Source organism: Typha latifolia, chromosome 4 (genome assembly GCF_019914945.1).
Source record: "Typha latifolia isolate L0001 chromosome 4, TyphaL0001v2, whole genome shotgun sequence".
NCBI classification, from domain to species: Eukaryota; Viridiplantae; Streptophyta; class Magnoliopsida; order Poales; family Typhaceae; genus Typha; species Typha latifolia.
Genome location: NC_133089.1, coordinates 11,336,769 through 11,396,653, shown reverse-complemented (window position 1 = coordinate 11,396,653; position 59,885 = coordinate 11,336,769). Strand labels below are relative to the sequence as shown.

General features: G+C 35.1%; 5 protein-coding genes across 6 annotated transcripts; 2 read left to right on the top strand and 3 right to left on the bottom strand.

The window, feature by feature from the left end:
• The first annotated feature begins 4,192 nt into the window (after positions 1-4,192).
• Positions 4,193-20,987, top strand: LOC140785512 (serrate RNA effector molecule). Its single transcript, XM_073133360.1, has 12 exons — positions 4,193-4,753; positions 5,482-5,573; positions 10,962-11,016; positions 13,993-14,067; positions 14,256-14,330; positions 14,429-14,476; positions 14,872-14,940; positions 15,020-15,826; positions 15,921-15,969; positions 16,814-17,076; positions 17,148-17,342; positions 20,332-20,987. Exons 1-12 carry the CDS (start codon positions 4,374-4,376, stop codon positions 20,390-20,392), a joined length of 2,169 nt encoding a protein of 722 aa, XP_072989461.1. The 5' UTR covers positions 4,193-4,373; the 3' UTR covers positions 20,393-20,987.
• Positions 20,988-23,656: 2,669 nt separating this feature from the next.
• On the top strand, positions 23,657-35,560 carry LOC140787521 (metal tolerance protein C4). Of its 2 annotated transcripts, none has more exons than XM_073136483.1 (13): positions 23,657-24,100; positions 24,189-24,243; positions 27,354-27,486; positions 27,616-27,671; positions 27,802-27,916; positions 28,054-28,111; positions 28,182-28,300; positions 28,519-28,638; positions 31,870-31,971; positions 32,054-32,126; positions 33,697-33,764; positions 34,999-35,059; positions 35,135-35,560. In XM_073136483.1, exons 1-13 carry the CDS (start codon positions 23,800-23,802, stop codon positions 35,257-35,259), a joined length of 1,386 nt encoding a protein of 461 aa, XP_072992584.1. In that variant the 5' UTR covers positions 23,657-23,799; the 3' UTR covers positions 35,260-35,560. The 2 variants fall into 2 exon arrangements, with proteins under 2 accessions (XP_072992584.1, XP_072992585.1); XM_073136484.1 differs by having other exon boundaries at positions 23,664-24,100; positions 27,349-27,486.
• Positions 35,561-36,179: 619 nt separating this feature from the next.
• On the bottom strand, positions 36,180-36,784 carry LOC140785980 (LOB domain-containing protein 23-like). Its single transcript, XM_073134140.1, has 2 exons — positions 36,596-36,784; positions 36,180-36,458 (listed from the first exon to the last, which is right to left on the bottom strand). The coding sequence occupies exons 1-2, from the start codon at positions 36,782-36,784 to the stop codon at positions 36,180-36,182; spliced, it is 468 nt and encodes a 155-aa protein (XP_072990241.1).
• A 1,337-nt stretch (positions 36,785-38,121) lies between these two features.
• On the bottom strand, positions 38,122-38,625 carry LOC140785979 (pathogenesis-related protein PR-1-like). The gene has a single exon (XM_073134139.1). It carries the CDS (start codon positions 38,623-38,625, stop codon positions 38,122-38,124), a length of 504 nt encoding a protein of 167 aa, XP_072990240.1.
• Positions 38,626-48,428: 9,803 nt separating this feature from the next.
• LOC140787489 (protein MANNAN SYNTHESIS-RELATED 1-like) lies at positions 48,429-51,405 on the bottom strand. The gene is made up of 6 exons (XM_073136428.1): positions 51,307-51,405; positions 50,880-51,024; positions 50,692-50,762; positions 50,031-50,116; positions 48,937-49,516; positions 48,429-48,707 (listed from the first exon to the last, which is right to left on the bottom strand). The coding sequence occupies exons 1-6, from the start codon at positions 51,403-51,405 to the stop codon at positions 48,429-48,431; spliced, it is 1,260 nt and encodes a 419-aa protein (XP_072992529.1).
• Positions 51,406-59,885: the final 8,480 nt, after the last annotated feature.

Below are 59,885 nucleotides of genomic sequence, written 5' to 3'. Positions count from 1 at the left end.
GAAAATTAATAAATATTCATATTTAAGTTCTTGATTGTATTTATATCATTCATGTGTAATAATAATAAAAATTGTATATATGATGATAAAGAAGTTTTTTTAATATTAATTAGAAGACCTTATCGATCAATGACATATAGAGTGATTTATAGTAAAGATCCTGCAACATTAGTTGAAGGGAAAAGACTTGGTAAAATTTTTTGAGAATTTATATAAAAGTAGTTGCCGCATCAAATGAGCCCGTAGTAGGATGTCAATATGAGGTTATTTGGAGATGTCACTACAAAGACAATAGCTTGGCATTCCTACTTAATAAATTTTATACATTAAGTATAGATTTATTTTATAATTTTATTTATTTTATTTATAAATTTTATTTCACTTTTTCATATCAAACCTGAAATAAAATTGCAATACCTCAAATTTTGGATTTGTTTGGTATTTTATCTTTAATATTAAGGATTTTAAAATATCTTAGAACTACTTTATTTTAATATTATCATATTTGAATTGTTATAGATCTAAATAAATGATTCAAAGTATGACATAATATTACATCTTTTTGATATTTAAATTTAGCACAATTATGGTGCTAGAAGAATTTAAATAATAATAAAATTAAATTAATCAGTTTTACCGATAATTTTGTAAATGCTATTAAAACTTGTATAAGGAAAATAAAATCTTCATCGGCATTTCTATAAGTGTTACTAAAGATTTACTAACATTTAACGAAATGTTACTAATTATTGGTTGTTTTACCGATATTTAAAAAGTACTACTATATATTTAATGGCAATTGATAAAATGCCACTAAATGTTATAACATATACGAACATTTTGATTAATTATCTATAAAAGATTTTATAGATATTCGAAAATGCCACTAAAGTATCGTAGATGTCGTTGTTTAGAAATTTTAGTAGCATATGTTATGTGCTGCTAAATATGTTAGAAATGTCGACATTGCCCAACACCGATATGACTTTAAACAACATTTTATTAAATGTCGGTGTTGACCTATAGTGACATTTTCTAAGCCTGAATTTTTTCGTAGTGAACATAAGAGGTCGATAATCTAAATTATCTAATTATGATTAAATTATTATTATGATGGATAATTAAATTAATATTTTATTTAAAATAATGTATCATTTTATTAAAAGATATCTTGAAAATATTGTCTTATTAACTAACCCTCGTAGTAAATTATAGACCTATAACACAATGTAGTCTACTGATTCAAATTGATAAGGATAAATATTGACTTATTGATATTAGTGGAATAAAGGACGGGATGAGAGTTAATCCAACTTTAATCCAAAAGTTGCAATAAAATATAAAATTGTGATAAAGTTGATTTATTGATCACAACTTTTTATCTCACATTTGAGATGAGATAAAACATGTGTTTATTATTTTCTATAGTGGCATTTGGTTCATGCATAAATAATATTCTACTCATGCATATTGACTCTCGTAAATACATTTTGCAACCAAACACTCACGTATGCATATTTTGGTCAAAACTCATATTAAATAAGTCAAGTGACAAGTTATCCATAAAATCTTATTATAAGTAAAATGTGTGATAAATTTATGCATAGTAAGTAACTAAATATAAATTAACGTGCTTATTCATAGTAAGTAACTAAATATAGATTCTTACATAAATTTATTTAAGGTAATAATTACGTTTTACAATTAAACAACAAAATATTACTAAACTTATAGATGTATCTAATTTATATTAAGAGGCGTGCATAAAGTTATTATTATAAAATTTTATATATGATTCAAATATGTTTTATAAGTATTACACTTTACATTTATCTATTATATGACCTTTTATCTTGGTATTTTTTAGCGTTTGTCCTAGCTCTACTAGGGTTTAGTCACTACTTATCCCCTCTCATTAGAATACTTTCTCAACTCTTGTTGACTTTCCCTTCCTCTCGCCTAACCAAATGTCTAGAAGATGGGAAAAATTTTACTCCCTTTGGATCTTCTTCATTCTCCGTTTTTATTTTACATTTTTTTTCTCTTTTTCTTCTCTTCTTGTCTTAATCCAAGCTCCCTAGGTTCATTGAAGGATTGATCCCACATCTTTTTTCTTCTTTCTCTACTTAGCCCGACTCTCTACACTAAGGGAACCAATTGTGACGTACATATCTACTTCTTCCTTTAGCTAGGTCAATTGCAAAGTGCTCTCTTAGCCTCTACAGTCATCCTAGATAGTTCTATGCTTCTCCTCTTATTGTTCCACCTCCTCTTTGCACTTTCACTCATCACTCATATGCATTATTTTGCCACTCCGCTAGCATTGATTGCTTCTCAGCCAAGCTAGAATTGATATTTTTTATGTCGCAACCTCTTTGCTATTGCACTTCTCTGTGTTACTTTAGTACCTATGTTGTTAAATGTCACTTCGCATCAATGTATCACTTTGTTGACTCGTGTTTGGTAGTAGTTTTGGGGTGGTGGTGAAGTGTCATGTTACTCTTATCTCGGTCAATGTCTCGTTGCCTAGCGCCTTTTGTGCCATTGTTATTCCTTTCTGTCTAGCTAGTTGACATTCTTCAGTTGCTGCTACCACACTGCCTACATCATCTCTCTCCTTCCCTATTATAGTTGTCGATACCTTGGTCATTCTTGTGCGATTTTAGATCTTTTTCTTTTGTGTTTTGGCTTTACTGTAAGATTATGGTTTTAGGTTTCTATTCTTTCTTTTTTTGATTAGCAAGCTTTCGTTCTTTTCTATTCGGGGATTCATGAGGGTGTGTGTCTTAAAATGCTTAAAAGAATTTGTAGGCTAACTCGAGATGCTCCACATTTGTGAATCTACCGTGAATACATTCTACTCTTAATTTTCCTAGTATGCCCTTAGACTTAATATTTTATTTTATTTATAGTGCTGTTTATTATAAATTAAGTGTGTGACTTGTGTCAAAAAGACTATTCTCCTCTCTTTTGTGTATTCTTGAAAGTTAATAAATTATTCTAATTTATGGACTTTACATAAATAAATTATATGAGATTTTAAAATACGCATTATTGTTATACATTTTGATATAAATATTAACTTTTGTGTATGCTATAATTAACTTTGAACAAATAATATATATTTTTGTTAGACATTCTATTATAATAAGGGACTATGATTTTACCTCTAATCTAATTAAAGAAGGACAAAAATTTTGAAAGCAAATTGTTGAATACATTTGGCTTGAGATATGAAATATGTCAAATTTGAACTTGTTTAGTGAAACAAAAAAATTCTATTGTACAAAATATTTTTTAATTTTAAATAGTATGCATATGTGATCAAATTAATTATGATATCAAACTAATGAGACCCAACAAAGGTTAAAAATCAAATAACCCTTAGATAATAATATGGTTTCTCATTATATGTCTAAATATAGTGCGCATCGAGCTTAGTTAAATTATATGTTGTCTGTAGGTTTCAAAAATCAATGTGTACTGACCTTTCTTTAGTGCCCACCCATGCAAATGGTTGAACTCGGTGAGGCTGATTTGGTAAGCCATTGCTTGATTATATTTTATGTGGGACTAATAGGGATTGTAGGAGACTGCAGAGTGATGTTTGGATTGAAAAAAGGGTACTGGAAATGCTTAGCTAAGGGATTAGATAATCTAGAGTTTTGATACAATCTATGATTGCTTAGAGCTAATGTGGATGATGATAGAATGTGGCTAGGGTTGAGAAAATGATGCAATTAGTGATGAAAGCTAGCCGAAAAGACATACTTTCATATCAACGCTTCTTCTTCTATTTTATGTAGAAGCATCTCGTGAATTATGAATAATATAATCTATCACATCTTGAGTTGTAGAATTTGTTTAAAAGTAAGGTAAAAATAATTTCGTCAACAAATAGTAGAATTGAATGATTATATAATAAAAATATAAAATGGCAAAAAACTAATGTATCAAACATATCTCTAGCTGGTCGTAGTTACTATTTATAAAACATCTCTAATTCTATATCGAATTATAACTATAGAAAAATGATAAATATACCTTTATTTTTCTACCAATTTGGCCGAGCTAACAACGCTTAAGATGTTAAAAGATAAAAAAAGAAGAAAAAAAAAAAACGGTAAGATGTTTCGCAGTACGACCCAAGCAAACCACAAATTAATTGACTTCCCTACCCCTGATCTCTTTTACATCTCTCAGAATCTACCCGACTCTTTTCCTCCTTTTCGCGACGCCACCCACAGGCCAAAGCCTACGCTTCTTGTTCTTCTATCGACACCTCTCACTACCTTTCTCTCTCTGCGATTTCTAGGGTTTCGCTTTCTCCAATCGATCGCTAGGGTTTCGGAAGCACCTCCATCTTACTCTCCATGGCGGAGGTCGACATCCCCGTCGAAACCCTAGATCGCCGGCGCGACCGCAATCAGGAGCGGCGCGAGAGCCCCGACGACGGCTCGCCGCCGCCTCCGCCTCCACCTACTCGGAAGAGAGACCGGGATTCGCGGGAGAGACGAGACGAGAGGTCGCCTCCGCCGCCACTGCCGCCACCACCGCCGCTTGGGCCTTCGAGGGGTGAGAGGGATCGCGATTACAGGCGACGGAGTAGCCCCAGCCCGCCGCCTTACGTTCGACGGGACCACCGGCGCTCTCCTCCACGGAGATCCCCGCCGCCCGGGCCCTTCAAGAGGTCACGGAGAGATGATGACGGGTACGACAGGCGCTGGGGTGGTTATGGTTCTGAGGATAGAAGGTGAGCCGCGAAATTTGTCTAATTTCTTGTATCGTTTTACTGGCTCTTGGTGAAAAAATGTGTAGTTTTTTCTGGAATTAGTGTTGGTATTTGAAGGAAAAACAACCGATTGTGCTCCTTAGAGTATGTTGTATTATGTAGGATAATCTTGAACTTTCGATTAGTTGCACAATACGTGTTTTGCGGAAGTGATGGAATAATAGCTTGCTGTTTCCTTCGTGGTAATATATTTCTTTTACTTTTATTTTTTTGTGTTAAGGCAAACTCTGGTTTGCTTTTTCTTGATCCGCCTTGACATCTAGACTTCTGCCTAGACGCTTACTTAGCCTCCATGCACTAAACAGCTGTTTGGTTCCATAGAGTGCAATATCAAAATCAGTTTTTGGTTTATGGGTCCGATGACAAAACCTTTCCAAGTGCTAAGTTAGGGTCCTATGCAGTATCTTGACATCTACTTCAATTAAGTGGATGGCAAACCACACTTTATAAACTTTTGATGGGAATGAGAGAGGGAAGATCCAACTTTTTTTGTTTTTTGTTTGCTTATGATGGTTTAACACTATAGATGCAACATCTTGAAATGCATGATACTGGATGACCCTTAGGGTTCCATGTCCCCCTGTCTGCCACCTATGATCATTTGAAACCTTGTGTCTCATAAGACCTCCTTTCATCTTTTGCGCCATACATCTGCTAACAATTATTTTTTTACAATTGGTTGTGTGTAGATATGACTACGAGTATGGTGGAGGGTATGACAGAGGCAGAGGTGGCTATGGTGATGAAAGAGCTCATGGCCGATATATGAACCGCCCATCAGGTGATTGTTTTAGTTAAAGGAAGATATTGTTATTATGCATAAATTTTAGGGTATCATCATCTTTCTACACTATAAATTTTAGGGTATCATCATCTTTTGTACTAGGGTTGAAAAAAAGAAATCATACATTACCTTATAATGAAAGAAACTAGAGGTTTTTTTAAGCTAACAATAATTGATTTTGAGTTATAAAAGTGAAATTCAGGACTCAATGATGTTATTCTCATAGGTTGTTGTTTTTTAGAACCTTGCCCTATCCGAGGTTAATACTTTTTGGATTTGGGAAGGCAAAAGCCATAAAATGTGTAGAATGCAATTTACAAAAGTTTGGGGTTGGTAATTAGTTCCTGACTGCTTGTGGGGGCAAAACATGAATGCCGGATGATTCTCTAAGCATAATTTAGATAAACCTGTACTTGCGCCAGTGTAGATGGTTGTATATGTGGGAATTGCCCCTTGATTGCCCCATATAAAGAGCATCTACATATGGCCTACTCATAGTTGAGATAGATGATATGTATATTGACAACTCATCTTATTGTCGCATATTTTAGGGACACAAGCATTGTTTTGAAAGGTCACCGCATAGACCATATATGCGGCCGCATTGGCGGTGGCTGTGGGTCAACCGGCCTGCATATGTATTACTTTTATTTTGAATTTTTAGTTGTTTGGGTATGACATTTGGCACTAGAAGTTTTCAAATAAATAGGTTTTCCTTCTCAGTCCATTACTCCATCATGCTTTTCCTAATAAAATGCATCGTTTAGGTTTTCCTATCCCACACATTGATACACCTCGATAGCCTATCTCCATTTATATTCTTTGAAGTTGCTGAAACACAACAGATGAAAGCATTTTTGTTATGCTTTTGTGGCTGGAATGTAGATTTCTCATTAAAGCATTTCTCTGGCCTCCTTCCATGTCCGTTGATTCTCTCCATCTCCCACTGTTGACCCTTTCAATGATGTTGGTTCTAAGCATTGAAGAGATCAATGATGTCGTCAAAGTGGCCGACAATGGTGTCGAGTGGTCGATGATAGTGCCATGAGAGGAGCTCGAACTATCAGTGATGAAAAAGGAGAAGGGAGAGTTGGAAAAGGGAAGGGGAATGAGAATAGCAAACATCAATGATGTGGCAAAAATGATGTAGCAATTTTCAGATTTGGGAGAAGACTAGATTGAGATCCATGGGCATTTTTATTATTTTGGAAGTCAGATTTTGAAAACAACATAATATTCCTTAACAGGTGCCATTTCATTATCTTCTGTTAGGTTATATTAAACTGGGTTTTTTTTTAGAGATTTATAGCAAAAAATAGGGATCGATTTAGATGGGAGAAAAAAAGAGGGGTAAAAAAGATAAGGCAAAATGAGGGGTTTAAATAAAATTTTCCCTAACATTAAATATGAAAGAGTATACACGAATGATGGGTTTTGTTTTTGTTGAAGTAGTCTCTCATATTTTTGGTTGACCAAATGCCATTTTATTAGTTAAATCTATCTAATCATGATTAAAACACAATTTAGATCCAAAAAATACTATTTTGTCCTTACATAAATTATCAAAAAAGGTTTAAAAGCTATTCAATATTATACCCAATACAATATTACAATGAAATATATCTTATTTTATGTGAGAAAAAATTATTGATAAATATTTTACACTTTAAACTAAAAAAAGGGGATATACCCAATACAGTAGCAAACTGAAATATATCTTATTTCATGTGAAAAAAATTGTTGATAAATATTTTATACTCTAAACTTTAAAAAAGAAGGGTATTTTAGTTATTTATATGTATTTATTAATTTTAATAATGATTTGTTAGGATATTTAGTTAAAAGTAGTCATAATAGCATTTTTGAAAAAGTAGAATGATTTTGATGGTATTTTAAAAGTTATTTTGAAGAATGTAGTGACAATTATGGTATTTTAAAAGTTTCTAGGGCAATTATGTAAAAATCCCTTTATTTATTGGTGTATTTTTGCCATGTCCATGTCCTTTTTTTTTAAGAATTTGCTGAAACCTCATATTCCGTACCAGTAATGATTATTGAAATTATGTTTACATCAATTATCATATTACCCTTATGCGATGTATAATTTTTTAAGTTATTTATAATATAATTCAGGTAATGACAAAATAATTATAACTATATATTGAAGTATCACATCATAAAAAATATGTTATATTAGCATTCGACGCATGGCTTGCTGGATTGGCCAATCTCGATCCATGCCCGATCTGAACTCTTTCTCTTTCTCTTTTTCGATCTTTCTTCTTTCTCTCTTTCACTCTTTTTTTCTCTTTTTCTCTCCTTAGTATATAGCTATTGTTTCTCTTACGGAGCGATTTAGCTTTGGCGAACTTTGACAAACTCCGATATAGAATTTTTATTTTTTATTTTTTATTTTCTCTCCGTTTTTTTTTCATTTCTTCCACTCTCTCCCCTTTTCTTCTCTTTTCTTCTTCATTGCACCATGGTTTTTCTTTTCTTTTTTTTGATTTTTTTCCACTCGCATTCTTTCTATCTTAGTTTTTCTTTCTTTATTTTTTATTTTTTATAATTTTTTTGAATTTTTAGAAGTTTTCCTATATTTTAAATAATATATAGAATTTTACGTAATTAAAAAGTCTGATTTGATCTAGACGACTAATAGCACCGATATAACCGATCCAGCCAATACATATTGTTTTTCTTGGAAGGCCAATCCTGATCTCGATTTTTCGAACCTTGATTTGATGTTTTCAAGGTTATTCTCATAGATTCATAGTATACTTATATAACTAGACATTTTGGACACTTTTACTTTAAAAACATTGAAGAGTATTTTTTTTAAAGAGTATATTATTATTTGAATATATCATCTTAATATTTATTCTTATTTATAATAATATTTGCTTATATATAGTTAATACTTATAGTGAGATTCAATAGTATATGGCTATTATAAATTTATAAGGATATTTTTAATTAAAATTTATATAGGGTAATTTGGTTACTATTCCCTTTTATCCTTATTCACTATCCGTTATCAAACCATTGACATGCAAGAAAGTTGTCAGAATCAAGGATTCAAGTTTCGGCCGATCCCGATCCATGCCGAAACCACTCGGTTTCGGCTTTCAGCGGCGAGCCGCTTGCGACCACTGCGATAGACGGCGGCGGAAATGACAACTGCTGCTGCCGTCGGCAGACGACTAGAGAGAGAGAGGGAGAGAGAGGAAGGGAGAGTGAGGGAGAGAAAAGGAGAGAGAGAGAGGGAAAAAGCAAGAGAGAGTGAGAGAGAGAGAGAAAATGAAAGAGAGAGTGAGGGAGAAGGAAAGATTAAAAAAAAGGGTATGAGAGAGGAAAAAAGGAAGAGAGAGTGAGAGAGAGGGAAAAAGCAAGAGAGAGTGAGAGAGAGAGAAAATGGAAGAGAGAGTGAGGGAGAAGGAAAGATTAAAAAGAAGGGTATGAGAGAGGAAAAAAGGAAGAGAGAGTGAGGGAGAAGGAAAGATTAAAAAAAAAGTTGAGAAAGAGAGAGAGAAAAAGATTAAAAAAAAAAGAATGTGGGAGAAAATAGATACTTTAGACTAACAATTAGAGGGATAGAAAAGAAGAGAGGGAGAAAAAGAGATTTTTACTTTTTAGGCTTTATATGTGAGTAATTATTATTTCTTATTTTTTTATAATTTTTTCTAAATTTTTAGAAATTTCTCTAATATTTTTAATAATATTTAAAATTTTATTTAATTAAAATAGTCCGATCCGATACAGGCGGCCGATACGGCCAATACAGCCGATACGTATCGTTTTTTCGGACGGCCGATCCCGATCCCGATACCGATTTTTGGAACCTTGGTCAGAATAACTACTCATATGATATCACTTATGAATGGTTTGACCAAAATTTGTGTAAAGTAGCATCTGGTTGCAAACCTTTTGTAAGGAAGGCTAATTCACAAATAACCTCTCATGTAGCAACCAAACATCACCTTAGAGATTTCTAGAGCTACTTTTATTTTTTTATATTTAAAAAAGTGATCGAAATTGAGAAGACTAAAACGCTGATCTGAAGCACCAAAACCGACTGAAACTTTGAGACATTTTGTGTTTTCTAGAGAGCAAGACTGAATCTTCAAATCTTGGTTTTAATATTCTGATTCTATAAGTAGGTTCTAGTTGGTGAGTTTTCACTATAGATGATGGAGAGATGGAGAAGGAAAGGAATGAGGAAGAATACAAGGTCATTTGAGTACTTATTAGATGATTTCCAAGTCATGTGCATGCCAGATAACTGATTTGTGTATAAAAGAACTTAGATGTTGAACTCAGCAATGGTATAGGTTGTTGAAAAATGTGCAGGGCTCATGTATTACTATTTTTCCCTTGAGCAGTGCAACATGATAGTCATAGTTGAGGGGGAGACTATAATGAAGCGTACCCTTTCTTTGAACCTATCTGTTTAGAGCTATCAAAAGATTTAACTGATCCGGAGTTCTGAAATATTGATTTGTATTCTTGTATTAAGATGAAAATAAAGACATCTTATAGATGTACACTTTCTTTTTTGAAGCATTCTGATGGTCGGGCAGAATTCATTGGAGTATCAAAGTTTTATATACTGGAAACTCGCCCATGCACTGAGAGCTGATGTTCCTTTTAGAAGGACAATTCACACAGGACAAAAAGAATGACTGTCGAAAAGCTTCCCAGTCCTCATTTTGACTTTGACTCATATTGAAGAATGCTAAAATATCTAGTAATCCAATAGATAAAGACTTCAGGGGCAAATATTGACTCTTCCCTAAAAGACGAAGTTTGTATCGAATAAAGTATATATGTTGATTTTCCTGATTTAATAGCTGGTCCATTGCCATCCTAGGTAAAGTCCCATCTTGTTATAATAGATTCGTTCTCGTTCTAAATTAAGTCCTTCCCAGTCCTTCCCCTACTGTCCATTAGACCAGGTATTGTAGCTCAGTCTTGAAAAGCACAACTCAGATAAAAATTCATTGTCAGAACAGCTGCTTGGAATTTCATTTGATATGGCGGATCAAGCGAGTCTCCTTTCACTTAGAGCCTCTACAGACGCCCCATCTGCATACCTATTAGAGAGAATAAAAGAAACCAATCATTTGGAGGGCAGGGATTCAAACCCAACTCTTCCTTCTGTTCCTGAATAGCTTCCTTCAGAATGGCTATCTTGTCCACCCATCTTGAGAAGGTGGTATCCTACATATAATGTGATGTTACTAGAAGTTTGTAATGAGCTTATGTTGAATAAAATGATATGTTGCATCTAGTCAAAATTCAGATATAATTATTCATGATGTGCCTTAAATCATTTTCTTATCTCAATTAAAATATTTTGGCATTTCATTTCATTATATTTTTCAGATTGGCTTGATTCAGGACGTGGTGGTTTCGGTGATGGTGCAGGGGTTACACAGAGGTTTGTCAAATCCGTCTTCTATATCATGCAACTGCTATAGGTGTTGTTTTGTCATATGTAGTGCTATCAAATTCAGCTTTCTGTCCTTTTGATAAGGTATCTAGTACTTCAGTCATGTTGTAAGGTTCTGTTTTACCGTTGTATTATGTGCATTAATTCTCCTTATGATGAAATATTTTAGTAATTCCCTAATGAGTTGACAAAGTTTAGACCTTCTGGGTGGCCGTCTCTCTGACGGTTTAAAGTGACTTGGCTTCTTTTGATTTCCTATGGTTTCAATATTTTTTTTTAAATTTCTTTGTCATTTTCTTTTTTAAAATGTGTGCTTGTATTTCCATAATTGTATTGGTGTTAATAATCTTGGAAAAGGAGGGTTATGTTAGGCTGGGCTGGCCCTTCTTAAGAAAGAAATTATAGAAAGAACTTATATTAATATTCTGTCCTATTATTAAATTTTTTTTTAGATTTTGGCTATATAAAATTATGATTATTCTCTTTAGGAGCACATGGCCTGAATAGAACATAAATGTGAATTGGGTGCAAGCAAGATAATACTAAGATTTAGAGGCTTCTTCCTTTTAATGTCTATCAAGTTCATTGTTATAAAATTGCATTGGTAAAGGAACATTAAGAATCTTTGAATAGTTAAACTTCATATATCACAGTACTAGACTAGTAGTATATATAAAAACAAAAAAAACTCATTTGAACAAGCTAGAATTATATGGAAATTAGTGAAGCGAAGTTGTACATGCACTGCATGTATAATGAATGTGATAGTAACCTATACTTCCTACTATTACATTTAATAGTACTAATAATAAAGAATGATTCTGCAAGTGTACTTGGTAATAGTGCACATATTCTATTTCTTGTCCAAGGTTTCCTTTTCTAGATGGTGCAGTTTACATTCTGCCTTTCTTCTTCAATCTGCTATAGATGCTGGTTAGTCCCACATAGGAGGTTCTGAAATAATTGTATGCTTTATATTTTTTTCTTCAACTAGAAAGACTCCAGTTGTGATATCAGAGAGCCTGTTACAACCTTACAACTTGGGAGTGCTTGGGCCTTACCTAAACTTGAGGCCTAAGTGGTATTTGGGCCTTCCAGACTTGAGGTCCCAACCACTTAGACTATAAACATTTGTCAAATTCGAGGCCCCTAACTACTTGGGACTTACTGAACTTGAGGTAGCTTATAAACCCTTTTCGAATTCGAGGCCCTTGGCTATATTGCCTAAGTTGCCTACGCGCTAGGGCTAGGGCTATCAAAAGTGCTTGTGAGCTCATGAGGCTCGTGGGCTCAACTGGAGCTCTAAATGAGCCAAGCCGAGTTGAGCTGATTTTTTTAGCTCAAATGTATTATCGAGCTGAGCTGGTGCTAGCTTGCTCGAGCTTGGCTCGATACTGTAGCAATATATATATATATAATAGGTGAAAGCTACCTTGCTCTGACAAAAGTGATTGCATCCAGTATCTGTGAAGTAATTTTATATTATATTTTCACAAAAGTTCACCTCAGCTCCTTCCTCATTCTTCGTCAAAGTCAATTAGGGCAAACTCAGGCCCTTGGTTGGTGGGCATTGATCGATCTTTCGGCTGGTCAAAAGCAACCAAAATATTCCTCCTTTTGGGTTTAATGCTCGAACTGGTGAATTGATCATTTGCTATTTCATCTCCGGCTATTGTCCCCCCATTTTTCTCATCTTTGTCTTCTTTCCTTCTTAGGAAGAGCCATACGCACGAGCGGGGCCCGAGTGGTCGGTGAGCAAGTCCGCTTTTCTCACTAGATTAGAGTATGCCTCGGGGAAGGCCTAGGGAGTGAACCAAAAGCTCAAGTTCGTGAAGAAGAGATTTGACAATGCCTTTTGGATCACAATTATATTCTTCACCATCGGAATGGCGAGCTCAAGTCTCTTCACCTTCCTCTAGCCTCGTCTCTGCCCCCAGTCCACCAACATCACCTCTGTCGCCATGTGGGGTGTGTCAGTACTACCGCAGCCCTTTGCCTCGTCCAAATCAATCATAATTTCTAACATGTTTCGATTTGCTTGATCTGTGTCTCACTCGGTCGATGTCCCTTTATTGCTTTGCTCTCTGGCAAGCTCTCCTTGCCACTAGTCGACGGAGGAAAGGTTCATCGATGCTGAAGCCCTCTCCTTCAAGCTCTCTGCTTAATGCCGATGCCCTCTCCGACAAGCTCTCTGCTTGATTCTATCGATGAGGTCGAAATGAAGACATGGATGACGCCGATGCCCTCTCCCTCCTCTGCCGCCTCATCGATGCTTGACCCCCAAATCCTCTCATCGACATGTCGAACCGAGCTAAGCTTTTCTTGCTCGATTCAAGTTCGAGCTAGGAAAATCTAGCAATCGAGCTGAGCCAAGCTAGGCTAGCTCGCTCAAGCTCGGCTCCTCTACACCCCTAGCTAGGGATCTAGCTGGCCATGGGCCCATGGCATTAGTTAGTTGGAGAATCCATGTGTAACTTTTGGCTAGGTAATAAAAAGTGTGCATTGCATCTCAAAACACATAGACGATCAATTGGGCCAATGGTTGCTGTCATCGTGTTGGCACCTACATGAATACAGTTGGACATAGGGCTCATTTTATTTATATAACTTTGTGTTCTGATGTACTTTCTTCTTTGACGTGTAATGCTGGATAACTCTCAGTTAGAATCACTTAATTTCTGCTGGAATTTCTCATAGTGCTGAATAACTCTCACCCTTGAATTGACAGTTTCTTTAGTGATTTTCTCATAATAGCCAGTTATCCATCTATTGGACTTTTATTGGAGTGTATTCTTGGATTGAATCGGCTTCCTTGGTTTCTCTTGCTTCTATTTTTCAGTTTCTTGAAGTTCTTGGTATAGGCTGCATGCTCTCTTGGTTTGCTTTATTTGTCAACTGATAAACCTTGAAAAAATTATAAAATCATGCTTCATATTATGTGACCTTGATTTTAAATCCTTTCAGGGAAGGCTTGATGTCATACAAGCAGTTCATCCAAGAGCTTGAAGATGATATTTTGCCAGCTGAAGCTGAGCGCAGGTAACGTGAGCAGAACCATTGTCATCTTATATTGTAAATTTGTATGTTCTGAAATGTTCTGACTTGCTCACATCTGTTCTGTTATTTGATAATATGATTGATACATTGTGCTTGAGCTGATCTCCTGGCAGTGCAGAACTACTATCAGACTAATGTATTTCTGCCTACCATTTCATTTTCTTTTGCAGGTACAAAGAGTACAGGTCAGAGTACATTACAACTCAGAAACGTGCCTATTTCGACCTCCACAAGGAGGAAAATTGGTACAGATTTTTTTATATTTAATATTGGATTTTATTGTTTTCCTTGTAAATGCCTTTGAAACTATTACCTAATATGTTTTGTTCTGTTCTTTCTGTAGGCTGAAGGACAAGTATCACCCGACGAACTTGGTGTCTGTCATTGAAAGGTGAGAGAGTGGTTGGCTTACCAGGCTGAAGTATAGGCTAGTAAATTTGAGGGTTAAACTAGTTGATTGACTACAACCTGCTTAATGTCGTTTTAGTAATCTGATGATGTCTACTTGCCTAATCTCTCATACATTGGGTACAGACACCATGTTTTCTTTTATATATGTTGTTCTGTGTTCAATTTCAGTGATTGCTCCTTATACGGGAGCGGCTTTGGCTGAACATTTTATGTATCATGGACAACATACTTTAATAATTTATGATGATCTCTCCAAACAGGCACAAGCTTATCGCCAAATGTCTCTTTTATTATACTTTTCATCACAGCATGCCTTTGTATGAGTTCTTCTTATGTTGGTTCTGCTTGTTTTCTTGTTTATCTTTTATCTTACAGGAGGAACGAGCAAGCAAGGTCTACTGCTAAAGATTTCTTGCTTGATTTGCAGAGCGGAAGTTTGGACCTGTGAGTTGCTCTCTGATGCCATAATCTTGTAGTTGCTCAGCCATTGCTTGATTTGATTCTTTTCATCTATGTCATGCAGTGGCCCAGGATTAACTGCTTTACAACCATCCAAATCTGGAAATGGCAGTGATGCAAACTCTGAGGATGAAACAGATTTGACTGGCAAAAGGAAAAGACATGGAAGGGGTACAGGAAAAGAAAATGAGTTGCTTTTTGCTGCGCCCAAGGCTCATCCAATTGCTTGTGAACCTCGACGAGTTCAAGTAGATATAGAACAAGCTTTAGCTCTCGTCCGAAAGCTTGACATTGAGAAGGGTATTGAGGAGAATGCTCTGTCTAACAATGATCATGACAAGTCTGATGGGGATAAATCACATGGTGGATCGATGGGGCCAATTATAATTATACGGGGTTTGACAACTGTTAAAGGTCTTGAGGGTATTGAGCTGTTGGATACTCTTATTACATATTTATGGCGTGTCCATGGTGTAGATTACTATGGCATGTCTGAAACGAATGAGGCCAAGGGCCTTCGGCATGTCAGAGTGGACAGTAAGACTTCTGAGGGATCTAACGCGAGTTCAACTGATTGGGAGAATAAGTTTGATATGTTCTGGCAGGAAAGATTGCGTGGTAAGGATCCCTTGGAAATTTTGATAGCCAAGGATAAGATTGATGCAGCAGCTGTTGAGGCTCTAGACCCTTATGTCAGGAAAATAAGAGATGAAAAATATGGTTGGAAGTATGGGTGTGGTGCAAAGGGCTGCACAAAGCTTTTCCATGCTGCTGAGTTTGTTCATAAGCATCTTAAACTCAAACATACAGATCTTGTGATGGAGCTAACCTCAAAAGTTCGAGAGGATCTGTATTTTCAAAATTATATGAAGTATGTATGATGAGTTTCTGTCTTCTAACTAGGGGGATTAGTGATTTGACAAGTTTGAAGAGTTCATCATATATATTTGTTTTCTCTAATGCAGTGACCAAAATGCACCTGGTGGAACACCTGTCATGCAGCAATCTGCTCCGGTAGATCTCTTACATTGATTAGCTCTGGCTATCTTTAGACATAACTCAGTGACAAGCAGAACTAATTGATTTTTTTTTTGTTGGAAAAATTCACTGATTAATATGCTTTGCTTACATGATTCATTAAGTGATCAGCAATTATGCCACCTTTATTTTTTTTCGTTTTTTTTATTTGCATACTGGTGTGTCAAATTAGCACTATGTATCTTGGACATTCTTTAATAATCACCGTAAAGAAGTTTGCTGGCATCATTAGGTTCATCTCCACATCATTTTAAGGGTTGTTATATGGCTTTATTATCTGCTTGTTGGCTCTGGAAACTTTCTTTTAATTTACGGTCTCAAGATCTTTGGCAGATAATTATTATGTTACCCACTTGTTACACCAGCAAGATGTTCAAGGTTTTCATTTTATTTTTATCATGGGATGGGATTTTATTTGTCCCCCCCCCACCCTTTTGTGTTAATCTGTACATCTTTCTTTTTTTCTTTTTCTTTCTGGGGGTGGGTGATGCTGTATGTGAATGAAAATTCTGCCTGCTTGGTTCCATCTATTTTTTGTTTACCTCTATAATTTTTGAATTCTTTATTTAAAGGCTTGCAGTTTCCAGATACTGCAAAGGCTGCCCCTGTCTCTTTTACTTCTTCCTCCAGTATGATAAAGCTTTATTTTTTTTCCTTATTGGCAAGAGAAGCAGTAAATGAAATGAAGATCCTCTTTTGACATTATTTCTTTCTTGGAATATACTTGTAATTCTGCAGCACTCTTTTACATATAAAAGAATGGAGAACATTGAAGTATTGTGCCTTGTGGGTATGTAATCTACATTTCATATCATTGCAGAAGGATAAAATTAGACGCAGGCCAGCTTTGGATCGCTTAAGAGATGAACGTGGTAATCGTAGAGAGTATGACAGGGCTGAGAGAGATGATGATAGGTATGATAGGACAGATAGCTCACCGAACCGTGACGCAGATGGCGGATCTGAAGGGAAGAACCGTGATGAGCCAATGCGGGATGCATATGGTGGACAAGGGTTGCATGGCAGTCTTCTCCCTTCAGATATTCCTCCTCCACCAGTACTGATGCCTGTACCTGGTGCTGGGTAAGTTTCATTTTGCAGTTCCTTGTTACGTACCAGAATCTTGGTAGACTTATCATATCCTTCTCTTGTAGCCCATTGGGACCTTTTGTTCCTGCGCCTCCGGAAGTCGCCATGCGTATGCTGAGAGAGCAGGGAGGACCACCTTCCTTTGAAGCAAATGGTGGTCCTCGCGGTAGGAAAGGAATAGTTGGGCCTGTGGTGGGTGGTTCTGCACCACTTCTCTCTGTACCTCCAGCTTTTCGACATGATCCTCGCCGCATACGGAGGTTAGTATTGTTTCTCTTATTAATTTACTAGATGTACTTCATATTAACTATGTTAAATGGCTTGAGATTGTATATTATCTGGAGGTAACTGTATTCCATTTTTGTTCCATTCCTTTTGGGCACGAGCTTGCAATTTCTACTAATCTCTGTCATATTTATGCTTTTGATAATGATTTGATTCTACTGGAATAATTTGTTTTATCATGATTATTATATCTTGTTGGGTGTGTTGCTTTTTCCATTCTTTTCTTTGTTAGACGGTAGAGTATGATCTTAAATGTCGTAAAGCATCCATTTTTCTTCTTACTGGTAGTCATCTTGACACCAAATAGTTGGGGGTAGCTGCTTGTTCTTTTTCTTTTAATTGTTGTTGTTGGTAACTATATCACCATGGTAAATCCTTGTTTTCATGCAAATCTCCTCATGTTATTCTCTCTTTCTTCTCTTAGACATTTGAGATCATGACAGCTATTTGATGAGTTCGGATTGACTTCCTGACAGAGGGAAGGAATACAGGATGCTTGTCCTAAGAGGTTGCACATGGACAGTGCAATGATGCTAGAGTCGCAGTCTAGAAAGTTGAAGTACCTTGGGAGGTTTTTGATTCAGTTAAAAACGAATTTCTTAGTTCAGTTTGTCAAATTAGATCATGTTCCCTAATATTGAAAAGAATCTAGTCAATGAAATGCATTGTTTCGAGTTGAGAGCTGGTTTAGTATTTTTTTAATTTTTGTTGTTTTAAGTGAAATAGGTCCATAAAAGGGTCTGTGAAGGAAATCAAGGGGAATTATCAGAGCTGTATGAAAGAACTCCTTACAGATCCATAAGTGCACTTCAATTGTTTGCCAATACATCTTTTATGTCTAGTGCTTGAGATAAGATTTTCTGTTATGTGGGCAAAATTCTGAATCCATTTTCTAGGTGTGAAATTTTCAAAGCACAATTACATTCACTATTATCAGGCGAACAAATATTTTTTATGCAAGTTTAATTTCCACTCATCTTTATCACTAGTGCCATAGCTAGGATTTTTTGTTAGGAGGCGTGATTCTTATACAGGTTATAAATTATCAAATTTTAATTATATCAATTGCTGAACAATAAGGATCATTGATATCAATCAAGAGTTACATCTTTCTATTCATATTTCATTACCAAGAGAAGAGTGAAAGCACATGTTTCTCGTATGCTTATATGATTGCGCTTGTGGTATACTTCCATTTATGAATGATTGTTTTTTACAGGCTAAAATTGGCAGTTTGATGCTTGCTGAAATAATATAAAGGTACAAGAAAAACAAAGAATTGATTGCTTAAGTAGCTTCTGTGAGTGAGCATAAGACATATATAATAAGCACCTGATTAGGTGCTATATTAAAGCAAATAATCCTTGGGTCCTCTAATTTCTGTCCCTCTCTTTAAGCAAGTGAATTGGTTGCACGAAAAATGTATGAACTTCCATTTGTTATAAAACCAATGGTTCTATAGGTTCCTATATTTGTCCTTTGTCAGAATTAAAACCCTTTTTGAGTTGATCTATTCCTTATTTTGACAGTTCTTTATCTTTCACAGTGTTGTATTTATTTTGTCAAAGACTTCCAAAGTTCTGGTCTTGATGATGGATTTTGTGTGAGAGGATTGTCACTTTTTAAAATTGGAATGATAATTCATTTGCTAGACCTAGACAACCACAAAGCTGAATTTATCAGAGACAGAAGAAAAGAAATGAATCATCTCAAGCTCAATATGATTACAATCAGATGAGGGAAGGACTTGAGTCTATAGGTAGCAGGACATCAAGAGAGGTGCGCCCATAGGATGATATGAGTTCATCATCATTACCATCATATCAATCACACCCATCAGAGCGACAACACTCATATTATACTCCATATCCACAATCTGCATATGCTTATGGTGTGCTTGTGCTGATTGTTCCCGTGTATATTCAATATCTATATCATATCATCGAAGAATTACAAAATTCTTATTTCTATGAAGACTATGTGAGACGTTATAATGAGCAATATTATCAATGGATAAGTTTTAAAGATCCTCCTCGTCATTCTACGTTTAACTAGATATTAGTTTTAATTATTGAACTATTATTAATTATGTATTGAATGATCAATTATATATTGAATGTTATTATGTGTTCACTTATATTATGGAGTATTTAATCATATTATGGAGTGTTTAATCATTAATATTAATTTTAATGAATATATTCAATCATATTATGTGTTGAATCTGTAGAGAGCTTGGTTGTTTGTTTTCTCCTCTTTTTTCTTCATATCAATCATTTTCTTTTGGAGAGGTCATATCCATCCCTTTTCTTTCTCTATTATTATTCCTCCTTTTCTGCTACCAGAGTTTTCTTTCAGCCGTACTTCATTTCTGCAGTTTTGCAGTAATGTTCTCTGATCAGATTTGCTCGTAGTTTTATCTTTGTCTAGATAGAACAAAACAGATCCTAGTTTAGTAACCACCGTGCACCAGAATTTCTCACAACCTGTAGGTGCTGTCCAGAGTACATGTGCTAGAGTAGAAACTTGCTAGGATCTACCACTGAACAAGTGTTATGCATAGTTGGCTAGGCTTGGATTTGCTTGACACAATCACTAGGAGATGGATTCAAAGAGGAAAGCTTTGAGCCTTCGCCGTGTTAAGGATATGCTATAAGTATAGGAACCAACTTTCAAGTTCAATTTGAGGCAATCATGATATGAGTTGATTGATTGTGACTAATCCCTAGTTGTCTTATTAAAACTCCATATTTCTTGAGTGTTCTTGGATTGGTTGTTGTTGTTGTTATTTTTCTTCTTTTGATATGAAGTGAGCTGAGGCCAATTGAAATTTATTTGAAGATAATGGGGTTACTTTTCTTCGATTTATTGTTAGGCAGAGTTTCTCTTACCTTGCACTTCTGACTAATTTCCAGCCTTCTGCATTTCCTTCGTAATGCTGACTGGTGCTTGACATGATTGCAGTTATCAAGACCTTGATGCTCCTGAGGATGAAGTTACTGTTATAGATTACAGGAGCTTGTAGGGCATCCACTCGAGGGATACATCGAACATGTTTGCTGTCTGAGTATGGACCTTGAAGCACCACTTTGTAGGCTGTTTTGCTTTTCTCACAGGACTGTAGCTTAATGCTTGTACAGTAATTGCATGGCATTTGAGCCTTCACTTGCTCTTTTGGCAAGAGGAAAACGTCATTGCTTTCTATGTCCTTAATTGAAGTTGGAAACTTGATTACTTGTCTTCAGTGTCTACTTCCCAATTTGTAACTTGGTGGATTTACTTATGTGCTGTCCGAGTCATCATATGGAGGAGTATAATGGACATGGACTGCTGTTCCAACTGTGCTCTTGCAATTTAGCTTCCACTTTTTCAGTCAAGTTTTATGTATTCATTTCAGACCAACCCCTGTCGAACAAAGAGCACTTCTGTGATGATCTAATGTATGTTTTGAGTATTGATGTCTGTAATTTTAGTATATTCTGGAGCAAGATCAGTGAAATATCAAGGTTTGTTAAGATTTATACTAAAGGCGAACTGGAAATTTTTTGATGTTCTTGAAGTATGGATCATGAACCTTATATGTGATGGATGCTCATATGTTTATATATATTCCTTTCTTATGTTGCCTTTTGAATATGATAATAAGGTTACTAATGAAATGGTAGTTTGATTGTGTTTTGATGTAACGAGGGAACTAAATTTATTATTGGGCAATTTACACAAAAGATCTATTAAATTTTGATTTGAAAGTAGGGTTATTTCAGTTTTCCCTACATCAGCGGTGGTTGTACCATAAAGCTTATTCTGTTTTTAAAATATATAAAAATGGGAAATTGTGGTAAGTCCGCTGTGTAATAATTAAACAACTTATTTTATTTTGGTATGACAATTAATTATTCTCTTTCATTTTATTTCATACAACTTTTAAAAATAATTTAATAATAACTCATAATTATTATTTTGTTTTTAGATTAGACAATATTGAATTACATAACATATTAGATACAGTTGAGATTTCATCTTTCTACTCGGTATCTTCTCTTAAATACTAGCCACCTCAGCTACAATTTAAATTTCTCTCTGCTCCACCCCTTCTTTTTTAAGTATTGGTTATCTCACCTATAGTTCACTCTCTGCCTTCTTTTTTAAGTATTGGTTATCTCACCTCTAGTTCAGATTCTATTTTTTTTTTTTTGAATTAGTAAATTCTGTAAAAATAAAAAAAATGATATTAAGCCCACACTCTTTTTCTGCAATGCGGGTTTATAACTCCATATTACGCTATAATATTTTTTTATTTTCTCTAGTGTATGGTTATCTTACATAGAGTGTAAGACTATTTTTCTGCAATGCCTCTTTTTTCTTTAATACATGGTTATTTTACGTAGAGTGCGGAGTTATAACTCCGCAATATATAGTTATTTCCTCACAGTGCATATATATATAGAGTATTTTAAGTCCTTAGTTATAATAAAAAATAATATCTTTCAGAAAATTACTATTTACTAGTACTTTAACATATATTCAAGGATATTTTTGTTATTTGGTTTAAAATATCATCAATTCCCAATACAATTTTATTATTCTTCAATACTTTAATATCAACTTTATATTATATAAAATATAATTATTACTTCTTATACTACTATTGAACTAAATATTACAATAGCTTATACTAGTATTAGCTCTCTTATTTTAATATTAAAAATTAGAATAATAATGCCCATTTTAGCCTTATTTCTACAAGTGAACAGATCGTTGTGGAATATATGGCCTATTCTAGAATATATGGCATATTCCAGTATAAACTATTCTATTATTTAGTTTACATTTGATGTGATATAAATTTGATTTTAAAGTATTGGATAATAGTGAATTTGTATTAGAAATTGGTGATGTTTTATTTCAAATAATAAAATACCGTTGATTGGAGGTAAAATAATAGTAATGCTCCGTATCTCCCCATTAAGAATAATTGCAGATTTATAAATACATGACAGTGCGGACATAGAGTCATGTAGTGCATGATAATGAAGACATATAACGATGTAATGCGTGACAATGCAAACTAAAACTATATGGTGTGTCGCAGTGCGAATACATAGTTACATAGTGCGTGACAATACAAACATATAACTATACAGTGTATGATAGTGCATAACAGTGTGTGACAGTTTTAAAAACCTTCCTCAGTTTTAAAACCCCCTAATCTTACTATTATTAAAATCTAAGAATTTTTTAGTATAAATAGTCCATGAAAATTATCTTACCTTGGGGTTGTTTTTATAGTCTTGGTCCGATATTCTTGGTTAGTCGTTTTGATTTACTATTTTTACTTTGCGGCATAAATAGAGTTTAATAGTCAAGGAGCATATTAAGTATTCAAATGATATACTATTTCTGGTTAAAATAATTACTATTATATTATACTTTTTAAATTATTTACTAAATTATTATAATTGTTGCTATATAAGAGCTAGTGAGGTAAATTGTTTTATTATTCTAAATAAATCGAACCACCACTCTGTGAGAACGATTTATTTTTAAAAAGAATTATGACTGATTGAAGACAGTAATATATTTTGAAAAAAATAGTAGAGCTGTCAAAAACTAAATGCAATGTAATACTATGCGTGGACTGCATATGAATTCCTACTATTTAATCGTAAACATAGAACTCAAATTTTATCTCTTTTATTTTTTATGCCATCCTCCAACCAATTATTTTGGAAAGCTCAAGATACAGGTTTTAAAAAGAAAAGAGATAAAAATTTAAACAGAACCATATGTATTTTGGGGAATCACTATATAGTCTGAGAATGTAACAGATAAATGTAATAATATTTACAACTTCTCAATGGCATATATGCAAAGATTATTCCTAACAATCACACACACGTACATATATATATATAAGTAAAGAGAGAAAAAGAAACAAAGAAAAGAAAGAAACAAGAAAAAACTAAGGTTTACCATTCTATAGTTATGCCTAAAATTATTTCTTTCTTGTATTTTAAAATGTCTCAAGCTAGTTCCTATATTTATGACTAAAATAAAATTATTAATTTTTTTATTAAATTTAATTGAATAATATTAAAATGACTAAAATATGTTTATTGTGTTTATTATAAAAGACATGCAAATTTTGATATAGTATAATAAAATTATCAATATATTCATGATACTCAGTTAAATATTAGCCATAAGTTTGTTTAAGACTTTTTAAAGTAGAGAGGGATAGAATAATTTTGAATAAGATAATATATAACCCAAAAACTAACAAATAGGAGGAATCTCAACATAGGTGATACACCTGCTTCTCTTCCTCTTTTCCACTATCTCCTCTCTCGCTCCCATCCTTCCTGCTTCGTCTTCTCGTCTTGGATGGAAGCTGCGCTGCGGCGGCAGCGTCAGCAGATTTAATCCATTTAGATGCTTCCATCCCGCTCGTCCTTTCTCCGCCTCCTCTTCTCCTCCTCTTCCTCTTTCCCACGCCCAAAACTCTCCTCTCCCGTCCTCTCCGCTTTCCCTCCCCACTTCACTCAACGAGAAGAACAACACCAACCCGAGGAATCGACGCCGACTACTCCCCCGCCTGAGCTCCGCTATCGCTTCCCGGGAAGTCGTGCTCGGAACCCTTCTCTCCTTCCTCTTCTTCCTCCTCCTCCTCCTCCTCCCGGGGCGTCGTTTAGGGGATTCTCGTCATCTGCTGCTCTCCTCTCGTTTGTCCGCAGTTGGGTTTCACCGTATAGATGCTCTTGGCTACTGCTTTGTTGGGTTTGGTTGGGTTTGTGTAATTTTGTTTTGGATTTGATTTGCAGATTATTCTCTTCGAGTTGCAAAGGTCAAGAGAACAGAATTTGATGACGAGGCCAGGTAAAGATTTTTTTTTTTTTTTTTTTTTTCTTGTCTTTTGGGTTTTGTCCAAATTATTGTGCACAAGCCCCTTCTTGTTTTTGTGTTATGCTTGTAGCTTTCTGTTAGATTTTACTTGTATACTTCTAACATACAAATTTTAAAGGAAGCATTCTTTTTAATCATTTTATGAGTTGTATTGTTTAAACAACAAGGTATAACAGTGAAGATGAACTGGATTATAATAAGTTCATGCACTGATGATATATGTAGGAAAGACTTCTAGTTCTAGCTTCTTCTTTATAGCATATATTGAGGTCTTTGTAGACATGCTGTAATAGATGTCATCTAGCTACTGCTGCAGCTGCCTAGTAGTTACTTAATCCAACTTCTTCCTGCCAATTCTTTTGGTTTGTATTGGCACCTTCAATAGGTTTATAGTACTTGGCTACTTGCATGCAAGAGATTAATGGTCTTCAAGATTAATTAGTTGACGCCCTCAAACTAAACATTCACACTGTCTAAAATTACATGATATATATATATATGAATTTTGAGCCAAAGCTCTGCTAATGTAGCCTGCCAACTGGTCCTTCTCCTCAGTATCTCACAGTTGACGATTTTCTGTTTAACTTCCCCATATTCCTTCACAAAACAAATTTGTTTTGTCACAAAATCAGGAGACGGCTTCATCAAAACCATCTGATTTGTGATAAATTTTTTCCCTTCTGTGTTCAGTTTTGGATCTTTGTTGCACCTTGTGATTATGACATTGCAAAATGAATCCAATTATAATTTATCAGGTGTCCTTTTGTGGATTTTTTGACCAAACTAGCCGTTTCACAAATTTTATTTACCGAAATAGACATCACTTTAAACTTAATGCTAAAATGGGTTTATTTTATTGTAATTGTTAGTAAAATGCTGAATTTATTAGCATTTTACTTTTAGATGAAAACGTCAAAAAGTTCCTTTTATAAAACGCTAAATTATTCAGCGTCTTACTTTTTAGAAAAAGCTAAATAGTTAACATTTTCTCAGAAAAATTGGGAAAAAATATTTAAAACTAAGATTAAGAGCTATCATCCTAATTTTGCGATTCTGAGCGCGGTCGCTTGCGGGGAATCGGAATACAATTCCAACCCATAAATTTTTTTCCATATCTTCGTAACGACATATTTAGAATAGATAATTGAGTACAAAGTTACGGCACTCTAAACTTATTCTTTATACTTTTACTTATATCTTTCTCATTTGAGGTTTGATTAAGCTTCGATTAAAATATTACATTCTTTTTTTTTTTCATCTTCATAACGACATATCATAGTCCAAAATGGACTATTGGTTATAAAGTTATGACTTGAGAAACTGAGTAGTTCATCATCTTAAATAAAATGCTGAATAGTTAGCGTTTTTAATAATAAGACACTTAATTAGTGTTTTATGTGGAAAAGATAGAATCATCTTTCCCTCGTAAAGTGTTTGAAAATTTTCAGCATTTTTCTTTTAATTAAAATGCTCATAAGATCAGCATTTTACTTAGAAGTTAAAACCGTAGACTCATCTAAAAGTAAAATGATGGACTCATCTAAAAGTAAAACGTTGAACTTATCATCGTTTTACTGAAAGCTATAGTAAAATAGATCCGTTTTAGTACTAAATTTGAGATGTGGTTTATTTGGATAAATAAAGTTTATAAGAGGTTAGTTTGGTCAAAAACTCTCCTTTTGTGGAGTCACATGAAAATTTTAAACTGAATTTCTCTGGAAGAATCAGAATGCTTATTACATTTGTAGCCTCCTCTTGAGGTCCCTTATTCTCTGGTTCGGTGGGACAACTGTCTTCACACGTGCTGGCTTCTTCTTACTATCTTGCAATTGGATGGCAGGTTGATGAGGTCTTCTAGGTGAGGACATTATAGTCTGTACCAGAGAGGGCACGTATATCATGGAACATCTTATCTTATCTTTTTTTCCAATCTGGTCTGTGCTTTTATAGATAAGTTTGAAAGTTGGTGCTAGCAGAAGTCATAACTAAGAGCCTTTGAAATTTGCAGTCTGACAGCCGACTACTTTTATTTTAAGTCAAGCTCCAACTTGGAAAATGATGACAAGAAGTGGGAAAGGTACGAAGAGAGTCATACATTTTAGTGGGAAAAATGAAAAAAGGTTGAGTTGTCTGCTGAGGCTGACACAAGGATGAAATCTTTTGGGTTCACGGACTTGGCAATTAATTACATATGCTTTATGGTGTGTGGATCAGGAAGTTCCTCAAACCCTAATGGTGGAGCCATGTGCATTGGGACACCCAATTTAGTATTTACATCCAACTTGTAGTTTTTAGTTTTGATCGGCAATAACTGTTGAATAGATTACTTAGACCATATAGTTGGCAGCTACTAGATTATTGGAATCTCGATTGCACGATCGCCTTCTATTTTTACACTTACTTAAGAGCACACATAGACGTCGTGGCATCCCTTAGTTGTTTTCAGTGGTCATGCATGGCATGCAACTGCCCTTTTATAGATATTCACCTTCAACATGGATGCATGATATAGATAAAACATCACAGGTGTCACGAGGGGAGCTCTTGAAACACTAGGATACAAATATGCTTGGGGTAGGCAATATGCACACAGACACATGCATATGTATGCATATAAATAGGGGAACATATGCTTCTACTTTAGAATAATACATTTGACTATGCTTTTATTTATTTAATAGAGAATTTTCTGTTGTAACTTGTAAGAGTATCTAGACAAGCACATGACAATTCATTAGCAAAAACTTTTCGTAATAGATTATCTAAAATACTGTCTTAGATGTACTACACTGTAAGAACAAATAAGACAATTCCATTTGAAAATTATAAGAGTTGAGATTGTGGCATGCAATCTAAGTTGGGTCCTATTCAAATTCGTAAAACATCTGCCAAAAGGTAACATCCATCAAATTTTAGCACCAAAAAAAAAAAAAAAAAAAAAAAAAAAAAAAAAACTGCAACCTAACTGGAAATGAATAGAGGTAGTTCATTTCGGATTATCTGATCTTCTTAAGATGTGTTGATATACATTTCTTGAGTTTCTCCTTCCAATAGCTAACTGTTAATCAAATGACTTAGTTCAGCCAACGAGCAGTTAACACAGCATTGTGGTGCAACTTTCTTGTCTTCTCTCTCAAGTTTGGGGTGTGGTTTGTGACTTCTAGTCATGTTATGTTAGCTGAACTGGTGCACTCAATTGCTGATTTTGCAAACCAGGTATGCGTGGCTTTTGGCATGAGATAATCTACACATTTCAGCATACCCTCATTCTCTGAGATTGCGTCTAGTTTTCTCAATATTCCATCCTTATTACAGATCAAAGGTTTAACTCTTTTGATATTTTAGGCCCTTCTTGCTTACGGTTTGAGTAGCTCGAGGCGTGCTCCTGATGCTATGCACCCGTGAGTTTTTCTAACTACTTATTATTTGTCATTTATTTTTAAGTTTAATGTTTATAGATTTTAGGAGCTGATAGACAAATGTCTTGTCATTACTCATGAGCTATTAATATTTCCTTTATTTTGTCTACAGTTATGGCTATTCTAAAGAAAGGTTTGTTTGGTCCTTGATATCTGCTGTGGGTATCTTTTGCCTGGGTTCTGGTGCCACAATTGTGCATGGATTTCAGAACTTGTGGAGCTCTCACGTATGTTTTGTTAAAAACATTATTTAATTGTGAAAATTGTGTGCACCAGAATGGACTAGCCTCTTTCTTGCCTAGTAAAGTTTTTTCATAAAAATATTAGTACCTTCTCTGAGTCTTTTGTCTGGAATTTTGGACAGCTGCCTGAAAATATTCATTATGCTGCCCTAGTTATTGGTGGATCATTTCTTATTGAAGGTAAAACCTATAAAGCTAAATTGTCTTCTTTCGGCTGTTCAATTGGTGACTAATTCTAAAATTTCGACAGGTGCTTCACTTCTTGTTGCTATCAAAGCTGTCAAGAAAGGTGCTGCTTCAGAAGGAATGACAATGTGGGACTATGTTTGGCGTGGTCATGATCCAACTTCAGTTGCTGTAATGGCAGAGGTAATTAAATGTATCTACTACATCGTAGCATTCCTGTTCTGCATTAATTGGTTTGTACTTAATGCTGCTTTTTTCCCCAACCAATTTATGTTTGATTTAGTATCAACTTTATGTATTTATTTGTTTATTTCATACTGCTTCTTCCATCTGTTTTCTCTTGACTGCAATCTATTGATGTTATGTTCATATATGATCTTCACCTAGTTGTTATTATGTAGGATGGTGCTGCCGTTACAGGTCTTGCTATCGCTGCAGCATCATTGGTGGCTGTTCAGACCACAGGAAATGCTATATATGACCCAGTTGGTTCCATCATAGTTGGGAATTTGCTCGGAATGGTATGCTTTCTTTCATTATTGATATATTTGAAAGTTCTATAGCTCTTAAGTCGACTATATTACTTCCAATGTTAATAATTGGCCACCTATTTGTAAGATTTGATTGACTAAATTGATGAAAGGTTGGCAAACTTGCTTATAGTGACCACTCTAGAATAAATTTGCTCTAAGTAGTTACTTTAATTATGTATATTTATATCTAGTCAGAGGTTTTCAGTGTTAAAGAATAGAGTTAATCTCCAACTGATAGAATGAACAGCCAGCTTAGTTCCTCGTTTCTTCATAATCATATGAAAATTTATCATGCAAGACCACTTTGATGAATGTGTTTCCTCTTGGTTGTTATGTGTATCTGGTAGTCTTTTGCTATTGCACTGATAACTCTCTTGATGCATTAGTCTTGGTGTCTTGCTATCTGAGATGATGATATCCTTCTATCTTTTATATCAGGGGCTGAATCCTCATCTTATGCAAGTGTTATTTCATTTAGTTTTTTGTTTCTTTTTCTCCTTTCTTCTTTGACTAAGTAAAGTTTGTCAGTATTAGATCTGAGATGACTCTTCTCTCTCTGCGCCCCCCTTCTAATTTCCATTCTTGATCATTTGTACGGCATGTCTATCAGTGATAAATGATTAAGCATAGAAGTCTGAAAATCAAGATGGTCAGAGAGTTGCAAAACCTCTGTTTAGTTATCTATAAATAGTTACAGTTAGTCAACATTGCTCCCTTGAATTTCTTTTTCTAATTTAAGAGCTTCAAGCTGACACAAGTTTACTAACTGAAATTTCAGACAATCTCTGCCAGAAGGCAGAGGTTTTGGTTCCATGTAATGTTTTTAATAACATCGTACTGCTTTCATTGAGGCTTCTTATTTTTCCAACATAAGAAAAGGAAAAATGGAGTAAAATGAATAAAATTTGGATAGATAAAAGTGCAAGCATCAGTTTGTAACACATATTGCTTTCTTTCCAATGCCATTGTATATATTTTGAACCCAGTCATTCTATTGAATAAACAGTAAAACAGGGGGCATGCAAACAAGCAAGTAAATAAGGAAATGCTCTAAACTCTTTTTCTACTTTTCCTACTCCTCTCCCTTTCTTCATCCATTTGCTCAATCATTTTGAAGTGTAAAGCAAGGTAGGACGAAGTCAAAAAGATCTCTTCTGGCTTTAATATGCCTCAAAAGCTCTAGTCAGCTGGGAAGGATGTTATCTCCAGTCTCAACTACTACCAGGCTATAGAGAGCTATGTTGGATAGTTGTCTGATGAAGCAGCTACTGGGAGTTTGTGCAACACTAAATTTCATTATTTCTGAACATGTCCAGCTACTAGTACATATGTAAGTAGCAGCTGTAGGTTCACCTACTGTAACAGCATCACCAGATTATCTTCCTTGCAAATGTGTTGCTAGCATTGATCAGAGGCAGGCCACTTCAAAGAGATTAGGAACTTGATTTTGATTGTAGTTAGGTGCATTTGTGATAAATAAAAATTATTATCTTATTTATTTTAGACAACTTGATAGTATTATGGAAAATACCCTTTGAAACTGCTTATCTTGGGGATTAGGTTACCAACTTAGGAAATATATAAGTTTCGTTTCAAATCTTAGTTTTCAAGCCTAACTATTTTAAAATTGTTGCTTGTTGCATTTTTTTCCTATTTTTTAGAACCCTACTAGTTTTTAAGTTACTTCTTTAGCAAGAGTCCTATTTTAAGTATACCATAATAACTTGGAGCTTAAGACAATACTTGTATTGGCTATAGACTGGTTGTGGTGTTTTGGGGGTTTTAAATTCTAATGCATGAAGTTGATTTGTTTAGTACACCTGGCCAAGATCTGGTTGTTATTCCCTATCAACTCTCCTTCAGTATCTCTCTGATTTCTTATAAGTTATCATGATCTTTCCTAATCACATCTACCATCTCTTTTGATGCGACAACATTTTAGTTACAAAAAGAGCAACAACGTAATGATCAGGTGGGAAAAATGTCAGTTTTTCTATTATTGTTATGAAGAGTGAAATGCTTGAAAAAATGAAAGTTTTTTCTTGATCCCTCTATCATATGTATTATCTCTTTTGATGGAAAGAAATTTTGGTTATCAAAAGAGCAACAACATAACAATCAAAAGAAAAAAAGTTTTAACAGTTGTTCTATTACTATTTTGAATGGTGGAAGGCTTGGAAAAGTTGACAGTTGTTTTACAATTGTTATTCAATTAACTGTCTTAGAATTGGTGCCCTTTTTTATAACCAAAAATTAAGAAAATAAAAAATAAACAATTGCGGACTTGATTAACAATTAAGGAGCTAGTTGGTGAGTAAAGTAATCAAACTTCTTGCTTGTAGTTTTGGCCATGCAACCAGGACCTATTCCTCCAGGAAAATCGCTAGACATGCATATAGTCTACAAATGTACACATTAGGAATTTTAAGCCCAGCCCAGCTCATTGGGTTGGTTAGCGTTTCGCTTAGACCTTTTTTTTTTGATCATTCATGAGCCCGAAGGCTAAATATGGGTTGGACAAAGGGCCGACCCTCCCTAGATACAGAGGCAGTTTAGGCCTCATCGAGCTTTTAGTTGTCTAGTCTAGGCTTTAAGTCATATGCGTCGCCGAATAATTGCTTCGAACTAAATGCTGCCAAGATTTGCTCTAATTCGTTGCGTTGCCAAGCTATTCTTCTAAGCTAACCGTACTGCCGTGCTATCAGCCGGATCGAGTCAAGCCACCAAACCACCAACCTCTAAATAATTTCTCCACAATATTGTTTGGGGTTGGAGTTGAACTCATGACCACCTTGGTCATAAGCAAGGTACCAACTCTACTAGAGTTGGTTAGTTTTCGCTTACACCTTTGACTCCATCTTGCAAATATGTTCTACTATGATTTGTTTGTCGCAACACTACTCTTCAGGTGGTAAGAAATATTATCATCGATGTTTGGTCAGGCCTAGCAGTAGACTCCCTGACCTGCTAGCTTATATACTTTGTTAATCTAGTACAACCAAATACAAAATTCTTTGAGTACTAATGGAAATCAAGAACTGCTGCATATTTTGTTACGATTATGTGCAGTGTACTTCAGAATAAAAGAGCTGAGGTTACTTTTCTTCTTTGCCTCTCCGATTATTTTGCCTCCCCGATTATTTTGCCTCCTTTTATGTTAATGCTTCAAAGTTCAAAGCATCTAGTCTATGATTGTAATCATTAAATTATGTCTTGCAGGTTGCTATATTTCTTATTCAGAGAAACAGACATGCTTTAATTGGTAGGGCAATTGATGATTATGACATGGAAAGAGTTCTTCAGTTTTTGAAGTCTGACCCGGTGAACTTGATAAAACAAATTATTCAAGTGCTTTTTTTCACATTTTTGAGAATTTTGTAATCTGACTTTACGTTTGCCATAGGTTGTTGATGCTCTATATGATTGCAAAAGCGAGGTAATTGGGCCAGGATTCTTTAGATTCAAAGCAGAGATAGGTATCATTTTCTGATTAGTTCATTTCTTTTAGTGATTCATACAATTTAAGGTTTTCTGTATATTTTTTAGGCATGAGTTTATTGTTGATGATATCATTGTGACCAAGGTTCAAAAAATTGGGATCGGGATCGGTCGTATCATCGCCTAGATCGGATCCGACTTTTTTAATTATGTAAATTCTAAATATGGTGTAGTGAACATTGAAAAGAAAAGAGATTAGAGAGAGAGAGAGCGAGTAGAAGAAAACTAAATAAAAGAAAGAAAAACTTTGGTGCAGTGAAGAAGAAGAAAAAAAGAGAAGAAAAAGAGAGTTGAAGAAATAAAAAACTTAGAGAGAAATAAAATTAAAAAAATATATACCGGAGTTGGTTGGAGTTAGATCTCTCCATAAGAGAAATAATGACTATATGGTAAAAGAAGAAAAAAAAGAGAGATAGTTTGAATCGGGATTGGGTTTGGCTCCTGCTAACCATGAATGCAAGTTTTAGTAAATTAAGTCATAAAAATGGAGAAGGAATCATTCTTGATGGACAAGTACCTAAAAAGGATTATTTACTTTGGATCTATAGTTCAATAGCGAGTGGAGCTTGATCTTGCACATAGAATTTCAGCAGGATGCCAGGATGGTTAAAATGAAGAAGTGTCTCTAGTGTACTATGTGATCATCACACACCTCATAATTTGAAAGGAGATTTTGCTTCAGACACCTATAAACCTATTAATATGGATCTAATTGTTGGCAAGCTAGAAAACAACATAGTCAAAAGTTGAGTGTTGCTGAGATGAGGATGTTAAGGTGGATGAATGGTGTTACTAGAAAAGATGAATTAAGGAACACTATTGTTATAGAAAAGTTAGTGGTCACACCCATAAAGGAAATAGAATAAGATGCTTTTGACTTTTTGACAAGGAGAATCACGATTGAGCTCTGGAAAGAAACCATGTAGTGCTTTACTACGAAGGATTGATTCATTCAAATAAAAAGCTCCTTGAGAGGGAGGGAGGACTAAAATAACATGAGAGGAATTAGTAAGAACTAAGAAGAGATATGATAATACTTGATTTAGCACAAAGTGATGACCTAAATAGATATGAATGGACCTAGTTTGTGAACGGAGTTTGTAAAATTTCTGTGGAACTTTGATAAGCTTTGCATGCCTTGCAGTTAGCAGGATGAAGGTGCCTTTTGCTTGGTGTATTAACACTATTATTCCTTGATGTGGTTAGCCTTTCTCTTACTTCCTATGATTTTGATAGGATGTACATTAAAATTTGAACTTTCCCTTCATGTGACATTTTGATGATTGGTTCCAAGGCAAAAGGGTTTATAGGAGTGTCTACCCGTGATTTCTAATTAAAGAGTGGATTTCTGAAGTGGTTAGACCTGTTTGATTATTCTCAAGCAGTTTTGGAGGGTGCTGTCCCTCTCTCAATTGTAACTGAGCTCTAAGAAGTTTTATGACTTTTTTCTAGAATTATTTATTTAATTAATTTTCAATAATTGTCTCATTTCCTATATGGGTTCCTATATAAGTGCCACAAACTCATTAGTTGTGTTATATGTGGCAGATTTCAATGGGGTAGTACTGGTCCAAAATTATTTGGAAAGAACTGGACGTGGGGAATGGGCAAAACAGGTATTGTATTTGTTTATGTTCATATTATGTTCTTTATTACTTTAGAATGTCTACCCCTTGAATTGATATGATCATACGAACCTTGTAAGCCAGGAGTATAATGCTACCAATACAGAGAGGAGTATTTGTGTACTTGATGTATGTTTTTTACTTTTAGTACTTAACAGTTCTGATGAACATTATAAAGTCCTCTCAGCTGTATGGTACAATGTTTGACAATGAAGTATCCAGGTGTATGTAAGAGGCTCTTGGTTCATGAGACTAAGGATAGTAGGTTTAAAGGTTTTCAATCATAGAACAGAACTAAAATGGAGAGGCTCTTGGTTCATCAGACCAAGGACGGTAGCTTTCAAGGTTTTCAATAGTAGAACAGGGAACTAAAATGATTTACTTGCTACTTACGGTGAGCCATAATGTACGTCTGACCATGGATTAGATATATTTTCAATTTCCATGATTAGTACTAGTACGTTAGGTACAGTACATGTGCTTCTGGTAGCAGTGGAACAATGTGCAAACTCCCTGCCTTCAAATGCCATTCTGAGCAGTAGATTGCTACTGCCTTAATGTCGTTATTGTAGAGTTGGTTACAAGTAATTGGAATAGTTTTACTACTAGTACATTAAGAACATTATATGTGCTTGTCATTGCAGTGGAACAATATGCTATTTCCCTGCATTCAAATGCCATTCTGGGCAGTAAATTGCTAGTGCCTTTCTTGATGTCGTTGTAAAGTGAGTTCTTAATAGTTGGGGTAGTTTTATGACCACAATTATGTTTTGGAAATTAAATTGTTTTATTATCCAATACTCTTAATTTTGCTATGTAATGATTCTTTTGTTCTAGTTGTTGGAAATTGGAATCTTGTGCTGTGGCACACATCAAAGGATTTCTTGATAATAGTATGTATAAAGATGTAAACTGATATTTAGGTTACAGCTTCTACATTGCTTCTTGCCGTTGGGGAAAACATAGTTGTCTTTCACTTGGGATCACTCTTCTCCTAGTACATTAGGCAAAATTGTAGTCTTGTAGCTTGTAAGTAATGGGTACTACTTGGCCAATATGTACTAGCGCAACCAAAATGCCCCTAATTTAAATTTTACATTGATTCTAGGATTAGCTGCTGATATTAGTACAAGTTTCATTCAGAATTGTGAACAGAATGTCCAGTTTCTATAGCAGCCTTAAACAGATAACCAAACTAACCATCAATTGTTGGTGATATCAACAGTTTCGAGAAGCTGCAATGTCCAAGGATGATACAGCTCTACTTAAGGTCATGGCTAATTATGGTAGGTGATATCAACATTCTCAGTTTTTAAGCTTCTTGGCATGATATCAACATTATTAAGATTTTGTTTGTGTAGGTGAAGATGTCGTTGAAGCTTTGGGAAGCGAGGTGGATCGGCTTGAATCAGAGATTCAAAAAATTGTTCCTGGGATAAGGCATGTGGATATTGAGGCACACAATCCGGAGGGAGTCTTTAAATAGTTCCAAATTTTGCGGCCAACATAGCATATTCAATATTCAATATGGTTTATTTTCATTTGATAGATTGATCACCAATTCAATCATGAACCTTGCTTACTAATGGTCTCGTGATTTCTTTGAGGCGAATTGAGGATCCATTGACTTTTGCCGAAGGTAATCTGCTCATTGCAACAACAAAAATATGGTGTGTGATTATAGTTAAAGAAGGCATCAAAGCCAAATTTCCACTGTTCATAGACACAGACATTTCTATGTACAATCATCTAATTACGGATTTTATGCAATCTGTTTTCTTCTGACACATTTTTGCGTGATTATTGGTCATTAGGATGATAATGTACTAAAGATCATATATCCATAGCATAGTGGTGGTTTACATTACAAGAATTTTAGCAGCACCTTGCATGGTTTGCATGTTAAATGGTATGCAAATATTAGATTGGGCCAAACTTTGTTGTTATATTCTTCTCTTTCAAATAAGGGAAAAAAAGTTTAAATACAAGCCTCTACTCAGGTAACACCATTTATTACTTGAGATATCTAGCATCAAATTAGCTGTACCTTGGCCGTGCAATATATTACTAGAAGAAATTAGATAATCAAATGACGTGGTGTGTTTGTGCGTGTGCGCGTGCGTGTGTCGAGATGGAAATTATCACATTACTAATGCGAAGCATCAATTCTCTTATAAAGACTGTATTGCAACAAAAGCCATCTTTAGTCATTAAAGACTTGCAACAAAAGCCATCTTTAGTCATTATACTAGCAGATCATCTATTTTACAATCATAACACTATGCTATTTTACAATCACAACAAAATATAATTCCCAAGTGAAAGAGATCCTTATTCCGTAAGAAAAAGAAAAAGAAAAGGCAATTGGTTGCACTTGGACATTATTGGTTTATCTGTGAACAAATCTCAGAATAGATTTGGGAAATGGTTGAACTCAAGAAATGTTCTCTCTAGAGCTACACTATCCTGCTGTGGATCAAAGTTTGTGACCTCGGTTGGCTGCTGTTGAGCTGTATACATTGCAATCTGAGCTTGAGTCCTTGCAAGCTCACGTTGGTTCATGTAGATCTCCTGCTGCAAGAGATTGATCACGCCGACGCTCCCGTAGACCGGATCTTGAACACGCCAGTAGGCTTCCGATGCGATGGCATCTGCCGCTTGCGCTCGCTGATCGACTGGAAGTTGCTGCAGAAGAAGAGAATTACAGGAAAAATTTAGATTTTTTTTTCATTGATCTATTCGCCTAAGTATGATAACACAGAAGCTAATGAGAAGAGAGATAAGAGAGAGAATTATGTATATGTATATGTATACGTAAGTACCTGGAGCATTCTTGTCACATTGCTTGCCCCAAAGATCTTATGGACACAAGCAAATCTTTGAGGGAGAGAAGCAGGGAAGTACGGCGAGAGAATGCAATCCTCAGCGCATCTCCTCCTTAGATACTTGCATGCAGCACACCTCCTAGGATTGGAGTCATTGGAGGATAAGTTGGAATAGGAGGTAGACATATATGGCCGGCCCACTTGGGTAGTACGTACGTAGAATCCAATGTTAGATTTTGAGAAGATAAGAGTGGGATTTCATGGAGATTTAGAAAATCTTGTAAGATCTCTTATTTTCTTTGTGTGCTGATACTTATAGTTAGTGAGTATGAGATGGAGGGAGGTCATATAAGGAATATCCAACGGCTAGTATAATTCAAACGTGGTGGGAGAGAAAGGAATGGAGAGGAATTTTCCTTTGTTTTGGAAACTTTCCCGGTTTATTTCCTACATTTTAACTTGTAACAAAATTTGTTGAGCTAAGATTACTTGAATTTCTATTGAAAAACTTTTCAAGTTTGTACTAAGAATTTGGTTGATCAAAAGAATTTTGTTTTATTGAGATTTGAAAATTCTGGATTCTACTCAAATGCTTACGAGATGGAAAATCTAGTTTCTAGATGTCGTGCCAATCTGTTATTTTCTTCCAACAGTTCTTTTATTATAATCTACAAAATCAAACAATCTACGGAACTCTTTTTATCTTTCCTTTTTTTCTTAGGATTTACTAGCATCTTCTTGTAATGGAAAGTTTGAAATAGAATCTTTCTCATATCTGTGCATCTTTTTGAGTATATTGTAGCTTGTTCCTACCTGCACTGAGATCTAATGTTGGTACCTGCAAAGAACGGTGATGTAAATAAATATATACTACCAAGAAAAGGATTATGTTGTTTATGTGCAAGCTTAAGCGCGTAGTTACTCTAATAAGAGAGCTGAGTAAGATGTTTATGAGCAGCTTGCTTGTTTCCTTGATTAGATATTTAGATAAACAGGCTTTATATCCAAAATATTAGCCAAGGATTTATATAAATGATCTCCAGATGTACATATATGAGATCTCTTGAATCTTTGTTGATGGATTTATACATACAGCGAGTGAATAATAGAGAGAGGAAGGCCAAATAAGGATATGTCCAACAGCTAGGAGAATTCAAAATGTGGTGGGAGAGAGAATGGAGAGAATCAATATTCATTCTTCAGTTTGGGACTTTAATTCCCAGTTTATATTCTATTTTTTAACATCTTAAAACCAGTGGCTAGGATTAGGTTAGATAACCATTATTTCTGACCTGCTATATGCCAATCATCTGAGGTAAGTAGCTAGATACCAATTGTAAGGATGTTTAAGGGGGGAAACTTAGTAGTTAGAATTGATAAAATAATTCTGAGAAATTACCGGTAACACGATTAAATTTATACTATCACAATCATCAATTATAACACACTATATATCATCAATACAAATCAACATAAATTAATATGATGCAATATATATAGATATAGTTTTGCATGGGCTTCTTCTAATAAGGCCGGGCTCCGACGTAGTTCCCCGGCGGGTAGTACTCGCAGACCATGAACGAATCGCCGCTGTTGCATACGATCTTGGCACACCCGAGCCGCTTTGTGGTGCGCCAAACGATCTGCGTGTAGTGGCTGCACTCTTCGCCGGAGCACGAGTTGGTGTCGTAGTGGTACCACTGCTTCTCCGCCACCCAAGCCGCTACTGCATCCGCCGCGCTCCACCGCCGCCCTTGCCCCCAGAATATGTTCTCCCCGTAGGCGTACCCCGGCGAGTGGACCAGCTGGCAGTCCCCGCGCCGTTGCGCCGCGTAGGCCTTGGCGTACCAAGCGAGCTTTGTGTCCCACGTCAGCGGCGGCACGCCGACCTGCCGCCTGGCGGCGTTGTGGGCCGAGACGAACTGGCTGATGACGACCGACGGGGAGGTGGCGCAGAGGGTAGTGGTATGGGTGAGGGATAGGATGGTTAGTAGTAGGATGAGAGAGGAAGAGGAGGATAAAGCCATTTAATTGCACTAAGAATTTAATATATATTAATGTAGGGATGAGGAGGCATTCATATAGAGGATGGCATTTAGATTTAGGTAGATATATATAGAAGTGTTGGACTGTTTGCTGATGAGGTGGAGTGTGCTTAGACGTTGCTCTTTCTTGAGAATGTTTTGGTAATGGACATTGCACTTAATCTTTTTGATTAGAGTGCACATAAGACGGCGGATTATATTATATATCATAGCTTAACGATGGCGGTTAGTAGGCAGGCTATTAGATTTAGCTACGTATGTACATGGATAAATTATGTAGGCTAACAGCTAGCTCATGCTAATATAAGGTTTGGAAAAGGAAAGATGCATGCCATGACGTATATATTATTTTATCTCCTATTCCTTGGGGATAGATAGCGAAATTTTTACCTTATATACATTGGGAGCTTAACGTGCCTTAGTTATACGGGTGCCGCTGGGTTAATTCTCTTTAGCCATCTGATAGTAGATTACTATCTCGCTGGCTTATCAGATATTTATATTCATCTAATAGAAGTACTTAAATTTCAAGACCATATCTATTTACATAAAGCATCAAAAATATTTATTCGGTTAGCTATTTATCTAATTTTTTATTAGAAAAATATCACACGACTGTTGCCTAATTAACTTTACGCAATGTAGGGATTATAATACTCCTTTAGAGAAAAAAAAATTAAGAATAATTAAAAATAAGATGGTAATTTGATATTTTTCTTTTTACACTATTAAAACATGAGAGATTAGATAGTTGAAGCGCTATAAAAAAAAAAAGAATCTATAGAGTCTAAGTGTAATTATTAACTGATGTCAATTATTCAACGAGTACTTCCTCAAAAATTAGTCAATGCGTACAAATTCGTGATAGACGTTTGTATATAATATATCAGCGTCCCTTGCTTTAAGGGATTTGGTTGTACGTTTGCTACGTGCTATAAATTTCTTTCGATTTGTTACAAGTTATGATGTCACGTGTGATTTGGAACAGCGATATGCATAGATTGGGGAGCAAGGCTTGGAGTGGACGGTCGAGATTGCGTAACCTGCAACCTTATTATATCTATATATATGTTATATATTTTTTATTTTATAAATTTATTAACCCTCCAAGTTTAATTTAAATTATGTTGGAGTTTATTTATCAAGGCCGCTTGAAATAGGCTTAGTCAAGATGATCAATTGAAGCTTGATGCCTTGACATAGATTCGATGTTAATGTTAAGCCAAACTTAAATAAAACTCAGCTCAATTAAGCTAAGCTCGATGAAACCCCTAGATTAATTAATTAAAATCTATGAGAAGCTTAATCCTAGTCACATCTTTAATTATTGTCTTCGAAACTTTTCTATTGACCGCGTGTGTTGCACAATCTTGTTGGTTAAGAAGACAAAAATAATACTAGTTTTTTATTTTATTTTAATCATGAATAATACTAATTCATACAAGTGTATGTTCTAATCAACTTAGGAAATAGTAGAGGATTGCTACAAGTTGAAGCACTCCGGCAGTTGCACTCAATCTAGGAGAATTCAAATGTGGTGGTGGGAGATAAAGGAATGGAGAGAATTAATTTCCCTTCTGTTGGAAACTTTCCCATATCTAATGATATCCTTAGAAGCAAACAAATAGAAGTTTCTGTAATCCAATTGTGCAGTTTTGAAAAGTATACAGCATGTTTGATAATATATAGCTATTAAAATTTATCATGTAGGACTAATTTGATGTATTTGTTTCCTTTTGGTAGTGTGTAGCAGGTGGTCGGTCTTTTAGTATTGCACTGCATATATAGTTCCTTGACGTGTTGATTTTGCTTTCTGAGATGATATCCTTTCTGCCTTTTATAATCAACGGCTGCATCCTCATCTTATGTTACTATTATTTCGTTTTGTTTTTATTTCTTTTTCTGCTTTCTTCTTGATCATTTGTACAAAAGTGATATTCATAACATTAGTTCTTCTGAAGCCATCCTAATAATCAGTATTAGGAGCTTTTAATTGTGAGTTGTTGCCTGCTTTGAGGAAGATATTGTTGAAAAACTGGGTTTTATACATTTGAGTGATAAACAATTAAAAAAAAGTTTGAAAATCAACTCTAAATAGTTGTAGTTACTGAACATTGGCTTCCTTGAATTTTTATTTTTATTTTTTATTTGAAGAGCTTTAAGCTGACACAAGTTCACTTACTGAAATTTCAGAGGCAATATCTTTCAGAAGGCAGAGTTTTTGATTCAATTGGATGATTTAAGTTATATGTTGTTTTGAATTACAGCATACTGCTTTCACTGAAACTGCTTATTTTCTGACAATAAAAATCTAAGCCCAGTCCAACCCATTGGGTTGGTTAAATTTTCTCTTAGAACTTTAATTCTGTACTGCAAATATGTTTTACAATGATTTGTTAGTTGTGTTATTATTCTTCTGGTGGAAACTAAAGAATTACTGTTAAGGTTTAATGTAGTCTTCTGGTAGACTTCCTGACTGACTGCTAACTCATAGAGATCTTGTTAATCTAGTAAAACCAAATTCAATGTTCTTTGGAGCACTGATGGAAATGAACAACTTCTGCATAGTTTGTTATAATTATATGCAATGTTTTGAATCTTGTAATCTGACGTTATGTTTTCTACAGGTTGTAGATTATTCGATTGAGAAAGCAAAGAAATTTGGGCATGGATTCTTTAGATCCAAAGCAGAAATAGGTATGATCTTCTTATGTAATTATACCTTAAGGTAAACACTATTACTCCTTGATGTGCTTAGCCTTTTCCTTCACGTGATGATTGGTATTTGAGAGCCTATTCATGATTTCTAATTAAAAAGTGATTTCTGACATGCTTCGAGCTGTTTGAAAAAAAAGAAAAAAGAAAGAAAGTTGATCACTAGGAAAAATTGTAGGTTTCAATTGACCAATATGTAATAGGTCAACCAAAATTCACTTAGTTGATTCTTTATCTGATTCTAAACTTCTAAGATTAGTTTCTGACATAAATTACTACAGGTTTCATTCAGAATCACGAGTAGAACCTCCACTCTCTATAGCAGCCTTTAACAGATAATCAAACTAACCATCAGTTGTTGTTATTATTCATTTCAACAGTTTGGAGAAGCCGCAAATTGTAACAAAGATACAGCTTTACTTAAGATCATGGTTAATTATGGTACGTGACATGGCACTGGGCAAGTTTTTAATTTTTTTCTCCTCTCTCCTTGGCATGAATATTATAACTGGATCAGCTTGAATTAGATATCCAAAAGATATTGTTCCAGGGATAACATAGTGTTCATTGGACCATCGCTTCAGTAATGCGTAATGTATATGGTGGATAACTTCTTACCCTGTTATTAGGGTTTGCTTCACGAGTTGCAGTCATGCTATTACGAAATGTAATTTGTCAAGAATGGCCTGACTGTAACCTTAAGCTTCAAGTACTAGTTCCAAATTTTGAGGTCGACTGAGAATACTCAGTTTCTTTTGTTTTTATTGATGGATTGATCACCATCAATTCAATCTTGAAGCTTGCTTTATCTGTGAATAAATCTCAGAATGTATAGGTTATGGCCATGGTTGAACTCAAGATAGGTTCTCTCTGGAGCTACGTATACTATCATGCTGTTTGTAGATCAAATTGATCATCTGTGGCCTTAGACGTTAGATGCTGTTGAGCTTGTGTCCTTGAAAGCTCACGTTGTGAAAGCTCACGTTGCTTCATGTAGATCTCCGTCTGCAATCCGCCGCTTGCGCTGGATGATCGGTCGGAAGTTGCTGCAGAAGAAGAGAATTAGAGCAAACATTTGCAATGTATTTTCATCTATATACGCCTAACTATGATAACAAATAGGGATTTTTACAAAACTTTTTAACATATCATAATTGTCACTATATATTCTTTAAAATGTCAGAATTATCCTTAAATTTTTTTTAACTCTTTCGTAATTACTATTTTTAATAGAACTAAAATTAATTAACGTATTTAAATGACTAATACTCCCCCTATTTTTTTTAAGTTGACTGTAATTAAAATATTTATCAAACAACTTTTGCCATATAAAATAAGATATATTTCATTGTATTAGTCACTATTTGATAGTTTTTAAATTATTTTTAATAATTTATACAAGGGTTAAAATATCATTTTAGATTTAAATTGTGTTTTAAAATCATATTTAGTTAGATTTAATTAATAAAATGATAAATTAAGAAGAGCACAATGATTTCGGTGATCATTTTAATATTTTGTAAAGTATAGTAACAATTATGATGTTTTAAAAATATTCAGCGGCAATAATGTAAAATATCTCTAACAAATAAGTATAATATAGTGGTGTAATCAGAGGTATACTAAAATTTTTGCATCAGTTAGTTCGACTAATTATAATTAATTTGAAGAACTAACTCAAATTTTAATGTCCCAACTTAATTTAAAACAACATTAATTTTATTAATATCAACTACGTTTTGCGTCTATTCACAATCATGAGAGAGTAAAATAATAATTAATATAAACTTCACTAAAATTTATAATTATCCTAAGGACATCAGCAGGATTTAATTTTCTAAAAACATAGCATTATAAATATTTTTAATTGATCGCAATAATTTAAGATAAATATATGAATATTTATGCCTTAATTGTTGTAGCTATTTGCCTTGTGAAAAATTATAAATAACAATACAAAAGAAAAAGAAAATCGCTATAAGTGGGTCTTAAACTAAGTAAAATCAAATTGGTTTTTGATTTTAATCACCTTTTTCTTCATCCTATAGAGCTAGCCAAATTCAACTAGTATATATTTGTATTCCATATTTTCTATTTATGGGTTTTGCAAATAACAAAAATATATTGTTATTTTTTTGAAAAATAAAGTAATATATTGGTGAGGTTGCAATATTAAAATTTTATTTCGTTTTCTACATTAAGAAAGAAACTAATAAATACGGCAGTAGGAGAAAAACTAATCCATAGACCACCCTCCTTCCTTCTTCCCATCTCCGCTGCTTTTGTTAATCTAATTCTAATACCATAGCAGTGCATTAAATGAGGAGATCTAAAGAGAGAGAAAGCGGGGGGGGGTTTCTCTTGAAGGGCTTTTGTCCCTAAGGTTTTTTTTTCCTCCCACTGACTTCGACTCCTTTCCCACTTATCGGTCTTAGAGCTTGTCGGCCCCAAGCACGGCTGAGTGTGAGGGTGGTTGATGTGAATCGGGTTAGATCGGATCACATCAAGGGGAGATTGGCTCAATGGATTGAGTCTAGCTATCTTATATGCTTATTTGCTTTAATTAGAGTTTTATTAGGTTAAAATTTGTTAGTTAACTAATTTAGCTATGCGCAGTTTCGAAAAAAATATTCAAAGGATGTTCCACAGATGAGTAAATATTATGAAATCACTTGAAGAAGATTGAAGACATCCTGATCTACAAATTTCGTATTCAAGGTTTCTCTATATTCGGACTCTATCTGTGGCATAATGAAGAATCAATCCGAGAAGAAAAAGGAAGGCTGATTTAGCTAAATCATGTTTATCTCTAGGTCATGTTTATCTTTTATGTAAGCCCTTAAGGCAAGTCTAATTAAGTCATGTAAGCCACTAGGGCATGTTTAATTAAGTCATGTAAGCCTTTAAGGCAAGTCTTAGTTCGAGTAGTATAAGCCTTTAGGGTTAGTCTAAGGTAAGTCCTAGTTCGAATCGTATAAACCTTTAGGGTTATCTAAGGCAAGTCCTAGTTCGAGTAGTATAAACCTTTTGTGCTAGTTTGAATAGGGCTCTTTGTTCCCCACCTCTATATATAGAGGGTTGGGCTTCTTTGTTTATTAATCCAAGTAAATCCAAGTATTGAGAATTAATTAAGTTTAGTTATTTGTTTATTACCGCATTTACCTTTTTATTGTAGTCGTTAGGTCGTCTTTATTCTTCTAGGAGTAGATCTAAGTTAGAAACTTTATTTTACCTCCAACACATAGCTACCATCACCTCTAGCAACCACCCTACCCTATGGCTGTTCACCACCACTCTTGGTTGTTCGCCACCTTCCAACTATTGCCGTAATGTCGGATATTTACCGTCGTGCCCTATTCTGACCTATCTCTACTATTTTATTTTTAACTTTTCATCTTGACTTTCGATTTAGGTGAAATGAAATTTATTATAACCATAACTCACGAGGCTACCACCGCCTAAATTTTCATAATTTTCTTACATCCAGATTAGTCAATATCTGATTCGTAACAGTGGTAGAGCCGGGCCACCCAAGCCAAGCCTCGCCACCCTGTTTTCTCCAACTCCGCACTCCCATTGTCCCCAACCCCATCGACACCTCACTCCACTCCCCCTTCCTCATCTCCGTCAGTTCCTTGCATCGCCAGCCCCTGTTTGCCTTCTACTCCGTTGGGATCTTTCTCTTTCTACTCAGAGGCACAACCTCTAGCTCAGTTGCCACCTTGCTAATCAACACCTCTAGCTACGGCATGGCGTTCCACCTTTCCGATTGTTGCTCTCTCCGGCCGCGCTCTCTATCACCGCCTTTGACCCTCGAGTTGCAGTGTCCGTTGACCCCTTTTTTTTGCTTAAGCAACAACCTTATTTTGCTTCGTTCCACCCTTGTTGCTTTTGCTAGTCACCCCACCCCCATGGCCAACTCTCTAGTGCTTCAATTACTACTCGGCGGCGGACCCACTAAGATCGAGAATGGTTGGTTGTCTTGCTATTTGGTAGTGGTACATCCACTACCTTGGCCTGCCATTGCTGAGTACATGCTGGTAGAGTGTTACTCGTGGCTTACATTATCTTAGATTTCTTAACTTGGTTTGGTTGGCAATGTTGGGTTAGCTGGTCTCTATTCATGTTGGGTCTAGTTTGGACATAAGAGTTAAAAGATGCCGACCCGTTTATAAGAAGCACTTTGAGTCCAAGCCTCTTGCAACTGTTCTTGTTTGTTGTAGTGATGTCGTGGATACTTAAATTGGTTAGCATATTTTCAGCCAAGTGCGGGGTTTATTGTAAAATTTCATCCTATCTCTCTTTTATTTGTGTATCATGTTGTAATCATTATATGAGCATAATGAAATATCTGTGTATAGACTTTCGTCAAAAAAAAAAAAAAGAGAATCTTATAAGATTGCTTCAATGTGTTGATATTTATAGTGAATATCCAACGGCTAATAAAGTTCAAATGTGGTGGGAGAGAAAGTAACGGAGTATATCCTATATCTTAACACCTTCAAAACCAAAGGGTAGGGTGAGGTCGGTGGGGAAACCATGACCTGCTAGATAAGCCGGTACCGGTTTTAAGACTATTTAAGGGTCTAATTAGTAATTAAAGCTGTTATTTTTATATATTTTATTGGTTGCAGCAATAGCAACTAAAAACGTCATTCAACTTAGGGGAGAAAATGACCTTATATGATATACTATTTTACAAATAATGTACTCTCTTTTTATTATTTATAAACTAAACTCCAACTTTATTAGAAAATGCCGAACGTTGAGTCAACTTTACGTTTTAAACTTAACAAGCACCTCATGGGATAGAATAAAAAGTGAAACGTTCTTCCATTTCCATTCCAAATGATATTTTTACTTTTTCCCAAGTTTTTTTTTTCTTTTTGATAAAGGTCCTTAGACATTTAGTATTTCATTTGAAACTCATTGCAATCAAAGACCGGTGGTGGATCAATCCATGTTCTAATCTTTCAAACTTGAGAAGACTTGATTAAGCTGTGAGCCTACACGTTATTAGCGCGGCTCGTGAAACATACCTAGACATGATCAAAGGGCTCAGCTCGCCCGTGCCCGGCCCGGCCCTGAGCCCGAACTATCCATGGGCGGCACGGGCCAGCCCTTTGCCCGCCCGACCTAGCTCGAAAGCCCGCCCGTCTGCTATAGTAATTTACCATTGGTACAGTAAATTTTTTTATAGTATTGTACCGTTTTACATTATTTTAAGCACACGTTTAAAATTTTTTTAATTTATTTTAATTATTTTTTAAATGGAGGAATATAAATATTTTTTTAAAAAATAAGCTAATAGTTAAAAAAATTCTAAAAATAACTAAAATATGGGTTGGGCCAAGTGATTGGTTGGTCGGGCCGACCTGGCCCGATCAGCTAGCCTGATCTCTCACGGGCCGACGGGCGGTAACGGGCTAGAGAATAGCCTGGCCCGAACCCGGCCCGGCCCGAACCCGGCCCGGCCCGAGTGATTGGTGGGTCGGGCCGTAAACAAATACTTAAGCCCAGTTGGCCTGAAAAGCCCAACCCGAATCCGGCCCGGCCCGCCCGATGATCATTTCTAAACATACCCTAGTTTTTGGGTATAACAAAATCCACCTTTTACATTCGAGCACTAATGGGTAGACAGTCCAATCCATGTTGTCCTCATAGCGTTAACAGCCTTAACTATAGCTAGGCAATCACTTAATATCCACCCGGGATCCTGTTGTGAATAATTTCCCATCATTCTCAGACCTTAAAGAACAGCTAGGGCCTCTTCATATTAGGGGCTTGGGCAGTGATCCATATACAAGTTTTTGGCGATGCAGAATTTGTTGGGATATTGATATAGGGTAATGCCAATACCTCTAGAAGCTGATGTCCTCATACCCGTTTACTTTTTTCCAAGTAAACCCTTATCTTTTTTGTCTAGTATATTTTTTGGATTAAATAATAATAATTTTGAGTTTATTGATCTTATTAGATTCAGTGTTTGGCTGCAATTTTACTGATTTCGAAGCTTGATTTAATTATATTCTTCTGAAAATCGGTGCTTCTGTTTATTGCTAGCCTGTTTTGGAGTTTCGTTGGGTTCTATTAATCAAAGTAAACTTTAGATTACATCTATCTATTAGAACTTTAGAAGGTAGCGTCTGACTTGTAGTTTTACAAAATATAGGATTCTATTTGTAAATAGTAAAAAATAGAGGGTTTTATTTGTAATTTTTCTCTAGCCAAAATCAAATTTGGTTCCATGTCTGATTTGATGTTACAAAGTACAGACCATCTAAAAATTCAGTTGAAATTTAATGCTTGATTAGGCTTAATTTAAAATAGGTTTGAATTTGCTTATCAAAATAAATTCGCTCAATTTGAGCTCGAAAAAAGCAATGAAATAGACTTGAATTGAAAATAAAGATAATTATACTTATATTTTCTATGATTGTTGACCATTTTTGTGTAGACATCCTCATTTACTTTTTAGCACATTGACCCCCTTTTGAGACCTTTCAAATATCTATTCTATAACGCTAAACATCTGTCATATAATTTTTTTAAGGCATTCTAGGGATTATTTACTCTTATTTTAGATGAAAGAAAGAGAAAAGTTGATGAGAAGATGACCGTTGATGTTTTTATTAATATTGTACGGGGGCGAGAGATATTAGATAGATAAAAGTATGACAAAAAAATTCAATAAAAATCTATGTGAAAAATAAGAAATAGTTCAAAAGATCTACATATAACTAACGCTTGAAAATAATCAATCTAAAATTTAATCTTTTTCAATCTAAGCTCGAAATTAATTTCAAACCAAGCTGAATCTCTAAGAGTCTTTACAATAGGAGAAATTATTTATAATTGCTTTTCTACTTTAGACATTCAAGATTCATCTAATTAAAGATTTCTCATTGTTAATACAGAGCGACGCACTTCTACTTAACAAGGTTCTTCTACTACACTGCAATCTGATACATACAACTAATATACTTAGAATAGCCTGCAGTTATTCCAGGAGTAAGGAAACTTGCTCATTTATATATGCTGCTGCTGCTGCTGTCTGCTGCACAATGGATCTAGCAGTAACATGAGTAAGCAACATGGTTCTTCTTAGAGACATGAGGCGAGATGAAGTCCGAAGGTGCTGACGACGAGCCAAGAACTTGCGGCGGAACGAGTATTTGGGTGCGGCCAGAAGCTATTCTCTTCCCTGCGACATTTCCATAAAAGAGGCTGGAGATAGTAGGGACGAAGACGTCGCTCACCGAGCAGATGTGGATGTCAAGAGCTCTCTCTAGTTGAGCATTTCCTGACTTCAAGAACTCACCTTTCTTTTCTGCAGGTAGTATGTCATCCTGCAACAGTAACACAGACATAAGCTAGCATCGATTCCACAATTCATGGAACTAACTGCATGAAGAAGTTACCAAGGCATAAGCACATGCAATTGCATAACCTTGTTTACTTAATATCCCTGGATCAGAAAATTACTAGTTGGAACATGGAATAACTCGAGCTACCTGACTATCTAATAGTCCAACATCAGTTAAGAACTTACAATGAGCAGAGGAAATTGTTACTTACCTTGGTATAAGTTTTTGGAAATGCTTCCTTCAAAGGATTGAGACTTTCATGCCACCTAGCCTGAGTCAGATAGATGGTGTCATCTTCACCAATGCCAACTTTCTTTAGGAAATCTGCAATCTCCTGTGCATTGTAACAGTGTTTCGCTCTTGTGCCGCCCCTCAGCTTGCAGTTCTTCTCTAGATCATCAACCCTCAGGTCAATTGCGATAAACTGGCTGTCTGATTTGCGTGCAAGGGCTTTTAGCCTTCCAACCATCCACTCAGCCGCTTCACCGAATTCAGATTTCAATTCCAGGCTACCAAACATTGCTAAGCATGCAGTTGAAACCAAATCTTTGTTCCGCTGTTCTCTTAATTTTAAACTTATTGAAGGGAAAGTTATTGCAAGCCTTAGGTAGCTATTTCTACGGAAGATTGGCTCAATGCTCTTTATGATGAAGTCTTCAGATACTCTATTTGGAACTCTGACAACTGCTGGCTTTCCAGCCGCTACATCAGCAGGAAGTTCTCTAACTACTTTTATCACCCCATCCAAGCTCCTCACGAATTTTTCGACATCATATATATCTTGGAAATTGCTGCAAGACATTCTAAATATTTTAATATCATGATGACTAAAACCAATGAACAAGATTTAACAACAAAGATTTGACCTGAATTATATGATTATTGGTAACTGGAAAAAGCGACATGTCAATTTATTAAGTCCTTCTAGCAGGAAAATGATTAATATTTTACATTTGGCAATAGGAATTTATAGCAGTGGGCAATTCAGTAGTCTCACAAATCATTCACAAGCTAGAGTTCATGCTCTCAATAGCTGGGTATGCTAATCTTGCAAAACTTTCTAATTTTCTAAGCACTAACAAGAATCCACTTTCATGTTCAGTGCTCTTATATATCTAGTTTTAATTTTACAAACACAATCATACTGATCTCTAACATATAGTGATGAAAGCAATGCAGAAAAAAATGGTATTGACAGACTGATAATATTATATAAAAAGCTGAGCAACAAGATGTTTGCAAAAAGAAATTATCAAGTAAATATATGCAGTGGTTTAACTGACTATCTTCAGTTTGAAAACTTACCGCTTCTGACCTAATTTATTTCCCCTGATATCTGGAATTACGAGTGCAGTACTCAGGTACCTTGCAATCACCACTGCATCTGTAACCTGTTTAGAAATGAGAGACAATTGTTTTATGAAAGGCCATTTCAAGTAAGTGAATAATATTCTGGTTTAAGTAAAAAGGTAATTAAAAAAAAACATTGTATATGCATTTGCTTCAAAGAAGTACGCACTCATGGGATTGATGCTCAAATACTACACATCAAGACATCTTTTGATACTGAAAGGACATAGTAGAATACCATCCAAAGCTTCCCAATCAATAGCATACCAAGTTAAACCCCCCACCTCAGCCAATTCAAATGAAAAAGAAATTCCTAGAATGGAACTCTTATCTTAATTTATTTCTGAGAGTACAATCCAACTTTTGACTATTAAAACTACCAAACAGTCCTATGACGGCATAATAAAAAGCATAATCCAGTACCAACATTATCCAGTTAGAAGCTACTCCCCAGGAAGAACTCATACTTCAGTTTGCAATACTAATTAATCTCTTCAAACACTAGACTCTACCTACGAAAATAAGAATTACGCAAATGAGAAAAATAAATTAATATCTGTCTTGCTGCAGAGAGGTTTCTTTCTACCATTTGAAGTTATACGTAAAAGTAGAATACCTGAGAGATATGATACTCAGGACCACTTGTCAAGGAGAAAGTAATGAAACCTTTTGACTGCTTCACATCCTCTACAATTAAAATTCATCAAGGAGAAGTAAGACAAAGCTTAATGTCAAGAATTAACGAGGAAAACTACTTATATATTTCAAGATCCTATAAAATATCAGGGCCAGAACACCACTTACTTGAAAAAGGCGGGGTCCAGCAAGGTCTGATCTCTTGATTGGTCTCCTTTGAAGGTGTTGTGCTCACCTTCGAAACTTTGGTAATTGTCTGCTTTTCAACCTTTATTACATCCAACTGAGAACCTGATGAGTCCGTAATCGTCATCTGAGATATCAAAAACAACCTACTTGGTTAGTATACATGCATGCATCACTTGATTCTAGACATCAAGAATGAAATATTAGTAGCAAGCACGCAGCTACTGGCTGCTCTTCTAACAAGGAACCAAGAACCCAAAAGAACCCCACCTTTACGATGAAACTAAAGCAACAGATTTGTGACAAGTAAAAGTTGATACTGAGAAAGAACCAAGCATTTGCACATAAAGGAGAAAAGAGGCCATCAAGAAACGCAACGAATAGAGTAGTATTAATTCGGGGTACTTACCACCTGGATGGCGTCGAAATGGTCCTTCTTGATCATGTTCCCCAGCATAAGGAACATGGAGACCGTCAAGAACCCAGCAAACACCTGCCTAAGATCCATTGCTTCCCTTTACTGTCTCCTCTAATTAGACCTCAACTCTATATAAAATATACAAAGATATATAGAGAGAGTGAGGTGGTTACATATATGTATATAAATTGTGAAAGGAGGAAGACGACGAGGTAGGATTTACTACGTTCATGCCCGGCCAAGGGGAGAACAGCTCAAGAGCACCGAGAGAGAGAGAGAGAGAGAGAGAGAGAGAGAGAGAGAGAGAGAGAGAGAGAGAGAGAGAAGAGAGGAAGCTTGTGAGAGTGCACAAGTCATGAGGACGGGGAGAACGAAGAAGCGACGGGTGGACTGCCTTTTGTAACGTCCGCTTCTTGATCTTATGGGTATAGGAATGCAAACCAACTTTAGGCCAGCCGAGAGAATAATAAAGAAATGAAAAGTCAAAGAACAAGGGTTTAACTACAGTATTAAACCATATGCCTACCAGGAATATTTGCAAAATATTTCTGTTCTGTTATACTAAAGTGAAATTAAATTGATAAAAGATAGTTTTAGAAAAAAAATTATAAGATATGATTCAGACCATTAAAAGCCCATAATATAAGGGCTATTCCAAATTTCCCTTTAAATTATTACCCAATTACATAAATCTTCGTACTTATTTTTTTGTGACATTTGTAGCTTTTTTTTTCTTATGAAATAGTAGTAAAATAATTCCTAGTGCGTTTGAACTTGATCATACGAGAGTTAATTGATATGCTTAAACCGAAAATAAACAGCTAACTAACAAAAGAGCATTTTAAATATTTTACATAGTTTAGAAGTTTATTGTGCAGTGAAAAATAATTAATGGGATCTACGTGAAAATAAACAATAGTGCACCATCGATGCAATTCATTAGAAAAATTTATCGAAGATATTCTATGTTTTTCTATTATTATTATTATTATTATTATTTACACTTGATTATATGAGTATTTATCATTTAACCCCTTCTAATTTTAGTGCCTAAAATACACTTGGAGTTTGTCCTTCATTTTTCTTTTTCGTCATGCTTTGGTTTGCATCTACTGATCTAAATCGACCAAAACTGGTCTTGTTTTGTGTCATATTTTTTACTTTGTGCTACTTATGGTTTGATAGTTGTCATTATGTTTTAGTTTTGTTACGATCTAATTACAGCCACATGATTGGTACTACTTATGTTATTATATTGCAAGAATCACTTTTGATCAAGTAGATTGGTTTTTGTTTTTGGACAAAAATAGCAAGTTCATCCAAGGAATTTTTATTCATTTCTGATTAAACACAAAATTTGACAAAAGAGGCAATGTAAAGACTTCCTTAAACTTCTGAGGGCAATCTACAATTCTTGCCATTTTGTTTGAAGGTTATTTAATTACTAGCAAGAACGTTCACAATTTAATTATATTTAATTAATATATATATTTTCTATAGTCGATACACATTCTGTTATAATAAAATATATACAATTTACATAAACGATATAGATTAAAGTCTATTATAATACATAAAAAAATTAAATATAGTTAAATTGCAGGGAAATTTGCATATATTGTGAAGTGCAACCATGATTAGTCATGATTTGAAAAAAAATTAAAATTATCCTCCCTAGTATCCCTACTCCTCTATGACCTAGCTTCCTCCCCCACCTCCTTCAACCCTAATCATTGGCTGCCAACTCCTCCCTCCCTTCCTCCACCTGACCTCCCCTCCCTTTCAGACATTCAACTATTACTTGGAGTTTTGGTTACCACATCCTGGCCATTATCACCATCTACCCGTTAGTTTTGTCCATCTCCTGCTTTTGACCTTTGACCACTAATCTGATGATATCTCATGATCTAGTTATTTAAATGTTGAGATATTAGATTTGTTGGAAAGCTCTCTTCTAGAGCTATAACATATCTAAATTTTATGAGGTTTTAATAGGCAGATTATCTAAAATATCTCTCAAAATAGTCACCCTAGAATCTCTCACCCTAGACTCTCCTCTCTGTCCTCTCTCACCATAGACCCTCCTCTCTCACCATAGACCCTCCTCTCTGTCCTCTCTCACCCTAGACCCTCCTCTCTATCCTCTGAACCATTAACCACACCTCCATCATGTCCTGGACGCCAGCCACCAATACTAATCCAGAACTTACCCCAATACTAATATAATGGTATGTCGAATCCCAATCGCCATCTCTGACCTCTCATCCATCAAACTCAACCACCACCTCATTCCTATACCTCCTCACTACCTCCCAGACCTGCCCTAACACCATTACCCACGTCCAAACCTTTGGGCCCTATCAAAACCCCAAGCTGATCCACCAAAATTAGTCCAAACCACACTGATCTCGAACTGGTTCGGGAATTGGTCAAATACTTCCAACCTTAATCCAATAGTCATTATAACCCTATAAGGGACTAATGAGTCATTAATACTTTATTAAAGGGCAAATGAGTCATTAAAGATAACATTAAAGGTTGTTAGGTTTCATTTTATCAATACATCCAACATATTTTTAATTCTAAAGGTAAAACTGTATCACTTAATTATTGAATTAGTTTTGAGAGATGAATAACAAATTTTTTAATTATAATCATAGCGCTCATGAACGACTAAAATTTTCTTTTGTGCCAACCTACCTATTGGGATAGATGGGATGGAAGAAGAGCTCAACTATTTATTGTTGGCATGTGTTAATTCAAGAGGTTGAGAAGTTGAGGACATAGAAATGGGAAAGGGATGTTGATGTGCTTTACTAAGAAAACAGGGTTTACAATGAAATGCAGAGCAAAGTCACAAGTGGTGAGAAGGGCTTGATAAGAAGGTGGATGAAGTTTGGCTGTAAGAAGATAGAGACCACCACTGGGACCTTGTGTGATAGTCTAGTGAGTTGAGTTGTCCTAGATAGAAAAGCCATTAGAGTTAAAAGTGATAGAGCAATTATTAGCACTGGCCAATTTGTGAACAGAGACAAGAATTTTTGAAATTTTAGGAACTTGAAGTATGTGACGAAGATGGATACGATGATGGGATGTATGTATAGTTGTATTACCCATATGAGAAAATAGATAAGGATTGTCAATTGCCCACCAACTAATAGTGATGAAAGATCCAAAATTATATGATCTGTTGGACCAGAGTCTAGGAACCATGAATGGTCATCTCTAATGGAATTTGTGGTAGATTAAGTAGCATATGCAATCTTGCTGGGTGTCGGAAGAAGAGGTGGTGCTAGCGGAGGAACATCATCAAAGCATTGTTGACATTCATAAGTAGAACGATTAGCTTTACCGCAAATTTAGCAAATGAGCCTCGGAGAAAAGGGATTGAAATTTGTAAAGGTGTAAGAAAAACCACGACCTCTGAGGAACGTTCAAATCCACCTCATTTAAATCCACGGCCACGGTAGTCTGAGATGCACCCATGTTGTGGTTGGAAAAATTATAGAAGAAGAAGATTTGTCGGCCGTCATTGTAGTTAGTGAAGGTGAAAGCGAAGAACTTTCATTGAGCATATTGAGTTCTTCTACTAATAATAGAGTCCATAACTCTTCAATAGAAATAGATGCAACAGGGGTTCTTATTGCTATCTTGAAGGCACCATATGCGGTGGGAAGTCCATTTAATGTATGAAGAAGATTTTCATCATGAACTAGAGAGGAGACCACTGCAAGATTCTCAACTATTTCGTTCAATTTGTCGGAGGGCTGACCATACTCCAGAGGCAGGAGATATGAGTAAGAACAGGAGAAATTAAGGTAGCATTCAAGCATGTTTAGATATGCTGATCAATTAGGATCAGGTGGAGTACTCTAGATTAGTAGATGGGGGACATTGTTTAGGACCATCAAGGTAATCAAATAGTTGCTAAGCATGAAATATAGATAGGACTTGAGCTCGCCATATGCAAGAGTTTGATAGTCGAGTTTAATGGTAAGAAGAGAGCTATGTTTGGATATCAAAAACTTGACATTGGAAGGTATATATATATATAATCCATTTGGAGAGGGGAAGAAGATTGAGAGGGGTTCAATATTTCTATTTGAAGGAGAAGAGATTAAAAGTTTCACCGAGGAGAAGCTCTAATAATATGAAGAATGAAAGTTTGCAACTCAGCTAACAATTAGCTAAGATTATTTCGTTGATATTTATATATGCATACAAATATAATTTGTTACAACTAATAACAAATTAGATAGGACTTAGGAGAGGTGAGCAACTAATAATAACCAATTTGGTTATTTGATGCAATATAATTATTATGTTATTAGTAGTCTCGTGAGTTTCATATCTAAAAACTTTGGAATGAAGTGATTCGAAAGTCGGCATGAAAACATACGAAGAAATAATAGAGAAGGGTTGAAACTAGATAGAAATGGGGATATCGACATTACAGTAGTCGTCGGAGGGTGATGGACGATCGTATGAGTGATTGGCTAGTGGAGTTAGATGTTGGCTAAAGTTTGGAAGTAGAGTTAGGGTTTCTAGATTAGATATTGTAACTCCCCCGCCTGGCACGGGCATGTGCGGCTCACGCGATAAGACGGGCGAGGCCCGTCACACACAGATACACCCTTGTGCACATATAATTATGATATCATAAAATAATACCTGCTAATATATCCATGCTCATATAATCTAAGACCAAATAAATCATATTATCAACTAAATAAACTTGTTAACATATGAATATCCAAGTCCACAATAATATACACTAGACCACTACATAATCTGGCAGGACCCACAAAGGCCACGATAAAGCATCAAGATACAACTAAATAACTGATACACGAGTACACTATAATCTGACATGTATTATACAAATTATCTGATACAATAAAGTATAAATATAACAAACAACGATACAACTCAAATTCTATACAAATTATGATTTATACCGTCTCGCACCTATAGCTCACCTCATCAATCTAAAATATCTTCTTGGGATATCTCAAGTTGCTATCACATACCACATATATTAAAGAGAGAGTCATGAGCAAAAAACTAAGTGAATAGACCTTACCCTAAATCAGTGATGCTAAACAGAGAATAAATCATGTACTAGATAATATGAATCAGAGATAAAATATTATGTCATGAATGAGTATATAAATATATTCTCAATAATATATAAATGAAAAGTAGATAACAAGTCATAACTAATAAAAGTATATAATCCTCAATAATGAATAAACAAATCTCTATGTCATACTATCATCGTAACTCTCTTAAATATGACATATGATGCATGCTGACCATGATCATGCTATGATATCAAATACAACCATATATGATGTATATTGACTACTCGATAATCAAGTAATCATATGATAATGAAATCATATGTATTTCTTAATATCTCAGTCATCTACGTTATCTTTGTATGTCATCATATTAGACTACTGTGCATCGTCAACACTCGGTACCCGGTCTCAACATTATGTTCGAAGGCTGAGAGCATACTCTTTCACCCGCAAAGAGTATCTCAAATATAACTATACCCCGCCACCTACTAGGGTATCAACATCCATCCAGACTAGGCACCCTCCTAGCTAATAGAAACCTCGTGAGGATAACTCACCACATATGCTCTAGCGAACGACATGTGCTCGAATGTCTGCTACGCACACAGAGTAACGACCTTGGACGTAAGGCCAAAGGATCATGACTATATCGAACGATTAATTATCTCCAAGCATGCCCTAACCCTCGCGCCCACTTGGGTATCTTCACGCTTTCTATCAACTATCATATCAATCACATTTCATATTTTTCTTCTAAATAACAAATCATATGCATATATCCAGTACAATAACAAGTCAATGCATAACAGGAATTTAGATGGAATAGAAATCAAGAGAAAAATGATATAATGTAGTTTCCAACCATGTAGTCAACACATGTATAGCTATGCTAATCTATCACATGCATACTTATACTATAAATCAACTCGACATAAAATTATAACAGTATAATCATCTCTCATCATCTCTATTTATCATCATCATACTCATACCTAAGATTAGCCTAATTATATGCATGATAAAAATATGCTCGACTATAATCATCTCTAGATAAAGTCATATAATCATGCTGGAGGCCAAAACATGCATGTACATAATATATAATATAACATAATTTCATAAAGACGTCTAGGAGATAAGACTACTCACCCTGATCAGAAGACGCAAACCATGTATCCCTCACATTTGCTAATCAACCAAGTGACAACTCATCACTAGTAAAGTCCAAGGGGTCTCAAATAAGGAGTTCGGGATCTGAAAATATTTAAATAGTATGATGTTAGCCGTTTATCCAATTAGAATTAATTTATATAAAATACGATAATTTATTAGGTTTAGAATTCCTATTTTTATATTTGATTAAATATCTAGATTTAATTACAGATATAATTCTAGTAATATAAATATGCTATTATTATAAAATGCTAATTATGGAATAAGAATAAAAGGATTGTTCTTTTTATATAAAAGTAGTCTAAGTATATAATTATAAAATAATAATAAGAGGCTTATATATATAATTATAAAAATATAAATATAGATAAAACCTAATTATAGTTAATCTTTGCGGTTCTTACTCTTTACTTTAATAATTGTTAAATGTAGGTAAAATAATTATTATCTGGTCGTATAAAAATAATTATCAAAGTTTAGTATTTAATTTTATACAAAATTGTATATACCAATAAGGTGCTATAAATACATTATATATATATATATATATATAATGAAGGGTATATTTATAAATCTCATGACTATAATTAATGAAACTAAGTATTAATCTATTATATGCAAGTAATATTATATATAAATAATACAATTAGGTGTCTATAATATAATAAACTATTAATTCCACTAATTATAATTAGCTAATAATTATATTACTGAATATATATATATATATATATATATATCAATATAATTAATTTTCTATTTAAACTAATTGCATTAACTACATAAAATACTTAGTTAAAAAGGAAAAGAAATGAAGCTAAAATAAAACCCCTACTATAGTGCTAGGCTCGGCCCAGCACTGTTACAGTCAAGAGACAGCAATTGAGGTGGGAGGAGAAGAAGAAAGGAAGAAGAAGGAGAAAGGAAAAAAAGGAGGAAGAAGACAAAGAGAAGAAGAAAGGAAGGGAGGAGGAGCCGGGCTAGCGGGGAGGGGCTCGGTCGCTGCTAGCCAGCCAGCGGTCGGCCTCTCGCCGACAGCTCAGTTCTAGCAAACCTGAGAGAGGAAGAGAAAGAAAGGGAGAGGGAGAGGGAGAGAGAGAGAAGGAGGAGGAGCAAAGAGGCTCACCGACGTTAGTGGCAGCAACGGTAGTAGAGAGAGAGAAAGAGTGTTTGTGTGTGAGAGAGAGAGAGAGAGAGAGAGTGAGAGAGAGAGAGAGAGAGGAGAGTGAGAGAGAGACCGAGATAGAGAGAGAGAGGATAGAAATAAGAGAGAGAGAGAGAGGATAGAAATAAAAGAGAGAGAGAGAGAGGCGGTGGGGAGGGAGGCCACGGCGGCGGCGGCGGGGCCCACCGCACCAGCTAGCCCGGCCAGGTTGGCCGGGCTGGCGACTAAGGCCCGTGGCGCCCTCCCCTCCTACCACTGCATGGCACGAGGCACACGTTGTGCTATGCAATAATAATAATTTTTGTTAAAGATAGGTTGTTAGAGATATACTCCTAGAAAAATAAATGGCTATGATTAAAAGAGTAAATACATGATCCGTCATGATAAATAAATCATGACCACTCATATTTAAATGAGTAAAGTCATAGCAGGTTAGATCCAACTTACGCTACTGGGCTTATATATGTGTATCTGCTTTAATTTAAATTTAAAAGGCATATGCAAAATTAATTAATTAGACTCAACTTGATTGAACCTAACTGACTCAACTATCATGGTCAAATCATATAATACAATCATTTATCCTGGCGACTCTGTATCTGATTTATTTTCATATTTGTTTAACATTCAATTTGTATCACTATCCATTTAAAATCCGACCCTTGTTCAAAGTATATTTATATGCATTTTGTTAGAATATGATTTTAGATCTTGCTATCCTTATCACCTTTGAGTTAATGTAGAATATTTCGTTAGGGATTAGGTAGATTTGAGAAAATTCGTACTAACATTTAAGCGTGCCCAATTCATGTTTAAGTGTGATGACTTAAAAAATTCAATTTCTAAATTTCTCTTCCATTGATTTTCAAACATCATTGAGAACTTTTGCTACACCGGAAAATATATTTTCTGTATTTAAGAATGTTTTCAATCGTATTCAAACATTTCTTTTGCACTACGATAACAAAACTACTAAAAGTTTATATATGTTATTACTTTGTAACAAAAGCCATAGACCAAAATTCTTGATACTTATATTAGGAACTTGCTGCCGCATTCAAAGCATTAGTAGTAAGTTACAAAATATTTAGGGGGATTGGACCCCTCCGATTAAGGTAGCACGTGCTAGTAGCATAATAACCCTTGGT

Coding starts and splice junctions, on each gene's coding strand:
- LOC140785979 (XM_073134139.1), bottom strand. CDS start 38,625: ATGGCTTTATCCTCCTCTTCCTCTCTCATCCTACTACTAACCATCCTA.
- LOC140785980 (XM_073134140.1), bottom strand. CDS start 36,784: ATGTCTACCTCCTATTCCAACTTATCCTCCAATGACTCCAATCCTAGG. Junction 36,459..36,595: donor ATGTGACAAGAATGCTCCAG/GTACTTACGTAT, acceptor CTTCTTCTGCAG/CAACTTCCAGTCGATCAGCG.
- LOC140785512 (XM_073133360.1), top strand. CDS start 4,374: ATGGCGGAGGTCGACATCCCCGTCGAAACCCTAGATCGCCGGCGCGAC. Junction 11,017..13,992: donor GGTGCAGGGGTTACACAGAG/GTTTGTCAAATC, acceptor AAATCCTTTCAG/GGAAGGCTTGATGTCATACA. Junction 17,343..20,331: donor GATCCTCGCCGCATACGGAG/GTTAGTATTGTT, acceptor ACATGATTGCAG/TTATCAAGACCTTGATGCTC.
- LOC140787521 (XM_073136483.1), top strand. CDS start 23,800: ATGCTTCCATCCCGCTCGTCCTTTCTCCGCCTCCTCTTCTCCTCCTCT. Junction 24,244..27,353: donor GAATTTGATGACGAGGCCAG/GTAAAGATTTTT, acceptor GACTTAGTTCAG/CCAACGAGCAGTTAACACAG. Junction 35,060..35,134: donor TAAGGTCATGGCTAATTATG/GTAGGTGATATC, acceptor TTGTTTGTGTAG/GTGAAGATGTCGTTGAAGCT.
- LOC140787489 (XM_073136428.1), bottom strand. CDS start 51,405: ATGGATCTTAGGCAGGTGTTTGCTGGGTTCTTGACGGTCTCCATGTTC. Junction 51,025..51,306: donor ATTTCGACGCCATCCAGGTG/GTAAGTACCCCG, acceptor TTGATATCTCAG/ATGACGATTACGGACTCATC. Junction 49,517..50,030: donor AATAAATTAGGTCAGAAGCG/GTAAGTTTTCAA, acceptor AATGTCTTGCAG/CAATTTCCAAGATATATATG.